General features: G+C 41.3%; 1 protein-coding gene across 1 annotated transcript; it reads right to left on the reverse strand.

Annotated features, from left to right (window-relative positions):
- Positions 1-21,207: 21,207 nt before the first annotated feature.
- Positions 21,208-55,618, reverse strand: LOC132403067 (extracellular calcium-sensing receptor-like). Its single transcript, XM_059986319.1, has 8 exons — positions 55,554-55,618; positions 53,718-53,842; positions 47,774-47,942; positions 41,741-42,032; positions 39,929-40,762; positions 32,047-32,274; positions 22,196-22,319; positions 21,208-22,109 (listed from the first exon to the last, which is right to left on the reverse strand). The coding sequence occupies exons 1-8, from the start codon at positions 55,616-55,618 to the stop codon at positions 21,208-21,210; spliced, it is 2,739 nt and encodes a 912-aa protein (XP_059842302.1).
- Positions 55,619-72,089: the final 16,471 nt, after the last annotated feature.

Raw genomic sequence — 72,089 nt, forward strand, 5'->3', positions numbered from 1 at the left:
GTGTATATACTTACTTCTAATTGCAGTAAGAGAGTTGATTCAAAAATCATTAGGTTTCAGTCCATTTGAATATGTTAGAGGACATAGAGTAGAGGCATGAAGGTAGGGGACCGCTGGCTTTATTAAAAGAACAATTGATTAATAAAGAGGTACACACTAATTTGATTGACTATTCTTTTTCTTTTTAAATTTAACGAGAGATTACAAAAAGCTTGTAGCTCAGCCAGGGAAAATTTAAAAATGGCTCAAGAGAAAAATGAAAACCTGGTATGACAAAGAAGTTAGTACGTGAAATTTTGAGGCTGGAGATAAGGGGCTGGTTCTTTTCCCAGTGCAAGCGAATCCTTTAAAAGCTGGATTTCATGGTCCTTATGAAATTGTGTCGAAAATTAATGACGTTGATTACATGATATAAACTCCAGATTGTAGAGGGCCAATATAACTTTGTCATATAAATATGATAAAACCATATTATGAGAAACAGTGTGCTACTGTAACTTTTCCGGTAAATAATAATGAGTCTGAGCTCACTAGGAACATAATGGATGATTCATCTGAATCTCATTCTAAACCCAGCTTTGTTTCTGTCAGATTACCAAACTCAACCATTCTGGAAAATATTGCTGAGAAATTTGCACATTACAGCCAGAGCAGTAAAAGCAAATGATGCAATTATTTTTTTTAATATAAGAACTTATTTTCAGACGTCCTTGAAGCACCACAGTAGCTTCACATGATGTAGATGTTGGAGATGCCAAATCCATGAAGCAACATCCATATAGGATGAACTTGGAGAAATGTGAACTTGCTGAGTAAAAAGATAAATATATGCTAGAGAATAATATTATTCGACCTTCTAACTCAAATTTGAGTTCACCTTGTATTATGGTGCCTACGGCAGACGGTAGTATTCGGTTTTGTACGGTCTACAGGAAGGTGAATGTTGTAACAAAAAACAGATGCATATCCAATTCCTAGAGTAGATGATTGTGTAGACAAAGTTGTAAAAGCAAAGCTCCTTACAAAGATTGATTTATTGTAACTGTGTTGGTGTGTTCCATTCACGGATTGAGGTAGAGAGAGTTCTGCATTTGCAACTCCATCTGGGTTATATGAATATAATGTGTTTTCCATTTGGAATGAAGAATGTCCCAGGTACTTTCTAGCGGATGATTAACTCTGTGATTAAGGGATTGAAAGATACAGATGCTTATATTGACAATTTCTATATAGTGAATGATACTTGGGAAGCCCGCATTACTGCCGTGGAGAAATTACTTGAAAAGCCTTCAAAAGCTAACTTAACAATTAACTTAGCTAAGAGTGAATTCGGACATGCTATTGTGACCTCTCCCTTGGTTATGTTGGGGGTCAAGGTAAGCAAGCTCCTGTTCAGGCAAAAGTGCTGGCAATTTTAGAAATCCCCCACTCCAACTGATAAAATACTCTCATAGGTTTCCTGAGAATGGTAGGATATTACTGAAAATTTTCTAAGGATCTTGCTAATATTGCCCTGCCATTAAGCAACCTCTTGAAGAAGAATGAAAAGATTATGTAGACAGTGCTTTGACAGGAAGCATTTGAAAAATTGAAAACTATGATATGTTATCAACCTGAGCTAAAGGCACCTGACTTTGAAAAGCCTTTTTGATTAGCTGTAGATGCTAGCGATGTGGCTGCAGGAGCAGTAATTCTGAAGAAGAATGAGGGTGATGAAGTTGATCCTCCGGTAGATTACTTTTCTAAAAAAAAAAGTTAATGAGCATCAAAGAAACTATTGGACAATAGAAAAGAATTGTTGTTTCTTGTTTTTGCCTTAGAACATTTTGATGTGTATATTGCTACAACTCAAAAGTCACTCATAGTCTACACTGAACATAATCCGTTAGTGTTTCTGAGTAAGAAGAAGAAAAAGATAAAAGGTTATTAAATTGGAGTTTAATGTTACAGGAGTATAATATATTTTAATTCATTTTAAAGGCAAAGGTAATATGATGGCTGAATGTCTGTCTCGATTTTGAATGTACAATGTATTTTTTTTTATTTTATGGTGTGATATTTTAACATTTGTAACACTCCTGTATAGAAAACTGTAAGACGTTGTATGATTGTACTATGCATACTGTATGTGTTGTAAATTTTATACATTTGTATTTGTTTTCTTTTGTAAATAATTAATAGTTAAAATTTTGTTCAGGACAGATCTTTTTTTTTATTTGGAGGGAAGTGTTACGTACCCGTGGTTAACTCAAGCCTGTCACATAACCATGATGTAATTGAGCTTCTGCTGGGCATGATGTAATGGACTTGTGATGGTGGAGTGACGTAATTTCCCCGCGAGTGAGAGGACCTGTGATAGATTTTTTTTCAACAGGGTATAAAAGGAGAACCCCTCCCTCGGACGTAGGCCAGTTCGTGTTTCAATTCGACAGTAACTACGTTCTGCTGCGTAATTGATGTTTTAACGCAGTTTCGTTTTAAACGTGGAGTTTTAATTTCTACTGTGAGAATCGTTGTGCCAGCTGCTCTGAAAATCATTGCCAGATAATGTGCAGTCGGATTTATCGAAGTTTGGGAAGCTGAAGTATAGAGGAAAGTTGATCTTGTCGGCGGTAAAACAGGTTCGACCTTATTGAATCTTCATACACGTAATTAGTAACCTGTCTCCAAGATAGCTCCTGTTTTGCTAAAAGAGCAGAATGAGTTGGACGCAGCATTTCGCCAAGGAAAATTCAGTGCCTTTAAGCCGTTTTATTTCCTACCTCGCAAATCCTTTGCGGCGGCAGGGCATACTTCTGTTGGGATCAGCAATATCTTCACGAAACAGGATTTATTACTTCAAGGAAAGTCTCTCCAAACTGACTGTGTAAATCATTTTGGGCTTTTTGCAGTACTACTTTAAAGAACTGAGTTCGCATTTCGCTCTTTAAGAACTGCTCGAGCTGCCATATAGCAGTCTACTTCTGGTTAAGTCTGTCTTTGTTTACTTTTGTTTTTTTTTCTTTTAGCAGTGTTTAATAAATCTTTTATTTGTTATAAAAGCTTTCTCAATTATATATTCATTGTTGCTGGATCATAGCAATAGAAAAAACACCAGCATCTGAGAGGGTGTTACCTCGGACCTTGAAGGAGTCTAGTATTGAAATTGCAGGGGCCCTGGCAAATATATTTAAAATGTCGTAATTTATGGGTGAGGTGCCGGAGGATTGGATTATAGATCAGGTTGTTAATTTGTTTAAAAATGCTCTAAAATTAATCCGGGAAATTGTAGATTGGTAAGTTTGAACTTGGTTGTAGGTAAATTATTGTAAGGAGTACAAAGCGATAGGATGTACAAGTATTTAGATAGTCAGGAACTTATTAGGGAGAACCAACAAGGCTTTGCTCGTGGTAGGTCATGTTTAACACATCTATTAGAGGTTTTAGAGGAAGTTACAAGGAAAGTACATGAGGAAAGGCAGTGGATATTGCCTACATGGATTTCAGTAAGGTCTTTGACAAGGTCCTGCATGTGAAGTTAGTTAGGAAGATTCAGTCACTATGCATAAATGGCGAAGTAGGACACTGCATTAGATGTTGGGTCATAGGGAGAAGTCAGACAGTCGTAGCGAATGATTGATTCTCTGAGTGGAGTTCTGTGACGAGTGGTGTGCCGCAGGGATCAGTGCTGGGTCCATTGTTAATTGTCATCCATATAAAATGATTCATGTGATAATGTGGATCAGCAAATCTGTTGATGATACAAAGATTGAAGGTGCACAGGACAGTGAGGAAGTTTTTCAAAGCTGGGAGAGGGATCTGGACCGACTTGAAAAATGGTCTGAAAAATGGCAGCTGGATATTAATACACACAAATGTTAGGTATTGCACTTTGGACGGAAACACCAAGGTACAACATACAAGGTAAATGTCAGGGCACTGTCAGGTGCTGTCGAACAGATGATTCTAGGAATACAGACACAAAATTACCTAAAAGTGGCGTCAAAGGCAGATAGGGTAGTAAAGAGAGCTTTTGGTTCATTGGCCTTTATAAACCAAAGTATTGAGTATAGGAGTCGGAATGTTATGGTGAGGTTGTATAAGGCATTGGTGAGGCTGAAATTGGAGTACTGTGTGCAGTTTTCGTCACCAAATTACAGGAAGGATATTAATAATGTTGAAAGAATGCAGAGAACGTTTACAAGGATGTTGCCGGGACATGGGAAATTAAGTTACAGGGAAAGTTTGAATTGGATAGGACCTCATTCCTTGGAGCGTAGAAGAATGAGAAGAGATTGGATAGAGGTATATAAAATGATGATGGGTGTAGATAGAGTGAATGCAAGCAGGCTTTTACCACTGAGGTTCGGGGAGAGAGAAAAATAAACATAGTTTAAAGGTGCAGGGGAAAACGTTTAAAGGGAACATTAATGCAGGGTCTTTTTCACACAGAGAATGGTGGGGGTGTGGAATGAGTTGCTAGATGAAGTGATAAATGCGGGCTCACTTTTAACATCTAATAAGATCTTTGACAGGTGCATGAATGAGAGGAGTATAAAGGGATATGGTCCAGGTTCAGTGGGACTCGGCAGTAAAAATGCTCGACGCTGCCAAGAAGGGCCAAAAGACTTGTTTCTGCTGAGTAATGCTCTATGGTTCTATGGTTCTACGAGAGGTTTTAACTTTCCTAATATTGACTGAGATCAAGTGGTTCAGAAGGGGCGGAGTAAATTTTGTGTGTTCACGAAGGATTCCTGATGCAATATGTAGATAAACCAACTGAGATGAGGTTGAACTTCACCTAGTCCACTTACACTCACCAAGTCCCACTGACCTGCAATCAGCCCATAACCCTCCATTCCTTTCCTGTCCAGAATAGAATAGCAGAAAATAGAATAGAAACTGAAAATAAAAAGAAACAATTGGAAGCTAACTTGGAGCTGTCGGTTGGAAGCTGAAAATAAAAAGAGGGAATATGAACTTGCGATGGTGGAATTGTTTGGCTATCAATCTTTTGGTTCTAGGAAAATGTTTGTTATTAGTCGGGAAATTAAATTGGTTCCTCCATTTAGTGAAACAAAAGAAGAAAAATATTTTCAGCTTTTTGAAACTGTTGCTCCGATTTCAGAGTGACCAATGGTGAAATGATCAATTATGTTACAGAGTGTAATTAAAGCCAAAGCACAACAACTTTATACAGCTTTAACTGCTGAGCAAGAACTTGATTATGCTATTGTGAAGGAGTATATATGAAAGGCGTATGTACTAGTTCCGGAAGCGTATAGAGAAAGATTCCAAAATGTGAAGAAATCTATGGAAATAGCTTATGTGGAATTTACCTGCGAATAAGCGGTGTGTTTTGAGAGATGGGTTTCCTCAAAAAATGTAAATGGGGACTGTAATAAATTGAAAGAGCTGATTTTCATGGAGGTATTTAAAAGGAGCATCCCTGTTGAAGTAAGGACATACTTAAATGAGAGGGACACGGTTACATTGCAGGAATCTGATGAGTATGCTTTAATGCACAAGAATAAATTTCCTCAGGGCAGAATCTTTAGAAGGAAAAAAATAGCACAGAAAGTGAAGTTAAACCAGATATTAAATCAGAAGTTAGTGAGAAAGGTAAGGAGGGAAGGAAACCTGTGAGGGAAATACAGTTTGTTCTGTTTGTAATTATAGTAAGAAACCTGGTCACGGTTGGTTCAGACTGAAGAAGGAGAAGGAAGCAGTCCCAAGTTCTTTTGTGCAACATACTGAAACACCTGCACATCCACGGGGTTCGATAAATCCAAATGAAGCTTTGTTAAAATCTGACCAAGTTAAGAAAGGATGGTATTATTTTATTACTGAAGGACTTGTATCCTTGAAAATGGGACCCACTCCGGTGCAAATAAAATCCTTAGAGGTACTGGAGCTTCTCAATCACTGATGTTAGACAGTGTGTAAAAGTTTAATAATGAGTCTAACACTGGTGACATAAACTATATACAAGGTATTGGGAATGCTCTTATGCCTGTACAATTGCATAGAGTAACTTTAAAGTCAGGATTAGTTACATGACTTTTTTAAAGTAGGACTACAACCTAGATTACCCGTGAATGATGTTTCTCTATTGTTAGGCAATGACTTGGCAGATGGATAAGATATCCTGAAGTGGATTTGGCAATGAAGTCAGAGGACCCACAGTTGGATTCTAACACGGATTCCTACTGTGTTGTAACTCAAGCTACGGCTAAAAGCTTGACGTGTAGGATGAGGTTGTTAACCATGACTGTTCGACTCGGGATTCGAATTTTGAGAATATGTTAGAAACTTTCTTACTTTCATTGTTTGAACAGGGTTCCTGGAGTAAGTATGACCGTGAACATATGTCTCTGTCTCGGAAGGAAATGATAGCAGAACAGAGTAGAGACCCTGAAATTATCAAATTAAAGAAAAAAGCTCTTCCGGATAGTGCAATAGTTAAGGTGACAGTAGGATATTATTTTCAGAAAGGAGAGCTGATGAGGAAGTGGAGATCGCCTAAAATTCTTACAAGAGATGAATGGAAGATTTTTCACCAGGTCCTAAAGTTTATCGAAATGAGACTACAACTTTAGCCGATAGTGTTCCCTTCGGCTGAAATCAAGGGGTGAAGAAAACTGTGAACAAGGTTTTTTAAACTGTTTTACTGGCCTGCTTTGAGTAAAGATGTGGCGACGTTTTGCATAACGTGTAATACTTGCCAAATTGTGGGTAAACCTAATGAAGTTACTGCAGTGGCCCGACAGCAACCTATTCCTGCATTCGGTGAACCGTTTCCCAAAATGTTTATACATTGTATAGGCCCATTACCAAACACTAAAACCTTGTTATCAATACTTATTGACTATCATGTGCACTGGTCTAGGTTACCAGAGGCAGTACCACTAAGTAATATAACGACTAAATAAAAGGTCTTATAACATTCTTTACTTATTTTGAGTTCCATATGGAAATGCACTCTGATCAAGTAGGAATTTTATGTTTGCATTGTTTCAACAGATAGTTTATAAACTGGGAACTAAGCAGATTACCACGTCTGCATATCATCCAGAATGGTAAGGAGCCGTGGAGAGGTTTCATTCTAGCCTCAAGACTATGATTAGGACGTATCGTGTGGAAAATGAAAATTGTTGGGATAAGCGTATATACTTACTTCTATTTGTAGTAAGGGAGTCGGTACAGGAATCATTAGGGTTTAGTCCATGTGAACTTATATTTGGGCATAGAGTTAGAGAACCTTTGGTCTTATTAAAAGAACAATAGATTAATGAAGAGTTACACACTACTTTGTTGGACTATGTTTTAAAGGTTAGGGACTTATTACACACAGCTTGTAGTTTATCCAGGAAAAAATTAAAATTAGTTCAGTAGAAAATGAAAACCTGGTACGATAAAGAAACTCGTATGAGGACGTTTAATCCTTGAAATAAGGCGTTGTTTCTTTTACCGGTGCAAACGAATCCTTTACAAGCTAAATTCCATGGCCCTTATGAAATTATGTCCAAGGTTAATGATGTGGATTATGTGATAAAAATTCCGGATCGATGGAGGCCAACACAACTTTGCCATATAAATATGATAAAACCATATTATGAAAAACAGTCTGCTTCTATGGCTGTTGTGGTTAATGATAATTAATCTGATCTCAATAGAAACTTAAACGACGATTCTTCTGAAACTCATTCTAAACCGAGCATTGTTTCTGCCAGATTACCAAACTCAAAAATTCTGGAATATATTGATGAGAAATTATCTCATTTACAGACAAAGCAGAAGCAGCAGATGAAACAACTAATATTTAAATTTTACAATTTATTGCCAGACGTTCCTAGAAGTAACACATTAACTTCACATGATGTAGATGTTGAAGATGACAAACCCATAAAGCAGCATCCATAAAGGAGGAATACCGCGAAATGTGAACTTGATTAGAAGGAAATTAAGTATATGTTTTATAATATCATAATAATATTATTAGACATTCTCACTCGAATTAGAGTTTACCTTGTGTTCTGGTGACGAACTCAGACTGCAGTATTCGGTTCTGTACTGACTATAGGAAGGTGAATGCTGTAACGAAAACAGCTGCGTATCCAGTTCCTAGAGTGGATGATGCTACAGATACAGTTGGAAAAGCAAAGTTCCTTACAAAGTTTGATTTATTGAAAGGGTTTTGTTGTGTTCCATTGACGGATAGAGGTCGAGAGATTTCTGCATTTATAAACGCATCTGGGTTATATGAATATAATGTTCTTGCATTTGGGATGAAAAATGCCCCCGGAACTTTCCTGCGGATGATTAACTCTGTGATTCACGGGTTAAAAGATACAGATGCTTAGATTGATGATTTAGTTACAGGAAATCATACTTAGGAAGCACATATTATTGCAGTGGAGAAACTATTTGAAAGCCTTTCAAAAGGTAACTTCACTATTAACTGAGCTAAAAGTGAATTTGGGCATGCCACTGTGACTTACCTTGGTTCTGTTGTACGTCCGAGCTTGGTTAAGGAAATACATCAAACTCCAATTGAGCAGCAAAGGTTTGATGTTACAACAGGATAATATTTTGATAACTCATATTAAAGGCAAAGATAATGTGCTTGCTGATTGCCTATCTAGATGTTCCATGTATGATCATTTTTTTTAGGGAGGGATATTTTCAAATTTGTAACACTCCAACTGTATAATAATTTGTAAGGTGCTGAATGATAATACTATGTATACGGTGTATTTTGTAAATTTTATACATTTTTTTAATATTATTTTTTTTCATGACAGACCAATTTTTTGGAGGGAGGTATGACATACCCCGTGGATATCTTGTGACTGTCTTATGATCATGATGTATTTGAATATCTGGTGGGCATGGTATAATGTTTTGTGATGGTGGGGTGATGTAATTCTCCGCCAATGTGAGGGCATATGATGTAATTTCCCCTCCAGTGAGAGGTCATGTGATAGTCTATTTCAACTGCTATCAAAGGGGAAAGCCTTGAGAGACGCAGGTCAGTTCGTTGTTTAATTTCGTCCGGGTGACTCCGTTATGCTGCATAATTGTCTCATGATGCAGTTTTGTTTTAAAGAGGAGTTTTACTTTCTGCCTTAAGTCTCAAAATTTATTGCTGGCAGTTTTCGCCACAACGCTGCCAGAATTCAATTCCACATTTGCAGTCCAGTCAGCCAGTGAACAATTTATCGAAGTACGGGAAACCCGAAGGAGTGAGTAAAGTTGATGGTGGCGGTAATACAGATTCGACCCGGATCTTCGTTCAAGGAATTAGAAACCTGCATTTGTGATAGCTTCTGCATTATGAAAGCAGAAAGAGCTGGACGACGCGTTTCGTCAAGGAGAAGATCAGTGTCTTTAAGCCGTTTTATTTCCTTTGTCGTAAATCCTTCGGTCAAGGCACATTTGCGTCGGGATCAGCAGTAACGTCACGTCGTCCAGGAAATCGTTACTGCAGGGAAGTCTCTCCTAATTGACGGTGTAAATCTTTTGACTTGTGCATTTACCACTTTTAAGAACTGTGTTCGCATTTATCGCTGTAAGAACTGTTCGAGTTGTCGCATCGCCGTTAACTTCCGGTTAAGTTTGTCGTTTGTTTACTTCTGTTTTTTGTTATTGAGCAGTGCTCATTTTTTTTGCTTATAAAAAACCTGTCTCAATACTATATTCATCGTTGCTGTGTCCTAAAACTACAATTTTGTGAAGAGCAAGAGGATGAGCCATGTAAGAATAGGGACAATCAGGAGCGATCATGGAAACATGTGCATGGAGACAAAGAGGGTAGCGCTGGTACTTAATGAATACTCTGCATCGGTATCCGCCACGGAAAAGAAAAACCTTTGGGGAATGGTTTATGGTGGGCTGAAACACCTGAGCATATAGATATTAGGAAAGTGGATGTGCTGCAGCTTTTAAAAACCTTTAAGTTAGGTAAGTTCAAGGGACCGGATGCGAATCGGAGCAGCAAGGGAGGAGATTGCTGAGCCTCTGGTGACGATATTTGCATCGTCAATAGGGACGGAAGAAATACCGTAGGATTGGAAGTTTGCAATGTGGTTCTCCCTTTCAAAGAAGCAAGTAGAGATAATCAAGGAAAATATAGGCCAATGTTTCTGAATTCAGTGCTGGGCAAGTTGTTGGAGGAGATCTTAAGCGACAGTATTCATAAGTATTTAGACAGACTTAATAGTTTTCTGGATAATCAGCATGGCATTGTCAAGGGCAGGCCATGCCTAACGTGCCTAATTGAATTCTTTGATGATGCATCAAAACACAGCGATGAAGGTAGAACAATGGATATATATGGATTCCAGTAAGACATTTGATAAGGTTCCCCATGTGAGACCAATTCAAAAACTAAGGAGGCATGGGCTTCTAGGGGACCTTCCTCTGTGGATCGAGAAATAGGTTCCCCACAGAAAGCAAAGTGGATTGTCGAAGGTTCGTATTCTGCAGAGAGGTCTGTGACGAGTGAAGATCCGCATGGATCTGCTCTGTTAAGTAGGATATTTATCAGATATAGAACGGGCTGAGAAGTGGCAGATGGAGTTCAAACCAGGTAAGTGTGAAGTGGACCATATTGGTAGGTGAAATCTGAAGACAAAATATAATATTAACGATAAGACTCTTGGCAGTGTGGACGTTCAAAGAGATCTCGGTGTCCATGTCCACCGAACACACAAAAATGCTGCACGTGTTTACACTTGCTCATCAGGTTTCTTGCATTTTGGCATTCAGCAACAGTTGGCTAGAGCTCAGGAGCCGTGAGGTGATGTTACAGCTATATAAGACCTTGGTCAGACCCACTTAAATATTGTGTTCAGATCTGGTCACCTCACTCAGGCAGGATATGGATGCAAGAAAGAGTGCAGAAGAAATTTCAAAGAGATTTACCTGTATTTGTCGCACCGGAGGCGTTGTGAACGGACCCAAATGCAAGACATATGCACTGACGTACAGATAACTGGACTGGACTAGAGCTAGTGACGAGGCTGCACACAGACTAGGAACTGGAACAGGAACACAGACTTGAGCTGGGAAAACGGGACCCGGATGAATAACAGGGAACTAGGAGAGTGGGATTGGAGTCCGAGCCAGAGACTGGACAAGGACCCAGAGCCTGGTTCTTGACTCGGGCTCGGACTCCAGAACTAGGCGAGGACGAGGATTGGGTTCTTCTAGGCCTTCCCGGGAAAGACACTGTACAGCTTTTTAGAGCACAGGCAGGGACCCTTCCTAGGACGCATTGCTGGGATGTTTTATCAGGGCTGGTCCCCTTCCTTGGATGCGGGGCCGGGATGACTGCCGAGGTAAACCGCCGAGGAAACTGTCAGAGATTCAGATGGGCAGGGTAAGAGAACTGTGCTGCCGGAAGTTAACGACAAAGACGGGCTGGCTTACCCAACGGAGACAAGGACAGGAAAAGACAGATCCAACCGCAAGGGTAACGGCAAGGGCGGCCTGACGAACACCACGGAGACAAGGGCAGGAAGAGAGCTCAATCTGACGTGGCGCCGAGTCTCGGGGCGGTCAGCAACCTTATCTGGCTACAGAAGCAGCCGAATCCATATCTAGCTCGGAGTGGCTGACGGCCACTCAACTGGCCCCGGAAACGGCCGAATCCATAACCCGACGACTGCTCTGACTAGAGACAGCAAGGCTCCATGAAGCGGCAGTCCTCTAACCAGGCCTAGAGATCACGAATGTCTGCTCTAGTTTCCCATCGGCATATTGTTCCAAGGGGATACTGACAAGACAAAACCAGCACCCACACTCGAACCCAGAGTCACTAATATTCACAACCCAAGGGCGAGAATCAGGTCCCTATGATTCAGCCCAACTGAAACAAGGGCCAGCCGGAAGGCCCAGAATCCGGAATCCTGTGTCCACGTACCAGACTGTGAAACAGAATGTGGATTTCACGGATCGGATCATGACAAGATTGGACAGAGTACCTTAAGAGAACTTGAGTAAACTTGGTATTTTCTCCTTGGAACGACAGAGGATGACATGTGAACTGATAGAGGTGTGTACGCTGTTGGGTGAGAGGCTTTTGTCAAGGAGATAGTTAAAGGCTTTCTCCCAAGGCAGAAATGGCAGACAAGGCAGGCATCGTTTTAAGGTGCTTCGACGTAGGTACCATTGAGGGCCATAGTGTTGTGGTCCCTTCTGGCAATCCCCCGCCTCGTTATTTACCTCTGGAATTTTCCCTCGCGGCGAGCATTGTCAGTCCTTCATCTTCCCCAGTAGGAGCAGGTTTCTTCAGTTACATACCACGTGAGTATCTTGTGACTGTCCTATGACCATGATGTAATTGAGTATCTGGTGGGCATGCTGCAATGGTCTTGTGATGGTGGGGTGATGTAATTTCCCGCCAGTATAAGGCCACATGATGTAATTTTCCGACCAGTGAGATGTCATGTGATGGCCTGTTTCAACAGTTCTAAAACGGGAAAGCCTTGCTGTGATGTAGGTCAGTTCGTGGTTTAATTCGTCAGTTACTCCGTTATGCTGCATATTCGTCTTATGCCGCAGCTATGTTTTAAAGTGAAGTTTTACTTTCTGTCTTAAGTCTCAAAGGTCATTGACGGCAGTTTCGCCACAACGCTGTCAATATAGTCCAGTCGGAGAGTGAAGAGTCTATTGAAGTATGGAAAACCCGAAGGATCGAGTAAAGTTGGTGTCGTCGACTGTAATACAGGATAGACCTTATTGAAACCTCGTTCAAGTACGTAGTAACCTGCATCCGCGATAGCCCCTGCTTTGTAGAAGCAGAAAGGGCTGGGCACAGCTTTATTCGCCAAGGACAAGGTAATTTACTGTATGCCGTTTTTTTTTTCCGTTGTCATAAATCCATTTGACAAGGCATATTTTGGCTGGGATCAGTAATAACGTCACATAGTCGAGGAATGCCTTACTTCAGGAAAGTCTCTCCTAATTGACTGCATAAATCACTTGGGCTTTTAAGTTTACCAATTTTAAGAACTGTGTTCGCATTTATCGCTTAAGTACTGTTCGAGTTGTCGTATAGCAGTTAATTTCCTGTTAAGTTAGTAGTTTGGTACTTTTCAATTTTTGTTGAGCTGAGTTTTAATAAATGTTTAATTCGTTTATATAAAACCAGTCTGAGTTGTATATTCATTGTTGCCATATCGTAAAACTTCTTCGTAGAAACTAAGGACTGGGTCGCTTCGTCCTTGTATTGATTACAGAGGCCTAAACAGTATAACTGTTAAGAATAAATACACTTTGCCCCTCATTACCTTCGGTTTGTGAACTAATGCATGGAGCCAACATTTTCTCAAAGCTGGATATTTGTAATGCCTACCATCTAGTCAGGGTGAGGGAGGGGGGACGAGTGGATAACGACCTTTAACAAACTTCTGGGTCACTTTGAATATTCAGTCATGCCGTTTGTCTTGACCAATGCTCTCGACCTTTTTCAAGCCCCTTTTAATGACGTACTGAGGGACTTTATTAATCGGTTCGTATTCGTTTTCCTCGAAGATACCCTGATATTTTCTAGCAAGCTCCGAGAGCACGTTCACCATGTCCGTCAAGTCCTCTAGAGACTGTAGGGAAACCAATTACTTGTGAAGGCGGAGAAATGTGAGTTCGACGTTCCATCGGTCAGCTTTCTGGGATAAATCATCGAGAGCAGGAAGGTGAGAGCAGACCCCGAGAAGATCCAGGCAGTGGAAGAATGGCCTGGGTACACCACCGGCATTGCTGGGGTTTGCAACCTTCTACCGCCGATGTATCAGAGACTGCAGTCCAGTGGCGGCCCCCTTACCCAGCTTACATCGCCTACTACCCCCTTCTGTTGGGACTCCGAAACTGACTTGGCGTTCACCGGCGTGGAGAGGCGTTTGACCACCTCTCCCATCCTGGACCATCCGGACCAAGCCCGTCAATTCATTGTCGAAGTGGACTCCTCTAACTCCGGGATAGGAGCAGTCCAGTCCCAACGATCAATTTCGTACTAAGTGTTCACCCCTGCGCCTTCTATTTTCGGCCATTGTCCCCCGTCGAGCGGAATTACGGGATGTACCTCGGCAATGGAGCTGGCGATCGCCTGTAGGTGACCGTATCCGTCAGTTATCAAGTTCGCCAATGGGGGCACGCGTCTCGGTTTGCCTGCCATGCAGGGAGAGATCGGACCCTACCGCTCCTGATAAAATACTTCTGAGGCCGTCCATGTACGCGGATACCCGTTCCTATGCACCGGCATGTTCCATCTGTGTTCGGAGAAGACTCTCATTGGCCACCGTCGGGTTTACTTCGTCCTCAACATGACCCTGGTCGTCTCTGGTCGCACATCGCCCTAGACATCGTCACCGGTCTACCCCCTTCATAGTGAAACACCGCCGTGCTCCCCGTGGAAGACCCTTACTCCAAGGCGGTGCAGCTCGTAGTCCTCCCTAAACTCACTTCCTCTCAAAAAACCGCAGAGTCTTCTCGTCTGCCAAGTATTCCGGCTCCAAGGAATCCCCACAGATATTGTCTCCGATCGAGGTCCCCAGTTCGTCTCACAGGTATGGAATACCTTCTGTGAAGCCTTAGGTGCATCGATCAGTCTGTCATCCAGCTTCCACCCCCAGACGAAAGGGCAAATGGAACGGTTCAACCAAGACCTGGAGGCGACGCTACGTTGTGTAGAAGCAAGCAACCCGTCGACCTGGAGCAACCACCTCCCGTGGGTTGGGCACGCCCAAAACTGTCTGGTGAGCTCTGCCATTGGAAGGTCTCCATCCGACTGTTCATTGGGGTACCATCCCCCGCTGTTCCCCGAACAAGAAGTGGAGATTCCGATACCATCGGTTCAGGACCATATCGATCGGTATCTTATGCTTTAGGAGGAGAAGGGGGGAGATCTGTGGGGAGCGACTTGTGGAGTTAAAGTGCTGGGTTGTTTTCCCAGCCGACGCCGATGCCAATGCCGATCCTTCACGTCGTCTTCACTCTCCCGAATTTACAGACACCGACTGTGACCACAGAAAAGGGGACCGTTTCTACGGTAACGCTATCAACCCAAAGAGGGTTGAACCACCGATAGTGTTCCAACGGTCACACCTTTGTCCACATTGTGAGCAATAATCCCCACTCTTGTCGTGAGGCCACAAAGCTCAGCAGTGTCCTCCTTTCTTCCGGAGCCGTGTGTCTCCTGTGTGTCTCGTGTGTCTGATTAAAAAGTCGACTGACCTTAAATATATCTCTGTTGTGCGGAACACCAGCTGTCCATCATATACTTCCGCATTTCAGTTTCCAAAGCAACTCACAGACTTTCTCGCTCGTCCTGCCGCTCATAAGCACACTGATTGTTCGCTCCCTCCCTCTCTGTTTAAAAGGAATAGTCCACTTTAGAATAATCCTTCATATCTCGTCACAGCTACACATTAGACTACTTAACAAGCTACGAGGCCATGGTATTACAGGAAATATTCTAGCATGGATTACACAGTGACAGGCTGGGAAGAAGCAAAGATTGGGAATAAAGGGAGACTTTTCTGACTATCTGCCGGTGACAAGTGTTTGTCCAAAGGTGTCTGTGCTGGGACCGAATCCGTTCAGGTTTTTTGCCAATTATTTGGATGATGAGACATATAGCTTTATACAACGTTTGCAGACAGTGCAAAAAATGTTAATTTGCTAGTTAGTTTGAAAAAGTAGAAAGGATTCAGAAAGGCTGAGACTGATTAGGAAAATGTTAAAGAAAGGGGAGGTCATGTAGATTTTGGAAGTGTATTGTTATGTACTTTTGTAGAAGAAATGAAAGGGTTTTCTATGTTCTATCAGGAGAGAGTTTACACAGATTGAGACGCAAGAGAGTCCGTGTGCAAGATCCCAAAAAGTTTGTTTTGCAGTTTGAGTCTATGGTGAGAAAGGCAAATGCAATGTCAGCATTTGTTTCAAGAGGACTAGAATATAAAGGCAAGGATATAAATGTGCTCGCTTGGAGAATTGTAAGAAGGCTTGTGTCACCTTATCTTAGAAAGGATGTGCTGAAATTGGAAATTGGAAGGTTCAAAGTAGGTTCACGAATCTTTTCCTAGGATTGAATAGCGTATCGTAGGAAAAAGCCTCTAATTATTCTGGGCATGCATTGACCAGAATTCAGAAGAATGAGCGGTGACGTTATTGAAACCCATCGAATAGTGAAAAGCCTTAATACAGTGGGTTGGAGAGGATTTTTTTTTATGTTGTGAGTAGGTAGGACAGAGCCTCAGAATAGAGTACTGTCGTCTTAGAATGGACATGAGGATGAGTTACGTTTGCCGGACGTTGGTGATTACGTGGCACATGCAGCTGTGGAGACCTTATGTGTATTCAAGACAGAGGTTGATAGATTCTTGTTTGGTCAAGGCATGTAGAGATACGGGGAGAAAACAGGTGGTTGGGACAGGCCGGAAAATTGGATCAGCCATGATGAAATCGTAGAACAGATTCGATGGTCCAAATGGCCTAATTAAAACCATAAACGTATAAGATACAGGAACAGAAATGGCCATTCGAGACAGCTCCGCTATTCAATCATGGGACGATCCAATTCTTCAAGTCATCACCACTCCCGTCCCTTTTCCCCATACCCTTTGAGGCGCTAGCTAATGAAGAACCTATCTATCTTGACCGGAGGTACATCCAATTACATGACCCCATCGCAGCTCGTGGCAACAAATTCCACAGATTTACCAAATTCTGACTAAAGTAATCCTTCTGATTCTCAGTTCTAAAAGGACGTCCTTAAATCTTGAAGCCGTGCTCTCTTGTCCTAGAATCCCCTACCATGCCATTTCTATGCTGTTCATTCCTTTTCACATTCGAAGTGTTTCTATGTGATGCCCCCTCATTCTCCTGAACTCCAGAGAATACAGCCCAATAGCCTCCAGATGTTCTTAATACGGTAACTCTTTCATTCCTGGAATCATTTTCGAGAATGTTCACTGAGCCATCCACATTGCCAGTATATACTTTCTAAAATAACGAGCCTAAAACTGCCCACGATGCTCTTTTTAGTGGTTTCACGAGTCCCTGATAGAGCCTCAACATCACATCCCTGCTCTTATATTCCATACCTCTAGAGATGAATGCCTACATTGCATTCGCCTTCTTCATCGATTGAACCTGCAGGAAAACCTTGAGCCTGAACTGCACAATGTCTTCCAAGTCCCGTTACATCTGTACATTTTGAATTTTCCTCCCATAAAATAATCTGCAAGTTTATTTATTCCACCAAAGTGCAGGACCAAACACTATCCACATTGTGCCTCTAAACTATTCCCCGAAGCTATCTAAGTTTCTCAGCAGACTCCTTTTCCCAAAAACTACCTGCACCTCCAACTTCCTATGTATCACTGGCAGATTTAGCGACAAATGCATTAACCCCATAGCCGAAATCATTGACATGCATCAGAAAACTGCGGTCCCAACATTGAATCATGTGGAACTCCACAGTTAACCGGCAGCCAGGCAGATTAAGATCCCTTTAATCCTATTCGATGTTTTCACCCGATCACCCAATGCTCCCACCATGCTCAGAACTTCGCTGTAATTCCACGGGCCCTTATCTTGCTCAACAGCTTCATCCGTGGCTCTTTGTCAAAGTCCTTCTGAAAATCTAAATACTCCACATCCAACAGATCTCTATTGTCTATCCTGCCTGTAATTGCGGCAAAGAATTGCAATTGGTTAGTCAGGGAGGATCTTCCTTCAAGGAAACCACAGTGGATTTGTTCTATGTTGTCTTCTGCCTCCAGGTACTCAGTATTCTCATCCCTAGCAATCGATTCCAACACTAATGTCAGGCTAACAGGTCTATAGTTTCCTTTCTGCTGCTGCCCAACCTTTCCTAAATAGCGGAGCAACATTTGCAATTTTCGACTTATCCGCTACAACGCCATAATCCATAGATTTTTGAAGGATCATTGTTAATGCCTTGGCAGTCACTCCAGCTACTACCTTCAGAACTCGAGGCCGATGCGTCAGGAGATTTATTCACCCTCAAACCATTAAGCTTCCTGACCACCTTTCCAGTCGTGATTTTCACTGCAAATATTTCTCTTCCCTGGTACTCTTCAACGTCCGGTATACTAAAAATGTCTTCCACTGTGAAGACTGATGCAAAATATTCATTCAGTTCCTCTGCCATTGCTGTGTGTCACACTACAATATCTTCAGAGTCACCTTATGTTCCTCCTATATTTAATCTCAACCCCTTAAAACTATTATGTACTTAAAATGCGTTGCATCTGTATCAGCAATCTGTTTCCTTTCATAAGGCTTGCTTCCTTTCATAATTCATCTTTTGATTCCTAATAAACTTCTTACTTTCCTTCTGCAAGACTTTAAGACCTTCCCAGACCTCTACATTCCCAGAAGCTTTGATTTCCTTGTATGTCCTCTGTTCTGCTTTTACTTTGGCTCTGACTTCACTTGACAGCCACAGTAGTGTCCTTCTTCCATTTGAAAATTTCCTCTTATTAGGAATATATTTTCTTTGTGCTGCGCTTCTTTTTTTGGCAGAAACTCAAGCCATTGCTGTTCTGCTGTCCTTCCTGCTGGTGTTCCTTTGATGTCAACTTTGGCTTGTTCCCCTGTCATGAAAATGCAATTTCTTTTGTTCCACTGAAGTACCGGCACATTGGAATCTACATACTACCTGCACTCTCATGCTCTCTTTTTCCGTTTGTCTGTTTGTGACCTCCAACTGGAACAAACGGTGCATTAGTGCCGCACTATTTTTGGCTACTTTGACTTAAAATGCGCTAACTTACAGTATGCAGGGAAAGACCAGGGTTATACATTTGTATAAAAGTGTTCACTCTCCAAGACAAACTCCCCCGAATTTACCCGAGAGCCCGTTGGCCATCATGGAAACCGGGACGTGGCACCAAGACGGCATGCGCACGTCAACCTCAGCGGCGACACGAACCAGAGCGAAAGGGCAGGACAGCTCTATTTCGAGCGGTCACAAACTGATGATCACCATCAGCATGTGCAGGATTAGGACACATCTATTTTCCACCCATCAATAAGAGATAAATAAATCTTATTTTAATGTTGTTCCTCAAGATACCAATAAAACCCTTTGTTGCAGCCAAACAACAGTAGTCACGCTATTTAGGAGAGCGCCCACCACATCATTTAGAATAATCAGCATCTTGGACGCTTTGGTATTACTGCTTCGTATCTGAATACAGTGAGAGGTTTCAAGGGGACATTCAATCACTTTGAAATAGTATCACAGTATCAGGGAAGCTGGAATCATTTGATGCTAACTAATTATTGTTAGATATGTAAGAGAAATGGGTTCATGATTGAAAAGCAGATTGCAGTCGGAGCTCGGGACGAAATGTGGTAAAAGTGAAGATATTTTTTACAAAAGTTTAAACAGGAAAATGCTCAACTTCTCCAAATATATCACGTGATAACCCGTACACCACCCACTCCCACCAGCTGAAAGGGACTGCGTCTGCGTTTGGTCAGTGCATTTTGGGAGCTGCAGTATATATGGTTGAGTTGAAACCCGGGTCAGACGGTAAATAGGGACGGCTGACAGCGGTTCTACGGAGGGAGGGGGAGCTGTGGTGAGCTTTCAGCGAGTTTCCGATCCGTCATAGGAAAGCTAGAAATGTTGCGATCAGAAGTGTCCGTAACCATGTTATGGTTTTATGGTCTTATTTTCAAATGTTCTCACGAAAATCACTACATTGACCTTTTTACATGTTTTGATCTGCATATATAATTTGGCGCTCACAGCTTGTTTACTGTTATATAACTCCTAGCAGGATCGTATTGTCCTTGCATGCTATTACCTGTACACACAGCAATTCTGTGTCCGACACTATGACTCCTCTTCCTAAGGATTTGAATTCATTTTTAACAGCAAGACCACCCCACGCCGTCTGCCCTTATGCCTTTCCATTCGCTACAATGTATATCATTGTATATTAAGCTCCCATCTATTACTTTGTTTCAGGCGGGACGTAGCGATGCACACAACATCATACCCGACAATGTGTAACTGCGCTGCAAGATAATCTGATCACAAACAAGAGAAAAAAATTGCAGTTTCTGTAAATCCAAACAGCACATACCAAATTCTGGAGGAGCACAGCCGGCCTGGCAACATTTAAGAAAAGAATGCAATCTACGTTTCCCCAATCATTACTGAAAGCATATCCCCTCACTCTTCTTTTCTGAGCTAGGTCATATTAAGTGCTAGAGCTCAGGTCTCTGCGTCAGCCCGTCAGGTGATCAGAAACAGATACAATGAAAAGCGTTATACCTATTATTGAAAAGGATGCTCTCCCCAGACAAAAACGGTCGCCGACGGTCGCTTCATATGACAGCAATTCTAATCAGGTTAGGCAAACAAACCACTCTTCAGATATCCACGATTGCTCCATACATCCATAATTTTATTTTCCCGGTATTTTGAGATCGTCAATTTTATGACAGTACCTGGCATTTTCAGAAATCATTGCTCATTCAATAATTGGATAACATATCGTCTCCATCTGAATCTATGTGACTCGATATCAGTTTGGAAGATGTTAAAGAAAGTAGATAACGACTCTAAAACCATCCTGTAAAAATCTCTGAGACTAAAACCAACAGTTCCTTTGTTTAGAAAGAAACGTCCAGTCTGGCAATCGGTGCTATCTGTGATGTTATGACATTTGTTCAAAATGAAGTCCTTCGATAATATCAATCCAATCCATTTGAGGTCAAATATATTTTATATTGATTTTTTTATCCCTCTACATCAGCAAACTATCACGTATTTTGCAGCGCCATAGTTCAGTCTAGATAGCACTAAATATTTTTTTTAAAGTAAAAACTATCCAATCTTTAAATTTCCCAGGTTATCATTAGACTGACGGATAGGAAGTGCTTTGAGTAAAATTGAGATCAATGTTCGCAGAGGAGAAGCTAAGATCAGTAAAAGTAATTCATGATGTTACTATAAAAGTGTATTCTGCATCGTATTTCTTTCTCAGATTCACTCTGTACTAAAGAAACATACTCGCAATCGATTCCAAACCGCTGCCAACAGATTTTAAAAGTTTTTCAATCATTTGATTTAAATTCTTACTGATCTGCTGGACCACGAGAGAAAGATTGAGAACTACGTGGCATAATCGTGGAATACACATACTGATGGGACAATGATGCAAAGGGCTGCTAGTAATATAGTCATGTCCCTTTAGCCATGATATGTTTCTTTGTATTAGTCTCTGGTTTCAGTAAGATTGTGTAACATTTCGGTGCAAAAATACAGCCCAGCAGACCAAAAGTTGATGACCAAATAGCAAACACTTCTACAGCAACGGTGTACTTTCCCGGAGAGCTCACATAAGCTGGTATAAAAGTTATCCAGACGGCGCAAAAGATCAGCATGCTGAAGGTGATGTACTTGGCGTCGTTGAAAGTGGACGGAAGATTACGGGCAAGGAATGCAAGCACTAAACACACAATGGACAGCAGCGCAATATAGGCCGAGACTATGCAAAAGGCAGTCAATGAGCCCACGTTACATTCCAGAATAATGATTTCTCTATATTGGGTCATATTCTTCAGGGGGTAGGGAGGTGACACACTCAGCCAGACAACACAAACTAATCCTTGCATAAAAGTCAGCATAAACACGCTTAGGCGTTGCTGCGCGGGTCCGAACCAGTTCATCGACCTGCTGTTGGGAAAGGTTGCCCTAAAGGCAACCACGACAAGAATTGTTTTGCACAAGATGCAGGAAATACAAAGAACGAACATAACTCCGAAAGCTGTGCGGCGCAACATGCAGGACCAGCCGGAGGGTTCTCCAATGAAGGCGAGAGAGCAAGTGAAGCAAAGAAAGAGGGCGAAGAGGAGCATGAAACTGAGTTCAGAGTTGTTCGCTTTGACCATAGGAGTTTCTCGAAACCGGTACAAAATCACAGCTGTAGCCAATGTGAAGCACGCTCCAACTAGAGAAAACATCGCTAATACAAACCCCAGAATATCTTGAAAGGAAAGGAACTCAACCTTTTTGAGAACACATTGGGTTTTTGCCCGATTGGACCAGTAATCGGACGGGCATTTGATGCAATCCGCGGAACCTGAAAAGAAAAATCATGCAATGGGAATTTCGTGTGAGCACAGATCTGTAGAATTGAGAGACATTGCTGTGAACCTATGCACTTACCAGTGGCGTTGCTGATCTCACCATCGGGACACTCGACGCAGTCAAAGCAGCATTTCGGCTTTCCTTTCTGCCTGACTTTTCTTTTCCCAGGAGGACAGATTTCTGAACAGATTGCTCTTGGGATCTGGAACATAAGAAAACGTCCTGATAGTATCAAAGTATTAACTGACACTGAGCATGTTTCAATCTAATATTCTCCAAAATATTGTAGGTTTCAATGCATAGCTTTTCCACGAACCTTGTTAATACATCCTTCAAAAAGTTATCAAAATATAAAGTTATATATATTTTATAAAAACGATGTTGTTCAACATTAATTTGGTTTAACGTTGATTGAACATTTTTCCCCGTTAGAAATTATAAATTATATGTAGCACATATAGAATCGACAGTCAAAATCATTTCCCAGGCTACACATGCTTAATACTGGAGAGTATACATTTAAGCTGAGATGTCGGGGGCGTTGGTGGGCTGAAACCTCAAGGATTCAAGTTCGTTTTCACAGAAGGGGATCATGTTCGTTTGCATGGGTATACATACACAGGGTATAACTGCCATGAGCATGTACAGTCAGCGTCACCATCTAAATACGTTACAAACAGGGACAATGTAAATTATATGAACGTAAGTTACATTAAATTATACTTAACCAACCGGAATAAAAACAACAGAATAATCATAGTTCAAATGGAGGGAAATATAAGGCGAGATAGAATCTGGGTTTTGGAGTTACGGATGATCGCTGGAACGGGCTTACTGATGTGCTGGTTAAACCAAAGTGCGTAGTTCTGTTTAACAAACCAACATGCAGGAAAAAGAGTGATATGAATCGAGCACAGGGAAAATGAAATTAGTTGAATTCGAAATGGCGATGATAGCACTCTTTTCCAGAGGACTGGAATATAAAAGCGAATGTGTAAAGTTGAGCCTATACAAAATGTGGTATTGTGTGCGGATTGGGGCGGCTTATCTAGGAAAACGTATTCTTGCATTGGGTTCGTTCAAAGGGCGTTCACAAACATGATTTCATGATTGCAAGACTCCTTATATGGAATACAGAAAACTGCGGTGTCAGTGTTCTGATTGAACACTGTTGTTAGGCCTCGATCGAATGGATGTGGAGAGGACCTTTTTCTAATGTGGGGAGAGGACGGAGTCTCAAAGAAGAGGACCTTCGATTTAGAAGTTAAATTGAATTGAATTAACTTCCTACATCCTTCACATACTTGGAGAGCATAAATCTGTACGTTACGTCTCCGTCTGAATGTATGTGCAAATTATAGTGATCTGTAATGAATAGTCTGTACACGGAGATATATAATAGAACAGCAAATATAGCTTAGAAATACAATTCTATCCGCCTGAAATAATCAGTCAGATACCCTGGTACAAGAAGCTGTCCCAGGGCCCGTTGGTGCTAGCTTTAGTTCTGCGGTACCGTTTCCCGGATGGCATCAGCTGGAACAATGTGTGGTTGCAGTGACTCGTGTTCCCAATTAACCTTCGAGCCTGTTTTACACACCTGTACTCAGAGAGTGATACCTGTGCAGAATGAGCTTCCAGTAGGAGTGGTACAGGCAGTTTCGGTATTGTCTTTTAAGGTAAAATTGGATAGGTAAATGGACAGGAAAGGAATGGAGGGTTATGGGCTGAGTGCGGTCAGTGGGATTAGGTGAGAGTAAGCATTCGGCACGGACTAGAAGGGCCGAGATGGCCTGTTTCCGTGCTGTAATTGTTATATGGTTATATGGAAATGGTGCTAAGCGGACTACAGAGACATGAAAAAGGTGTTGGCCAAAGTATTCTGGGATATAACAATGGTAGGGATGACGTCCAAGCAGCAGTGGCTGGTATTTCTGTAAGCAATTCGGAAGGGACAGGATTAATACATCCCATAGAGGCAGAAATATTCTAAAGGAAGGATGACACAACCATTGTTAGCAGGGGAAGGCAAAGTCAACATAAATTACAAAGAGAGGACATCTAATAGTGGAAAGATTATTGGGATGCTAGAGGAGTCTGAAGCTTTTAAAGGCATCAGAAAGTAACTAAAAATCATTAAGTGGCTAAGGACAGAATAGGATTGTAAGCTAGCTAATTACTAATAAAATGTTACAAGACGTTTCTTCAGATACATTAAGTGTATAAGAGATTGGAGAGTGAATATTAGGCCAATGGAAAACAATGCTGAAAAGGAAGAGATTTCGGGCAACGAAATAGTGGGCGAAGAGAATTCGTGTTCCTTTTAAGCTTTCTTCACTGTGGAAGACACTAGATGGATGGTGGAGGTTTTAGGTGTAAAGGGGCAGACCTTATGTGAAATTACCATAACTAGAGAAAGGCTCCTGGGGACCTGAAAGCTCTGAAGGAAGATAACTCGCTAGAAGATAAGTCAGATGGTGTACAGCTGCCGGGTCGAGTGTAGATTACCTTGATTGTCAAGCTCAAGGGACGCGTGAAACGGAATTAAAAGGGAACAAGGAGTCAATGGTCCGGATCGCAAATTAATTAAATTTATGGGGAATCGAGCCGGACCCTAACACGGAAACATGCCATCTTGGCCCTTCTAGTCCGTGCCAACGCTTACTCTCACCTTGTCCCAGTGGCCCTCACACGGCCCATAACATTCAATTCCTTTCCTGTCCATATATCTATCCAATTTTACATTAAATGACAATACCGAACCTGCCTCTACCACTTCTATTGGAAGCTCATTCCACATAGCTACCTCTCTCTGAGTAAAGAAATTCCCCCTCGTGCTACCCTTAAAATTTTTCCCCCTAACTCGCAAATCATGTCCTCTTGTTTGAATCGACCCTACTCTTAATGGAAAACGCCTATCCAAGTCAACTGGATCTATCCCCCCATTATTTTAAATACCTCTATCAAGTCCCCCCTCAACCATCTACGCTCCAAAGATTAAAGACTAACTTGTTCAAAATTTCCCTGTAACTTAGTTGCTGAAACCAGGTAACGTTCTGGTAAATCTTCCCTGTACTCTTTCTATTTTGTTGATACCTTTCCTATAACTCGGTGACCAGAACTGTACTCAATACTTCAAATTCGGACTTACCAATGCCTTGAACAATTCTAACATTACATCCCAACTCCTATACTCAATGTTCTGATTTATAAAGGCCAGCATACCAAGAGATAACTTCACAACCCTATCCACATGAGATTCCACCTTCAGGGAACTGTGCACCATTATTCCTAGATCACTCTGTCCTACTGCATTCTTCAACGCCCTACCATTTATGATGTATTTCCTATTTGGATTATTCCTACCAAAATGTAGCACCTCACATTTATCAGCATTAAACTCCATCTGCAATCGTTCGGCACACTCTCCTAGCTGGCCTAAATCTCTCGACAAGCTTTGAAAACCTACTTCATTATCCACAATGCCACCAACATTAGTATCATCTGCATACTTACTAATACAATTTACCACCACATCATCCAGAACATTAATGTATTTGGCAAACAACATTGGACCCAATACAGATCCCTGAGGAACACCACTAGCCACCGGCCTCCAACCTGACAAACAGTTATACACCTCTACTTTCTGGCATCTCCCATCTAGCCGCTGTTGAATCCATTTTACTACTTCAATATTAATACGTAACGAGTAAGTCTTCCTAACCTACCGTGCAGAACCTCGTCAGAGGCCTTACTGAAGTCCGTATAGACAAATCCACTGCCTTACCATCGACAACTTTCCTCGTAACCTCTTCAAAAAAATCTATAATATTTTACAAACATGACCTTCCACGCACAAATCCATGTTGACTATTCCTACTCAGAGCCTGTATATCCAGATAATTATATATACCATCTCTAAGAATACTTTCCATTAATTTACCCACCACTGACGTCAAATTGACAGGCCTATAATTGCTAGGTTTAATCCTAGACCCTTTTTAAACAATGCAACAACATGAGCAATACGCCAATCCCCCGGCACCATCCCTGTTTCTAATGACTTTTAAAATATTTCTGTCAGAGCCCCTGCTATTTCAACACCGACTTCGCTCAAGGTCCTAGGGAATATCCTATCAGGATCCGGAGGTTTATCCAGTTTTATATTCCTTAAAAGTGCTAGTGCTTCCTCCTATTTAAACGTCATTTTCTCCATAACTCCCCTACTTGTTTCCCTTACCTTACACAATTCAACATCATTCACTTTAGTTAATACCGAAGAAAATAAGTTGTTCAAAATCTCACCCATCTCTTTCGGCTCCACACATAACTGTCTCCAAGGGACCAATTTTATCCCTCAGTAGTCTTTTGTTATTAATTTAACAGTTGAAACTCTTCGGATTTATTTTCACCTTACTTTCCAGAGCAACCTCGTATCTTATTTTAGCTTTTCTAAATTACTTCTTAAGATTCTTTTTACATTCTTTATATTCCTCGAGCACCTCATTTACTCTATGCTGCCTATATTTATTATTGATCTTCCTCTTTTTTTCTAACCAAGTTTCCAATATCCCTTGAAAACTATGGCGCTCTCGAACTTTTAACCTGTCCTTTCAACCTAACGGGAACATAAAGATACTGTACCCTCACAATGTCACCTTTAAATGACCTCCATTTCTCTATTACATGCTTCCCATAAAACAAATTGCCCCAATCTACTCGTTCTAAGTCCTTTCACAATCCCACAAAGTTAGCCTTTCACCAATCAAATATCTGAACCCTGGGTCCAGTCCTATCCTTCTCCATAATCATATTGAAACTAATGGTACTGTGATTACTGGACCCGAAGTGCTCCCCAACGCATTCGTCCGTCACCTGACCTATCTCATTACCTAACAGGTGATGCAACACTGCCCTTTCTCTAGTCGGTACCTTTATGTATTGCTGCAAAAAAAAACGATCCTGCACACATTTTACAAACTCCAAACCATCCAGCCCTTTTACAGACGGCTTCCCAGTCTATGTGTGGAAAATTAATTCTCCCACCATCACAACCTTGTGCTTACTCCTGATAACTCCTTACAAATTTGCTCTTCCAATTCTCGCTCCCAATTAGGTGGTCTATGATACACCCCTATAAGTGTCATTACAACTTTCCCGTTCCTCAATTCCACCCAAATAACTTCCCTAGAATAGCCCTCTAATCTATCCTGCCAACGCACTGCTGTAATAATTTCTCGGACAGGCAATGCAACACCTTCTCCTCTTGCCCTTCCGATTCTATCACACCCGAAGCAACGAAATCCAGGAATATTTAGTTGCCAATCACACTCCTCCTGCAACCATGTTTCATTAATAGCGACAACATCAAATTTCCAGGTATCAATTCATGCTCTAAACTCATCCAGCATTCTTACAATGCTCCTAGCATTAAAATAGATCCAATTAAGAGACTCTCCACCTCTTCCTCTCTGTTTATCCCTAACAATGCGATCGACATTATAATCTTTTTCTTTTTTCTCCCCTCCATCTTCGGTCTGAGCGCACACCTTCCCTATCACCTGCCTATCCTCCCTCACACACTGTCTACTACCTTTCTCTATTTCTGAACTAACCTCCTCTCCCCTAGTCTCTTCAAATTGATTTCCACCCCCAAACATTCTAGTTTAAAGTATTCGCAGTAGCCTCAGCAAATCTCCCCGCCAGGATGTTGGTCACCCTAAGATTTACGTGTAACACGTCCTTTTTGTGCAGGTCACACCTGCCCCAAAAGAGGTTCCAATGATGCCGAATCTTGATTCCCTGCCCTCTGCTCCAATCCCTCAGCCACACATTTATCCTCCAACTCATTCCATTCCTTCTCTCACTGTCGCGTGTCGCACGCAGTAATCCTGAGATTACTGCATTTTCGGTCCAACTTCTCAGCTGCCTTCATAACTCCCTCTATTCTCCTTTCAGGACCACTTCCCTTTTCTTATCTATGTCATTGGTACCTACATGTACCACGACCTCTTGCTCATCACCCTCCCACGTCAGGATATCTTGGACGCGATCAGTAACATCCCTAACCCTGGCACCAGGGAAGAAAACTGCCATCCGGGTCTCCTGATTGCGTCCGCAGAATCGCCTATCTGACACCCTGACTATCGAGTCCCCTATTACTACTGACTTCCTCTTCCTTTCCCTACCCTTCTGAGCTACAGGGCCACACTGCGTGCCGGAGGCAAGGCCACTGTTGCTTCCCCCAGTTAGGCTGTCCCCCCCCCAACAGTACTCAAACAGGAGTACTAATTGTCAAGGGGTACAGCCTCCGGGGTAATCTCTAGTACCTTACTCTCCCCCTGCCCCCTCCTAACCGTGACGCACCTGTCTGCCTCCCGTGGTTCCGGTGTGACCACCTGCCTGTAACTCCTTTCTATCAACTCCTCACTCTCCCTGACCAGGCGAAAGTCATCGAGCTGCAGCTCCAGTTCCCTAACACGGTCCCTTAGGAGCTGCAGCCCGGCCCACCTGACGCAGATGTGGACGTCCGGATGCTAGGAGACTACAGGACCTACCACATCCGACATAGAGAACAACAAGCTGCCGTCACTCTCATACCTCCCCCTTTCCTCAACTAACAGGAAAAACTAAAACCTAAACCTACCTTGCCTCGCCCGTTTCTACCTAAGCCCGTTGAGCCAAAGCCCTTAAGCCTTAACTCTGCTCCCTCCTCACTCCATTGCCCGCAAACGACGCTGTCCGCTGCATAAGGCTGTGCCGGTTTCAAATCTTCCGCCCTTCACTGCCCGCCTTCACGCTCCTGTGCAGTCCCGCCTCTCTTAACTCCGATGAGAATAAGAAAAATTCAAGATAGCTCGGGCCGCACTCCCGTTCTGATCCTCCTGCTTCCTTCTCCAAACGAAAACCGATTATTGTGATGTAGCATTCCTATGTTTCTATGTAAAACTGTTGAAAGTATTTGATGCAGTAACTAGCAGAATCGACAAGGGAGAATCGATTGATGTTGAGTACTTGGATTTTCTGCCTTTGGCAAGGTGCCACATATAATGTTGCTGAAAAAAATTTCTATCGTATTACAGGAAAGACTCTAGCATGGGTAACTCAGTGGCTATTGGGCAGGAGGCAAAAACTCGGAATCAAGGGTCACTTCTGGGACATAGTGCAGGTGTCCAGTTGTGTCCACGGGTGTTCGTGCAGGGAAGTAATTATTGTTTTACTTTTTATACCAATGATTTGGATTATGAAACTGATGGTGTTGTTGCAAATTGTGCCGCGGCATGATGATAACTGGAGTGGCAGGTAGCTTTCTAGAAGTAGATTGGCTACAGTAGGACGTAGACAAGTTAGGAAATTGGACAGAGATATGGCAGATGGAACACAGGAAGTGTCGGGAAGTGCATGGTCATATACTTTGGTAGAAGAAATAAAAGTCTCGCCTACTTTCTAAATCGAGAGTCAACTTAAAAAAAAAGTGACGCAAAAGGACGTGGGTACTTTGAAGGAATCCCTGAATTTTAATTTCCGGGATGAATCTGTGCTGAGGAAGGGAGATACAATTCATTTCAAGAGGACTGGAATAGAATATCCTGGATATAATGCTGAAACTTTCTAAGTACAGGTTAGCAGGTTTACAAGCACCATCAACCTCCCCTCCACCACCACCCCCCACCCCCGATCTTAAAAGGAATGTGCTGAATTTGGAAGGAGTAAAGTAAAAGGCTTCCTGATTTGAATGGCTTGCCTTATGGAGAGTTCTAATAGCTCTGTATAGCATTGAGCAGAATTCAAGAGAATGAGCAGTGTCCTCAGTAAAATGTATAGAATACTGAAAGGCCTTGGTATAATGGATAGGATATTTTCTATAGTGAAAAAGTCTAAGGCCAGGGTCGGAATAGAGGGTACAATTTTAGAACCGAGATAAGAAGGAATTTCGTTATTGATGGTGGTAATTTCGTTGGAAGTTTCAGGACGGGAAGTAGAGGAGGATAAGTCTCTATGTCTATTTAACGCAGAGGATAAGATAAATTTGATCGTTCAGGACAGAATGGGACACCGAAAAAAGACAGGAAATTGGGTCTGAGAGAAAGTTTGGATTCGACACCAGGAAATGGCGGAGAAGACACGATATGCAAAGTGGCCTGATTCTCCTCCTATATATTTTGGCCTCAAGGTCTTACCCCTGCTCTGAAACTAATGCGCATATATCTAAAGTCCCGCTAACTAGCCAATCCGTAAAGCACTCACATCTCTCAGATATAGTAATGACCTGAATGAATTCAGTTCAGTGCTCCCTCCACATAGGCGTTTTTTTTTCCTTGTCAATGTTAATTGCAGGGACCTCTGAGTAATTCCGGATGAGTAATAGGTGTAGTTACTGTACACATTCAACTTGGCAAGAGTGTTCAAAAGAGTTAGCAACAACTTCACATACGTAGATCACGTTGTATAGAATATCACATACGGCCAGGTACCGAAATGCACAAAACTTTTCCATGACGCTTGTAATGATCTGCAACAAGTCACTTATGTAATGTTGATGAAGTGCTGTGAGTTGAACCATACAACTCATTAAACATTTAGCCTGAACTTTTCGTTGTCGCGGCATTTGCTACTTTGTAAGTTCTAATTTACTGAGATCTTTCAAACCAGTACATTCACTTTATCTAGAGCAAGTGCTGCCTGCAGAAGGCAGTAAACATTAAGAAAGATATCCACCATCCGAGCAATGTTATTTTTTGCAGCTTCTTGTGGACATTCGCATGCTGCCTGTTTGAAGAATAAAGAAACCTGTTCAACTAATTGTTACTGAAAGAATTGGCGCAATCCTAATCACTATACTTCAGCAAAACTATCTTTGATTTGACTGTTTTACATTAACCATATAACCATATATCATTTACAGCACGTGAACAGGCCAGCTCGGCCTGTTATATATATAACACTAATATATAATATTATTACATACACAGTAATATATAATAAATATGTAATAATATACAATATATGATAATTATATTAAAATTTCTATTAAAATAGATCATTTTGTCCTAAATATATACTTATCCTTTGTGATTTTAAATTCTAAACGCATGATTCGTGATTTTCTTGTGAGTTGTGTTTATATGCTGCTCTGTGCCAGTCTTATTGATGCAAATATGTAATTGCTCCACTTTGTACATGCATTTGTGCGTACGATAATAAAATGGATTTTGATTCATCTTTGCTCCCTAAAGTACTTGCATTGTCTAATCTGTTTGCCGACTCTGAAACTAAGCAAAAGTATTTGTTGCTCAGCAATCAATGAATTCCAATGGGACTGCTGCGAACACATGAGAAGTGGACGCTGTAAGGTTTGTTCCAATTCTATGTATGTTTTACCTGCACTACAAGCAAAATCTGCGATAAGCAACAAAGTTTAAATATTTGTATATGTTACAGTTGTGAGATAAACCAGATACAGCCACAGAAGATCACAGAGAAGGAAGTCTAGACCATTCTCCCCTTCGTGGCCGATCGACTCTGGGGGCAACTCATCTGTGCCAGTTTCCTACCACCCGAAGTCCCTTTATCATAACTATCTGTCCCAATCTTAAGCATATCTATTGATCGGGCTAACATCGTTCTCGGTGGCACAGATATGTCTGCCCACATCAGAGGGAAATGAAAACCCAAGGATCTCGTGATTATTTACCTTTGTTCGAGACTCTCCAGCAGTTTAACGATCTGAACATCTACCTTAAGGTTCCCACGTCTTTGAATGATTTGATCCTTGTTTAGCTGAACTCTTAAAACAGACCCAACCTGCCGACTCGGCACTTTAAGTTGCACCAAGATATCTTTATCTCTAATATCACCCATACCCCATGCATACAACGAATTCCTCTGTTTGCCAGCATGAATACATTTGAAAATAAGTGTCATACCGCGTTTCCTGTCGTGCTCCACTCGATTTCATTGACATTCATCGTTAGTTCGCGACCTGGCGGAGCCGAGCCATCATAATACCCAATGTTTACTATGTCCAATTTACCCCTCAAATTCGTTTGTAAGTTCACGACTTCGTATCTTGGCACTGGGTCACCATTTACATCAAAGTACACGGCTTCTCCAGTCTTCGCAGTGAAATTCATATTTCGGAGGTAGTGCAGTAACTACAGAGGAACGAAGAAGGAGAGGTTAGTTTTGAACTGGAACGTGGATTCGGTGCACGCACATGCAGACTTTTAAAGCATCCAAAAATACAATAAAAAATGAAATGTACTGTAGGATAATTAACACATAAATAAACGATGCAAAGAAACAAGGACTGCTGAGGATTCAGTGTGCCACCCTGATTTGTGGCTAAAATTGCGTCGACTGTCCAGTTCTCAACACAGAATCTATCTCAAACGGTGCATTCCTCCAGTAAGTTACTTTTAGAATTGATAAGGCGAGTCATCAGAATAAAGTAACTATTTCTGAGGCGTGGGTGGAGACCTTTGGAGAGTGCAAATTTAGTTCCCGTGGTTTCTTTGCATCCCCGCAAAATGGGACATCGCGAAGTGGAGAACCAGGTAATAACTCAAACACTTGAGTAAGTGATATGATAAGCAGATAAAGTTAATGAAGTGGATTTTATTAAGGTATCTTCCCCATGGTAGGCTCAATCATAAACTCACGAGGTTAGAATGCAGGGACTAGGCTTCGTGTACTCTCGGTCTGAAAAGACAAGTGTGTATGCCCGGATGCTGTCTGATCTGCTCTTGACGCTCCAGCATTCTGTGTGTGCTACTCTGGAATCGGAATTGGTTGGCCAAAAGAGAGCAGTAGGCGTTAGAAGATAGAGCGAATTCGGACAGGAGATTGGTAATCGGAGGTGTTTTGAATGAACCTGTGCTATTATCCCTGCTCAATCTGATTTTATGAATGACTTCTATGAGTATGTGGAAGAGTGGCCGAGTACTTTCCCAGTAGACGCGAAGGTTAGGACATTGATAGGTGCCGTATTTTTCTGAGAGCAAGCGCAATGATTTCAGTCCAGAAAAGTGTAAATATATACACGATGGAAGGCTGAACTTGAAAGCAAAATACTGGCTTAATCGCAAGATTCTTGCCAATGCGGCGGACCAGAGGGATTTAGGGTCGACGTCCATTGATCTTTCAAATCGATAGGCCAGTATGGAGTGATGAACAAGATATATGGTGTGTTGTTGTAAGTAGTCAAGAGCGGCGAGGTAATGATACAGTTCACCAAAACTGTGGTGGAACCAGACTTGGAACATTTTTAACAAAATGTACACTGCCTATGCTCCGATCAAATCAACACGTACAACACGCTGGAGGAACTCAGCAGGTCAGGCAACATCCGTGGAAACGGGCAGTCAACGTTTCGAGCCGAGACCCATCGTCAGGTCTGAAGTAGGGGCAGGAGCCCTATAAAGAAGGTGGGAGGAGGGTAGGAAAGGGAAGGCTGGTAGGGTCCACGTGAAAAACCAATAAGAAGAAAGATCAAGGGGTGTGGAGGGGATGCTGGGAGGGGATAGGCAAGAAAGGTGAGGAAGGAATGTAAGGGGAAAGCAGTATGTGTAGTAGAAGAAGGTAGAATCATGAGAGAGTAGATAGGCAGCTGGAAGCGGAAGCAGAGTTAAAGTGGGATGGGGAAAGGGAAGGGGAGGGAATCACCAGAAATTGGAGAATTTGATGTTCATACCAAGGGGCTGGAGACTACCCAGCCGGTATATGAGCTGCTGCACCTCCAGCTTGAGTTTGGCCTCATCATGACAGTAGAGGAGGCCGTGTATGGACATATCCGAATGGATTCCCTTTTCTCTGTAAGGTCTAAGACTAATGAAAGTTTTCGATAGACCAACTCGTAATAGAGAAAAAAACAAGCATCAAGGCAATTCAGGGTAATAATAGTAAAGAAGCACAAAATTGTAGAAGGGTACATGGTTATCTGAAAAGCAGTGAGCACGCATCAGAACTCAGTGCAGGCAAATCTGAAACAGCAAAGGAAATCCGCCTGCTTAGTTCCGACCGGCCCTCGAAACAGTCGTTGCTGAAGCACGACAGCTGTACCAGAGGTTAACGTGACGCCAGCACTCACGCTGAATAAGCTGCAGAAGTTATGGGTGCTACTAGATATGAGGTTTCTGTCTCCACCATCTGAATTCCCTTACACAATAAAATGTATCGGAGATATCTCTCAAGGTCGCTGCATAGGTTGACGGGATAGTTAAGAAGGCCTATCGGATGCTAGGCTTTATTAATAGGGATTGAGTTGAAGAGTAGAGAGGTCATGTTTCAATTCTGCAAATCTATGGTGAGACCACACTTAGAGTATTGTGTTCAGTTCTGGTCAACTCATTTTAGGAAGGATGTGGATGCTATGGATTGGCTGCAGTGAAGATTTACCAAGATGTTGCCTGGATTGGAAAACAAGTGTTATGAGGCAAGGTTAGCAGAGCTGGGACTTTTCTCTGTGGAGCGTAGAAGGATGAGAGGGGACTTGATAGAGCTTGATGAGAGGAATAGATAGGGTGGATAGCCAGTACCTGTTTCCCAGCGCACGAATAGCAAACACCAGAGGCCATATGCACAACATTAAGGCGGGGAAGTTTAGGGGAGACATCAGGGTTAAGCTTTTTACACAGAGCGTTGTGAGTGCCTAGAAGAACTTGCCAGGGATGGTTATGGAAGCTAAAACATTAGGGGTATTTAAGGGCGTCTTGTACAGGCACATGGATGAAAGGAAAATACAGGGTTACGGGGGCGTGCGGGATTAGTACTTTTTAAAGGAGTATATGAGTCGGCACAACATCGAGGGCTGAAGGGCCTGTACTGTGCTGTAGCATTCTAGTATTCTAGTGTTCTAGTGTAAAGGGTGGAGACATATTCCTGAACATTGCAAAGCGTCACTCCCCAGATACTATACAATATGGAGGAATGTCTAATATTCGGATAAGGCTAAAATAAAACTTTATTTTGATCCTCAACATGAAACGGTACTTCCGGCAAAAATGTGATGCTCCGCATCAGTCAGGAACCGCAGAGTCTGCTGTACAGTATGGTAAAAGTAACATCATGCAATGGGGATGCTGCTCAGAAGCAGCGAATCCTGGTCAGGATTGATGGGAAGACCGATGTTGCTGATACAGATAAATGGATGACATGCTGCCAGCATTTGCTAGAGAACTTAATTAGGGAGACAATTTGTCTTTCAACGGAACAAAGATCTAAAAGCACACTGCTAGAACAAACAAGGAATGGATTCAAATGAAGGAGATTGATGTCCTAGGACTTAGGTGATCTAATCTAAATAGTGTCCTTAACGCTTAAGAAAGAAAACGGACGATATTGAAATTGACGGTGAAATTGAGTATGACGGTGTTGCCATCACTGAAACTTGGCTACAGGGTTGCTGCCATTCGGAGCCGAACGTCGAAGAATATACAAATATTCGAATAATATACGGTGTGTAGGACAGATAGGTTAGTAGGCAGAGTGGGGAGTGTGGCACTGTGTGTAATAAATGATAAAATCCAATGTGTTGATATTTCAGTGGAATATTGGAAATTTCAAAATAATAAGAAGGGACCGGCCAAATTTGACTGGAAAGGGATACCAGGAGGAAAGACAGCAGAGCAGCAATGTCTGGAGTTTCTGCGAAAAATGAAAGAAGCGCAAGACAGATAAAGTCCAAATAAGAAGAAATTTTCGAATAGAAGAATAACACTACTGTTGCTGACAATTGAAGTCAGAGCCAAAGTAAAACCAAAAGAGGTGGCCTGAAAGGAAGCACAAGCTAGCGGGAAGTTAGAGGATTGGGAAGCTTTTAAAAACTTGCGAAAGGAAACTAAGAAGGCAGTTGGAAAGAAAATGAGTTATGAAAAGAAGCTGGATACTAATATCAAAGAATATGCCAAAAGCTTTTATTAAGTCTATAAAGGCTAAAAGTTAGCGGATGATAGATATTGGTCCAATAGAAAATGACGGTGGAGACATTGCAATGAGAGATACAGAGATGGCAGGGGAACTGAATTGTGTATTCTGCATCATACAGCACAGTGGAAAACATCTGCTGGATACGGACATTCAAGAGTGAAGTTTGTGCTGTGAAAATTACGACAGAGAAGGTGCTCAGGAAGCTTAATGGTCTGAGGGTCGATAAATCTTCCGGGCCTGACTAAAGACAGCCTCAGGTTCTGAAGGAACTAGCTGTAGAGATTGCCGAGATATGAACAATGATCTTTCAAGAATCCACAGACTCTGTTATTTTACCCGATGACTGGGAAATTGCAAATGATGCTCCGCTGTTTAAGAAGGTTGGGAGGCAGCAGTAAGGAAACTATAGTCCCGTTAACCTGACATCAGTGGTTGAGCATGTGTTGGAATAGATTGCTATGGGAGTACCATGAAGCCCATGGCAAGATAGGACAAGGCCAGCATATTTGCATGTTTTTATGACTAACTTACTGCAATTTCTTAAGGAAAGTACAAGCAGGATAGACAAAGGAGCTGCAGTGGTTGTGGTGTATGTGGACTTTCAGAAGGCCTTTGTCAAAGTGTCATACATTAGGCTGCTTAGCAAGATAGCAGCTATGGAATTACAGAGAAGTTAAGCGCATGGGTGGAGCATTGTCTGATTGGCAGAAAACAGAGAGTGGGAATAAAGCGATCCTAATCTGTCTGGTTGCCGGTTAGCGGAGTAGATCGAAAAGAGTCGGTGTTGTAACCGCTGGTTTTCCCGAGGTATATTTCGACTGTGGGATTAATGGATTTCTGGCTAAATTTTCCGATGATGCAACGATAGGTGGAGGAGCGGGTTGTGTACAGGAAACAGCGAGCCGGCAGTGAGACTTTAATAGTTTAGGGGAATGGACAAAGAGATGTCAAATGAAATACAATATTAAAAAGTGTAAGGTCATGCACTTTCTTTGAAGAAATAAGCAGGAAGATTATTATTTAAATGGGGCGAGATTTCAAACCCAGAGATTCAAAGGGACCTTGGAGTCCTTGAGCCGGATACCCTAACGGTAACTCTCCAGGTTGGGTCGGTGGTGAAGAAGGAGAATGCAATACTGCAATCATATCTAGAGGTATAGTATATAAGAATAGGGATTTGATGTTGGGGCTCTATAAGGCACTCGTGAGACCTCACCCGGATTATTGCGACCATGTTTGAGCTCTTTAGTTTAATAAGGGTTCAGAAGGTGTGGAGACATTGAAGAGGATTCAGAAAAGATTTAGGAGAGTGATTCCAGGCATGAAAGGCTTACTGCATGAGGAACGACTGGCAGCTCTTAGACTATATTCCCTGCAGTTCAGGAGAATGAGGGGATTCTCATGGAAACAGTCCCAATGTTAAAAACCCTAAGAAGCTTATATAGAACAAAGTTATTTCCCATGGCAAGGGAGTCTCCGACAAGAGAGCGCGACTTCAATATTGACGGACATCTATTTTGATCAGCGATGCCGAGAAATTACTTTCGTCAGAGCGTGTTATATCTGTGGAATTTATTGTCTGTGTATGCCAATTCATTGGGCGCATTTAAAGCAGAGATAGATAGATTCATCATTAGCCGCGGCATCAAAGGGTATGGGGAGAAAACGGGAATAGGAATGGCTGGAAGATTTTTTATATAATTTCAAAAAAACGGAAAATGATGGCGAAAGTGAATGTAGGTCCCATGGAGGACGACGGGGGGTGGGGGGGCGCAGGAATTATATAGGGTAATGAAGAAATGTTCGAGCTTTGAAAAACTATTTTCTGCCCGTATTCACAACGGAGGCGATATCTAACATGCCAGAGAGAAATGTTATAGATGCGATGTAAGGTGAGGACCTCAATGCAACAGATGTTGCTGAAGAGGTAGGACTGAGAAAACTTGTGGGCCTGAATATATGTGTCTTTTTCGTCCAGATGGAAGGCATTCCAGGGTACGGAAATAATTTGCAGGGGTTATTGTAGAGGCATCGATGACAATTTACCAAAATTCTCTGCACTCTGGGTAGCTCACGTCTGATTGGAACACGGCGAATGTCACGCTATTGTTCAAAAACGGATGTAAGGAAAAAAAACAGGGAAGTATCGGCCAGTTAATGTAGCTGCCGTTGCGGAAATGGTTGAAATTATCATTAAAGAAGAAATCGAGAAGCATCTAGAAAAAAAATCGATCCATTAGACAGACGTAACCTGGAATCCGCAAAGGCAGGTCTTGTTTGATTAACTTACTGGAGTTCTTTGAGGATAGAATGAACCCAGTAGGTAGAGGAAAAGAAATTGTCATTATTTACTTGGATTTATAAACGGCGTTACGGCGTTTAATGTGCCATGTAAAATTAGTTTGCATTAGATAAGAATGTAGAGAGTTGGGAGTGATATTTATACATGTATAGAGGACTGGGTAGAAATTTGGGAGCCATGGGTGACAATTTCACAATCAATGATGAGCGGTGTGCTGCAGGGGTCGGTCCTGGGCCTGCAACTGTTCACGATATACTTGAACAACTTGGAAGAGATGATCGAGTGTAGTTTATCTAAGTTTGTTAATTATACTGAATTGAGTGAAAAACTTTGTTTGCAGGTTCAGGAGGCAATTAAGAAGGCAAATGGAATATGTGTTCTCTTTGCTAGAGGGATTGAATTTAAGAGCAGAGAGATAATGCTGCAACTGTACAGCGTATGCGTGGAGTTCTGGTCTTACGTGAGTCAGGATATGCTGGCTTTGGAGGCGGTGCAGATGAGGGTCACCAAGATGATTCCAGGGATGAGGGAGTCAGATTATGAGGGCAGATTCCGTCGTCTGTCACTGTACTCGCTGGATTTAGAAGAATGGGCGATGAGCAGAGATCTGATAGAAAGGTAAGAAAACATTAAAGTGATAGATAGGATAGAGGCAGGAAAGCTGTGAGTCTAGAGTAGGGGACATAGCCTCAGAATCCTGGGGAGTTGCCTGGAAAAATGTGGCGATGTCCCATGAGAATTGATTTAGTCAGGTAGAACGTTTCTCGTTGCAGCGAGGGAGGATAAAAGGGATGTATAAAAGGACAAGAGGCACAGATGTAGCGGAGAAGCAAAATATGCTTTCGCAGAGTAGAAATAGCAGATGCAATAGGACACAAACTTAAGGCGACAGAATGAAAGTATAGATTGGATGTCAAAGGTAGTTTTATTGTCTTTGCAAACAGTTGTAGATGCGAAGACCTCGCAGCTGGATGTGGCGTTGGAGGAACACACCGTATAAACGTTTTAAAGACACGTATAGAGTCAGATGGATAAAAGAAAAGTGGAGTGCTAACGTAAGAGGAGTGTCAGAATGAAATTGACCCCATTACTGCTCGGGGCGTACCAGCTATTGCAGTTCAGTTGCTGTGCAGTCCACCCCGTGGAATGCCTGTTCTTTCTACGGGCATCCGGTTTCTTCCAATAATCCAAATGTGTATAAGATAGTTTATTTAATCATTGTAAATTTATCGCGTGTTTCGGTTAGCGTTAATCGGGTTTTGCGGGTGTGAAAGCTGTTGCGTGAATCGAAAAGCCGCTGAACGGCCTATTTCACACTGTATCTCTAAATAAAATAAATAAATATTTGATGAGTTCTCAGGCAAGCACGACCTCGTAGATCGAACGACCTGCTCTGTGATGTACTGAATCCCTTTTCCAAGAATAAATCGTCAGAATCGGCAAATGGAAATGGTTGCTAAAATGGTGGCCAGTGGTTGAATTCTCGCATATGAAATCTTAAGAAGATAAGTTTCAACTGCAACTACATCTGCCTCTTTGTCAATCAGGTGCTTTCTGTTGCAGATTAAATACATTCTTACCTGCCACGGCTTAAGGTTTGAAATTTGGGCACATGTGTTATTCAAAAAAGGCCCATTCCCTTCTTCGCAGCTTAGCAGATCGTGGAGTGCGTGAGCGATAGAGTAGACGGCTGTGTAAACGTGAAACGAGTTTCCATCCATTATCGCCGGAATATAGTTAGATTCTATATCATCCATTTGCTCGTTCCCTGTGCATTGACGAACTTGACCTGCGGAATTCGCCAAGGTTGTCAGGTTGTCTGCTGCAAGAGAGCAGGCGAATAATGTTTCCCAAAATTCCATCACCAAAATATTGCCAGGAAAGTTAGAAGGTTGGATTGTCTGAAGATAATCTCTGAGACCAGCTATCTCTATCCGGGGAGAGACCAGTCCGATTGTCCCGGTGAGATAAAGTGCTCTTTCCTTAGGTGGGAGAAGATTTTTTGTTACCCAACCCTCACTTCCAATCCACTGTATACCGGTTACATTCTGACGCCAAATTTCATTCAATAAAATTCGCATATCACCAATATGAGCAATGGCCACCACCACTTTCGTGGATGCATATTTAATCATCTGGACAATTCGTCTGATTTTCTCTGGCGGATCGGTTCTGTAGAATGACTCAGAGTAGGCAATACACACCCCGAATTCTCCGATATGTTCCATAAATCCCTGCATTCCGAAATTACCATAATCGTCATTAGTTCTAATAGTTCCAATCCAAGTCCAGCCAAAAGTTCTCACCAGTTCAGCGAGAATTTTGGACAGGTACTGGTCGCTGGGTATAGTTCTAACAAACGTGGGGTATTCTCTCTTATCGCTTAGACAGAAGCAAGTTGAGTAGTAACTGACCTGCAGAGAAGGAATGAACAGATGAATTCATGTGTCCTGCTTTGTGATTGTAAGTGACAAATGCACCATCAGTGAATCGTTTCATTTTGACATACCCATAATACTGAAATTGCCTCCTGAAGAATATACAACATACTGCACAAGCCATCAGTAACCGGAATTCTGGCATAATTTAGATTGCTGGTTAAAGTACTTAGTTATTTCTCTTTTAATAAAAGGATAGTTATCCGCTTTCAGTGTATTGCTTCAAATTTTGTTGGCTTCTTTATAGGAAACACTTTGGGGAGGTTAGCTAAGCGTTCTACCAGAATTCTTCTTGAATTAAAGTGGATAGACTATGCGGAAATTTGTACAAACGTGCATTGTTTTACTATACGGTACAAACTCGAGTAGATAAACGACATCTTTCCTCCCATGTCCAATGATTGAGGTCATGTATTTAAGGTGAGGAGGAAGTACTTCTAAATTAGGTATTCGGGACGTTTTTCTTTTATATGCAGACTACGGAGGATGCCTGGAATGCGCTATTGGGTGTTGAGATGGAAGCAAATACTATGTAGGAGCTTAAAAGTTTCTTACTTAGGCAGACGAATATACAGAAGGCAGAGACACAATATTGCGACAAAAAATGAATGAGTATAGTCAAGCATTTCGTTAATAGATTCAATTAGTCTGTCACAACATCTTGGGTTGTGCTGTCCTATTCTCTGGTTTCTGTGATCTATGCAACGAAACTTAACAAAGGCTGTTTTTTTTTAATGTTTACTTTTGTGACTGGTGAATCAGAACCAAATAGTGGAATTCTACTATTTAAAATAAAAAAACACAATATCTAAAATAAGTGCGAACCATCAGCTAAAAGTATGACACTCTCTATTTCAGTCCCGACATGAGAATCGTGTCGCGATTCATATGCCCCTGCTAATAAGGTGATGGTGTCACTAGAGTAAAAATGCAGTGATGTATTTGACACTTTACCAGCGGAATCCCAAAGGATCCTATTGTTCTTGCAGTTGCAATGGAATTTGTGGACATAGCACAGCCAACAATGGCAGGAACTTTGGAGGAACCTGGACATTGAGGGTATTCAACCGATTTTTCATCTCCGTTAATCAAAGCGAGCGCTGCCTTCGAGGCGATCGCGGAAGACGAGCAGTCGTCGTGGATCTGATATCCGAGTGTAATTCCGGGGAGAAGATCCTCATTCTGGTTTATTTCTTCAATGGCAAAAACCATTGTTTGCGCCAGTCGGAAATTCACAACTTCAAAACTGTGGGATGAAAGAGATCATTAGACCATATAGTACTGGAGCAGAATTCCGCCGATCGGCCTTTCAACTCTCTTTGGACATTCGATGCGCTGAATTATTTACTCTCTCAAACCCAGTATCCTGTCTTCTTCCCGTAACCTGTACATTATCCAATTAAGCAAGGATCTATTAGTATTTGCTTTAAATATACCCTATAGATTGGCCTCAATAGCCGTCTGGAGCTCCAGGTTCGGCAGATTCACCATCCATCCTATGGCTGAATAAATTTCTCCTCAACCTTGCTGTAAAGAGATGTCCTATTTTCTGAGACTCTGCTGTTTTCCTGGCACTACTGGAACCATCGTCTGCACATCCACCCTATCGAGGTTTTTCATTGCTCGGTTTGTTTCAATGCGATCCCCTTATTCTTCTAAATTTTAGTCAGGACATATTTATGAAATGTTCCTCATAGAACATAGAAATCTACAGCACATTACTGGGCCTTCGGCCTACAATGTAATACCCACCATGTAGACCGTTCTAGAAATTGTTAAAAATTTCGCTAGCGCTAATCCCTCTATTTTTGGAAGCTCAATGTACCTATCCTGGAGTCTCTTAAAACATCCTATTGTCTTTGCCTCCACCATCGACGCCGGCTGCCCATTCTACGCACTCACCCAGGGGAACAAAAATCTTACACCTGACATCTCCTCTGCACCTACTTCCTAGCATCTTAAAACTATGTCTTCTCATGATAGCCATTTCAGTCCTGCTAAAATAAAACTCTGACTACACACATGATCAATGCTTTTCATTATCTGGTACACCTCTGTCAGGTCACATATCATATTCCGATGCTCCAAGGAGATAAGGCCGAGTTCATTTAATCTATTCTCATAAGGCATGCTCCCCAATCTCCGTCCTTCCTGTACAGAGGCGGTCGTAATTGAGCATAGTACTCCAAATGGGGTCTGACCAGTGTCCTACATAGCTGCAACATTACCTCTGGGCTCTAAAAATCAGTGGCATTGTTTACGAAGGCCAATACACCGTATGTTTTTTTTTATCACAGACACAATACGATTAGCAGCTTTGAGTTTCCTATGGTCTCGAACTCCACGATCCCTCTGATTCTCCACACTGTCAAGAGCTTTAACAGTAATGCTACATTCTGACAACAAATTTGAGCTACCAAAACGAACCACCTCACATTTATCTGGTTTGAGCACCATCTGCCACTTCTCAGCCCAGCAAATTGACTAACCCATCCCTCTACTTCCTCATCATATTTCTTCAGTAAAATTACAAACAGTAGCGGTCACAGAACATGGTATGCATTCCTAATCATATTATGCCTCACCACATGTTCATAAATCCTGCCTCTCAGGATCTTCACCATCAACTTACCACCGACTGTAGCAAGACGCACTTGTCTATAATTTCTTAGGCTCTCTCGACTCGCTTTCCTAAATAAGGAAACAACATTCCTAAACCTGCCATCCTCCTGAATCTCTACCGCCCTCATTGAAGACACACAGCTCATTGCCGGAGGCTCAGGAATCTCCTCCCTCGCTTTGCACAGTAGTTTGCGGTACATCCCGTCCGGTCCCGGTGACTTATCTAACTTGTTGCTTTCTAAAAGCTCAAGCACATCTTCTTCCTCAATATCTACATGCTGAAGCTTTTCAGTCTGCTGCAAGTCAACCCTACAATCGCCAAGTTCCTATTCCATGGTATTTTCTAAGGCAAAGTTCCTCTGCCCTCGCCTCCAGTTCCATGCACACGTCATAGGACACTTAATTGGTCCTATTCTCTCATGTCTTATGCTCTTGCTCTTCACATACTTGTAGAATGCCTTGGCGATTTTCTTAATCTTATCCGCCAAGGCCTTGTTCTGGCCCCATATCGCTCTTCTAATTTCATTCTTATGCACCTTCCTGCTAGCCTTATTATCTTCTAGATCTCTATCATTACTTAGTGTTTGAACTTTTGGTAAGCTCTTGTTTTCATCTTTACGGGATGTCGAGCAGCCTTTGTACATCACGGTTTCTGTACCCTGCAATCATTTCCTTGTCTCTTTGGAACGTTTCAACGCAGTACCCCACTCAATTACCCCTGAACGCTTGTCACATTTCTGCCGTACGTTTTCCCTGCGAACATCTGTTTCCAATTTGTGCTTCCAAGTTCTTGTTTGATAGCCTAATATTTCCCCTTAATCTAATTATACGTTTCCCTAAATTGTACGTTCTAATCCCTCTCCAAATCTATGTATAGGAGATAGACATGTAATCACTATCTCCAAAATGCTCTCCCACTGTTAGACCTGACACCCGACCAGGTTCATTTCCCAATTCCAGATCACGAGTTTCGTTTCACAGTACCAGTTCGACCAGGTTAATTTCCCAATAGCAGATCAACCTGGTTCATTTCCCAATACCATGTCAGCAGGTTCACTTCCCAACACCAGCTCACTCAATACCAGTTCTTGACCGCAATCTCATGATTGATGAATACATTCTTGGGAAATTGCACGTGAACCTCCATTGGACACTCTCTATTACAAGTATATCATCTTTTAATATGATGTCTAAAACTTCACAATAGAGAAGCAGTGATAAAACTCCTCATCTTCTGAAGTCTATCAGATGTCACGTCAAAGATTTAAAATCAACTGTTGTCTACTTACTGATAAAGTGTAACAAATTAACATTCAAATTCTTCATTATTCTTATAGAATATTGCATAGGTAATGACATAGTAAATCGCACATCACAGTGAGTATCGATGCGTAACAGCTGCTATGTTGGTTTCAGTTTGCCTGTTACAGTTCCGGCGACACATCTGGCTACAATCTTGCCCTCTGGTGTTCCCAGCGCACATCTCACTTCCGGACACATACTGATGTTTGAAATGTTTTACCCCCTATTAGCTCAAGATATCAACCGCACTCAAAGTAAAAAAAAAATCAACGGACTCCACAGTAGAGGGGATGAAAGGAATACCCCGTTTCTATCCATATTATTCTGATCCCTAATCATGAACGGCCGAATTCGTAAGTATGAGGATTTTCAGAATCAGATACGCTACTGAAAATGGGCAATAGCTTACTGGCGTTTCAGAAAGTAAAATACTACATTTTTAACTAAAACTTTTTCTGTGGAAAGCTCTGATAAAAGATCAAAGCAAAATAAAACGAAGAGGCGGGGGAAAGCAGGGAAGTCTCGAGGGTCGAAGGGTGTGGGTGCGATGCAAAGTCGGAGCAAAGTTGAGGCTCTTTCGAAAAGAAGTGGTCAGAGCGACTTCGAGACGTGGACAAGACTGAATCGGCGTACGCAGCGGAGAGAAGTCAGATGAAATGTGCGCTGTGGGCTTGTAGGTGGCGGCGGGGTGCAAGACTAGAGCATTTCGCAGCGACTGGACCCGGCTGGAAACGCGAAGGATGACCTGATGCTTGGGTAACTTAAATTCCAGGCTAGATAGACAGAAAAAGCCGAGTTTCAGGATCTGCTCGCTGCCCTGCGACTTATAGTCCACTCTCCACGGCACAGAGTGTGGGGCAGTGACCTGCTCTGGGTACTCCCTGGCCCGTGTCTGCGAGCTCCGCTTTGCTCTGCTCTGTGATGAACTGACGCCGAGGCCCTGCACTTCGTGTCGACAGAATCAATTTATTTCTAATTTATTTTGTTTTTATTGTTTGGCATGGGATGTTTTTGTTTGTTTTTTTTAATTTTTGCTCTGCACATTGAGTGTTTTTAGTCTTTGTTAATGTATATTAAAGTTTTTGGTTTATGGATGAATAAAAGGAGACCAATCTTATGGTTGTCTACGTAAAGAAATTATACATACTTTGATAATTAAATGCACCTTCAACTTTTGAACTTTGAATTTCGTAAATTCTCAGATAACGATGACAGAGTGGGTTCAGGTATTATGTTACTCTGTAGTCGCTCAGTAGTAATGGACATCAGATTATTGACTCATAAATGATCTGAAAAAAAACTTCAGATGTGATATATCATAATGCCTTTGACTGGCAATCAGATGGATCGAAAGATGGTCGGTTAAAATGTTGATGCTGGTCTCGCAGTAAATCTTAGTAGAAAAATACTAGTCCATTTAATAGTAATCCCCAATAGCATTTCTGAAATGCATTAGATTTCCATGTTTTTTTCCAATGGTAATACATATATGATACAGAACGATTATGAACAGTTATGTTCATGAATTGCACTACAACACGGAATATTCTGACAGGTGAATTAAACGAATAAATATATGCCTAATTAAACTTATTCCTTCTACCTTTATAATATACATAATGATCATATTGCACAATCATGCACCTCTTGAGAGCACCCCAAAATGCCTCTATCGTGTTTTTCTCCACGTTCACCCCTGTCAGTGCATTCTAAGCTTGTTTCAGACTTCTTCTTCTGACTTGCTATTCTCATTTTTAAAACATGCCTTTCAATATTATACGTTATATGTCTGGTATATAGCTACCGGCTTTCAATCCTATCTATCCTCCTGATCATCTTATATAAGCCTCTATCAGGTTTCCACGCCGACTTGCCGTCTCTAGGCAAACAATCCCAGTTTGTCCATCCTATCCTGTGGCACACGTAATGCAATCGCGTTAGCATTTTCCTGCATCCTCGCCAGCTTTTTTCATATCCTTCCTATATTGCTTCAAATGAACAGAATGCACTGCTCGAGATGCAGGCTAACTATAGTTTAGTTTTAGTCAAAGTAAAAAAAAACATTTAGAAAAGAGCATATGTAATTTTCAAAGATTTCAGAACCTTCAGAAAGTGTATTACTATTTTTCACTATAGTAATAATGCATAACCTTAAAATGAAAGCATATGGAAGGACCACGCAGTTCATCGTCCGCGTAGCTGAAATTGCATTTCATAAACAGAAATGCATTTCACAGATGCAGTTATTCGGGTCGTACGTAATTTGAACAGATTCTTGCATCGTGAGCACCGAACTAATTCAGCTAACGGATAGCATGAACAATATGGGCTATAATGACACTTCTCTCTGCAGTGAAAGTCCATAAGCTACGTACTTATGACTTCTGACAACGTTTCAACAAGTTGCCAATTTACGAGGAAAGTTAAGCCTTAAATACGTTATATCAGCAATATGATATAATCCGGCCCATCGCTACGATATTCATCAATTTTTAATATGCGCAATTGAAAGTCTTCTTACCGCTGAATTACAGTTTGTCGCGGCACCTGCACTGCATGTGACTGGAAGAAAGTGCAGAGAGTTGTAGGCACATCTCAGCAGATCACTGAAACGTGCCCTCCACTTCATGCTCTCTCGACCCTTGTGCAGCCTCTGCAAAGCAGCCAGCATTCCCACTTACTTTGGTACAAGCAAATCTAAACGTTGAAGCTACAAGGAGCTTCTATCCAGCTGTTATGACTATTAATGCACTTTTTACTCATCAGATTAACTGTTGACCTCAAGCCCTACTTGATCATGGCTTTATATCCTACACTCTGCCTTCAATGCAGTTTCTCCGCAGTTGTATTTTATTAGCATTAACATTTCACGTTATTAGCATTGTGCAATAGTTTTTCCCTGTGCTAACCTGGTCGATACATTATAATTTTGAAATTACTCTTCTACTATCAGTTTCACTGTCAAGGGCATGAATACAGATATGAAACAATATCAGATGACATTTAGCTGTCGTAATTTCATGGTGATGTGTTGAATTGACCATCTGCAAGAGGCAAACTCACCTTTTGCACCCAGAGCGTTGCGGGGTAAAGGTAAATGTCTGCGAATCGTCAATCGTTTCCATATGTATATTGAATATTCCGCCAAGGATGATATCTCCATTTCTTGACAAAACGGGTAAAATAACTTCTGTGCGACGATTACAGGTCATTCCGTACATTTTTGGTGCAGCTATGAGAAACAGGAAAAGCAAGTGATGAGTCATTGCCTTGCTGTAGCGATCTTCCGTGATTGGAGGGAAGAATGCGGATTTATATTGTCTCTATAAAGATCCGAAGACGATTTATAATTGCAACCTCTGTGTTATTTTATTGTCCGCGATGATGACATCGTACACGAGGGGCACATGCATTGATGTTGGTACATGTGGATAACAGCTGGGGAATTTTACAGAGAATGAAAATTACATGAAATAATAGTAAGTAAACCTGCACTCCCAGCCAGGTTGTAAGCGTTTAGAATTAAATTGAAGTGAACTCCAGAGATTTCGAAAGTGTCACGCCGCTAATCATTGACACCTGGTAAGTTAGTTAGTCATTACTCAGCTGGACTCAATATCACTAATTGAAATCAAATCTTAATGAAGTAACAAGTGCTGAAACACTTGCTTAATGGTATGAGAGCATAGCATAAGAAGGTTTGGAAATCCCTGAAGTACAGAAAACTTAGGTCACACACCAGCAGGTTCAGAAGCAGTTGTTCACCTACTCGCATCAGGCTCCTCAATATTATTTTAATTTGCAGTTTACCTTCGTTTTTATATCAAGTGGTTGTTTTGTTTCTTTGTATATGGATAGTTTTCATAAATTCGGGTGTATTTCCCTTTTTCCACTATATACTGCAAAAATGAATTCTAAAATAGTGCATAATAAGGTATACCTGCTTTGATAAATTTTTACATTGAGATTGAATTTATAAACGCTGATTGTTGCAAACACCTTCTCCAAAAATGCAATAGAAGTCAATGATCCAGATTACAGTATTTGCAGACTTGTGCCTCACGAACAGTATCCAGGCATCCAGGTGAAGTCACACAAGACAAGCTGTTGGGAAGATATAAATATATCAGGCACTAATGACCTGCTGAAGACCTAGTGCGGGAGTCTGATACAGAGCATGAATGAAAACTGATAGGCAGGATTTGTAGGAACACGTACGCCGCGGTTATTCTCAACACAGATACTCCACAAGCCTGTGCACTGGAACTCTACTATATATACACTACATGGGCAGATTCTGCATTAACTGCAGTTGCACATATGCAGCTGGTACAAATGTTGCGAGATGCACTTCGAATGGCAATGAGTCGCAGAAAGTAAAGGAGATAGAGAGCAGAGCGATATGGTGTCCTTTCCTTCAATTTCAACAATAGGAAGCAGCTGTCAGATGAATTTTGGAAAGGGGATAATTCACATGCTGCTGGTTACATCAACGTTCCTGATGCTGAAAGGAGTAACAGCTTCAAGTTAGGGTAAAGAGCACCAATGGCCAGGCCTGTCTCAGGCATGTAGTTCATCAAACAATTACCTCCACAGTAAGCTAAATAAATTTGCCATACACCATTGATCCCGACCGTATTTTTTTTCAGTTGATGCATGAGGGAAAGCATATATGCAAACTGTCTCCACAGCTCCCTGTCTCAAAGAATTTCAAAAGAAATTCTTCTTCAGCTCCGTTCTCAAAGGACGCGCCATTATTCTGAGGTTGTGTCCTAAGGCTTTAGACTTTCACACAAGAGGAATTATCCTTTCGACATCAATTTAATTAAAGTATTTCATCATTCGATAGATTTCAATGAGGTCACCATTCACTCCTGTGAATTTTAGCGTACACGGACCCATTGCCATCAAACGCTCTTAATAGAAGAGGTCTTTCAATCCTAGAATACTTCTCGGAACATTCGTAGAATCATCTCTAAGATGTCAGCACCTCCGTTCTCAGACAGGTGGCCCTAATCTGCTCGCAATACTACAAGAGAGGCCTGAGCACTGGTTTGTATATTTTCAACATTACGTTTTTGCTTAATATTACTGTTCTCTTGAAATGAAAGCTAACATTGCATTTGCCTTCCTCACACAGACTCAAACTACAAATGAACCTTTAAGGAATCCTGCACAAGGGCTCACAAGTTTCTATGCAGCTCAGTTTTATGTATTTTCTCTCCATGTAGAAAATAGTCAACCCTTTCATTTCCTCTACCGACTTGATGGACGATAAACCTCCGGACACTGTATTACATCTTCCATTTCTTTGACAAATTTGCTAACCTGTCTAATTATTCCATTGCCTCTGTGTGTCCTCAAAACTACCTGCCCTTCCTCTTATCTTCATACCGTCTGTAAACTGTAGATCAGAGCCTTTAATTATATCACCAAAATCATTGGCTTATAACATAAAAGGAATCGGTCTCGACACAGGCTCCTGTGGAATACCACGAGGCACCAGCATCCAGTCAGAAAAGGCTCCCTTTATCCTCACTCTTTGCATCCTGACAAACCACTACTCATTTTATCTACGCTGCAATGCATCTTGTAATATCATGGTCGGGTAGCCTGTTAACCAGGCTAATTTGTTGCACCTTATCAAAGGGCTCCAGAAAGTCTATGCACACATAATCAACCAGTATAACATTGTCAATTCTGCATGTAATTTCTTCAAGGAACTGGATTTGTCAGGGAGATTTTCCTTTGAGGAAGCCATTCTTTCTAAAGCGTATGCTATTATGTACCCCCATGTACCCTGCGAATTCATACCTACAAATCAATTCCAACATCATCCGGTAACTTCTCTCCACGGTTACTGAGTAACTGGCGTATAGATTCATATCTTCTCCTTCTGTCCCCTCTTGAAGAGTGGAATGACTTTTACAATTTTCCAGTCTTAGAAACAAGGAAACATAGAAACACTACAGCTAAATATACGTCCTTCAGCCCAGAATGTTGTGCCAAACATGTACTTACATCAGAAATTACCTAGGCTTATGCATAGTCCTCTATTTTTTCTAAGCTCCATGTACCTATCCAAGAGCCTTTTCAAAGACCCACCTCCACCACAATAACCGTAAGCCCATTCAACGCACTCATGACACTCTGTGTAAAAATCATCCCCTCTGTACCTGGTTTTAAGCACGTTAAAACTGTACACTCTCATTGCAGTTATTTCAGCTCTGGGAAGAAGCCTCTGACTATCTACACGGTCAATAATTCCCATCCACTTATACAACTTTATCAGGTCATTGCTCATCGTCCGTCGCTCCAATGAGAAAAGGCCAACTCCTACAAACTATTCTCATAAGACATGCTCCCCAATCCAGGCAACATCCATGTTTATGTCCTCAGCACCCTTTTTTAAAGTTTCCACACCTTTCTTCTGGTGAGGAGACCAGAAATGAGCACAGTACTCCAAGTGGAGTCTGAGCAGGGTCCTACACAAATGTAACATTACTTCTCGGCGCATGAACTAACCCCTCGGTTGAGAATGTCATTGCACCGTTTTTAACCTCACAGCCAACCTGCTCTGCAGCTTTGAGTGTCCTTTGCGCTCGGACCCCCAAATCCCTCGGATCATACACACTGTCAAGAGTCTTACAATTAATGCTATACTCTCCACTCATATTTGACCTACAAATAGCCTCACACTTATCTGGGTTGACTCCATCTGCCACTTCTCCGGTCAGTTTAGCATCGTATCGATGTTCTGCTTAACCACTGACAACCCTCTACACTAGACACAACCCCTTCCAGCTTTGGATCATAAGATAATTTACTAACTGATCCCTCCATTTCATCATCCATGTCATTTCCAAAAGTCACGATGAGTAGTGGTCCCAAATCAGGTCACTGAGGCACACCCCTGGTCTACGAACTCCATGCAGAATATGACCCGTTTACACCGACGCTTTGCCTTCTTTTGGCAAGCCAATTCCGGATCCAGAAAGCAAGGTCCTTTTGGATTCTATGTCTCCTTGCTTGTTTAATAAGCCTTGCATAAGTTACCTTATCGAACGCTTTGCTGAAATCCATACACAATATATCTACCGCTAAATTTGATCAAGTTGTTTATTCACATCCTCAATAAAATTCATTTAGAATCGTAAGGTACGGCGTGCCTTTGACAAAGCCATACTGACAAATCCTAACCATATTGTGTCTCTCCAAATGTTCACAAACTATGCCTCTCATGATCTTCTCTATCAACTTACCAACCACTGAAGTAAGACTCGCTGCTCCATAATATATTGGGCTACCTCGAATCCCTTTCTTGAATAAGGTAACAATATCTGCAAACCTCCAATCATCCGGAACTTCTCCTGACGTCATTGATGATGCAAAGATCATTACCAGAGGCTCAGCCCTCGCCTCACACAGTAGCCTGGGGTATATCTCTTCTGGTCCCAATGACATCTCGAACTTGATGCTATCTAAAAGTTCCAGCACATCGTATTTCTTAATGTGTACATGCTCAATTTTTCAGTCCGCTGTAAGTCATCCCGAGAATCGTCAAGGTCCTTTTCCATAGTAAACACTGAAGCAAAATATACATTATGCACCCCCGCTACCACCTACTGTTCCAGACACACTTTTCCGCTGTCACACATGATTGGTTCTATTATCTCACGTCTTATCCTCTTGTTCTTCACATACTTGTGGAATGTTTTCAGATTTTCCTCAATTGTGATGGCCAAGGTCTTCTCATTACCCCCTCTGGCTCTCCCTATTCCATTATTATGCTCCTATCTGCTAGCCTTATAATTTTTCTGGATCTCTATCATGACCTAGTTTTTTTTTAAATCTTTTCTAAGCTTTTCCTTTCTTCTGGACTAGATGTTCAAAAGCCTTGTACACGATGCTTCCTGTCCCTCCCATTCGTTTCCAAGCAATGTAACCAAGCATTACACCACGCAAATATCCCCTGAATATTTGTCACATTTCTGTTCTACACATCTCTAAGATCATCTATTCCCAGTTTATGTTTCGGAGCAATTTATGCATAGCAGCAGAATTAGGTCATATAGCCCAGCAGTTCCCCTCCACCAATTCATCATTACTGATCGCACAGTCTACTCAACCCGATGCTCCTGCTCTCTTGCCATTTCCATTGATGCCCCGACCAATTAGGAATCTATCAACTTCAACTTTTAATATACCCAAGGATATAGCCTCAACCATAAAGTGTGAAAAAACATTCCATAGATTCACCACTCTACGGTTCAAAATATTGCTCCTTACTTGTATTTTAAAAGTTCGCCCCCCCCCCATCTTGTTTTGTGACCTCTCGTTTTCGATGACCCACTAGAGGAAACATCCTTTCCACAACCACCTTACTAGATCTTCAGCATTCAGTAGGATTCAATGAAATCTCTCGGTACTTTTGTAAATTCTAGCGAGTACGGGAGCAAAGCTGGCAAATGCTCTTTATATGTTTACCCCTTCCTTCCCGTAATCATTCTGGAAAATTTCAGCATCAGTTTTATTATCATTACATGGGTCGTGAATTTGTTAAATTATCAGAAGCAGTTCAATGCAATACTATATATATATATATATATATATAATAAAGAAACATCGGGTAGGAGGTACTGTTAGGCAACTGCTATCTGATAGTAACAGTGAGAAAGGGGTGTATTGTGTATTGGAGGTACTTAAAAATAGACACTGCCTTTCCCAGACTCCGCTCCTTGAAAATGTCCTGGATACTTTTAGGCTAGTATCCAAGATGGTGCCATCTAAATTTACAACCATTTGTAGTATCTTTCGGTTCTGTGCAGTAGCAGCACCCCCAACCTGCTCCCCACCACTCCTCCCCCCATCTGTCTTGTCTGCTTTATATCTGATATATTAGGCCCACATTAGATCCCAGAGATCTTGACAACCAGGAGCTCGAAACTGCTCATTTTGTCCACTTCTGACCTTTGCATGAGGATTGATATTCGTTCCTTCGACTTACCCTTCCGGAAGTCCACGATCAACTCTTTCATCTTCCTGTCGTTGAATTCCAGGTTGTTGCTGCGACACCACTGCACTAGCTGGCATAGCTCGCTCTTGCACGCCCTCTCTTCACCATCTGAGGTTCTACCGACAACGGTTATATCTTCAGCATATTTATAGATAGTATTTGTCCTATCCCTAGCTACACAGTCATGGGCAAATAGAAAGTAAAAATGTGAGGTAAGCACACACCGCTGAAGTGTACCAGTGTTAACCGTCAACAAGGAGGGGATGTTATCATCAGTCTGCATAGATTGTCGTCTTCTGGTTAGGAAGACGTGGATTCAATTGCAGAGGGAGGTACAGTAGGAGGTTCAGGTTCTGTAACTTCTCAATCAGAATTGTGGGAATGATTGTATTAAATGCTGAGCAATAGTCGATGAACACCAATCTGACATAGATGTTGTGCTGTTAACGTGGTTTAAAGCTGTATAAACAGCCACTGTGATTGCATCTGCTGTTCACCTATTTTGGCATTAGGCAAACTGCAATTAGACCATATCCCCGCAGAGGCAGGATTTCAGTCTAGTCATGACAAACCTCTCAAATCATTGCAACATTCTTGTTGTGTGTAATACCGGGCCATAGACATTAAGGCGATTCACATTATTCTTCTTAGACACTGATATAATTACTGCCTTTTTTAAGCAAGTGGAAACCTCTGCGCGTAGCAGTGAGAGGTGGAACATCTCTTTGAATACTCCTATTGGTTGGTTGCACAAGTTTTCATAGCCTAACCAAGAACTCCATCGATACTTTCCTCTTTCCGAGGGTTCACTCTATTTAAAGACAGCCTACCAACGGCCTCTGAGACAGAGATCGCAAGGTCATCAGCTGCAGCAGGGATCTACACACCTGTAGTTATTATCCTTTTCAAAGCGGGCATAGAAGGAGCTGAGCTTATCTGGTAGTGAAGCAACGCTGCTCATCATTCTATTGTGTTTCGCTTTGTAGTAGGTAATGTCTGGCAAACATTGCCAGAGTTTTTGTGCATCCAATGTCGCCTCCAAACTATTTCGAAATTGTCTCTTTGATGTTGAAGTAGCCCTCCGCATTTCATACCTGGTTTTATGGTAAAGGGCTGGGTGGCCAGATTTGAATGCCAAAGATGTAAGAATATATATGCACATTTAAATGTGCAGTGTATATATATTAAGAATATATATGTCATGCTTGTCCTTTTGAGTCGAGGCATAGAATTCAAATGCCGGGATGTTATGTTGTAGCTCTGTTTAGAGTACATCTCGGGGTATTGCATACAGTTTTGGGACCGCCATTGCAGGAAGGAAGTCGAGGCATGGAGACGGTGCAGAAGCGAAATGCCACGATGTTGCCTGCATTCGCGGACATGTGCTATATCTGAAGATTAAATTATGATAGGCAAAGATTGAGTAGACAGGCAATATATATTTATCGAAGCCTTGAAATGTCTAATATCAGAGCGTATGCAATTAAGGTGAGAAAAGGGAATTTCAAAGGAGACATCTGAGTAGTGGGCGCCTGGAATGCGCTGCCTAGGTGGTGTGAAAGGCAAAAGCATTAGATTTTATCAAAAGTGTAGATCGGTATGAATGTGAGGAAAATGGAAGTACATCGGCAATCTGCAGGCGGACGTGATTATTTTAATCATCACTTTGATTACTAATATAACTGATTCGGCCCAACCTATTCGATTGAAAGTTGTTATTCTTGAGCTGTATTGTTTTGCGTTTGATGTTGTATGTTCGAAGTGCTGAGGAACCATAGAATGTGGAACTGAGCTGATCTGAGAGCAAAATGTTGTTGTCTCGGATACCGCTTGGTGTTTCTTTCCTTGGCTGATTTCGCATTCAAGCTCTCCGGCGTTACAGTTTGGTCCATATTTGCCACTTCTCGTGTAAAATGGTTTGCTGAGTTCGTAGAACTTGTATTTATCTGATCATAAGACTCTTTTGGACATTTCAGGTAAATGCGACATTTGGAAAAAAAAACTCTCTAGCATATCTATTTCATGAGGAGAATGATAGTTGGTGTACCTCTTTTTATACTCACCATTTTATTAATGCACGATAGAACGTATTCTATATAGATTCTTTATAGATTGGTCTGGCAGCTGTGCTGCCGCAAAGAGTTCTGGACATAGCTGAAGAATATAGAGAGTGACAATAATACCATTCATATTGTCACAGAATTGGACCATTCGTCCTTCAGACATTGCAGCGCTATTCCATCATGGGTGAAATGCCTGGTATAAAAAACACCAATGCGTTTGTACGGCAAAAACCAGCAAACGTTAGTGGATACGCCCCAGTCTATCACGGATAATGTGATGTTCTTGTCATATCTACAAGATGCAGTGTTGCAGGGAAAATAGCATCCTTTATCAATGAACCCGCTACAACCACATCTCCCCCCTCCACCAAGAATATGAAGTCTGCTAGCTACTGCAATACGGAAGAAGGTACAGGACCGTCAGTAACCATGCCATCAGGTTCAAGAGCAGTTATTACCTCTCAACCATCTGAATTGAAACAGAGGAGACAATGTTTCTCAACATAATTCGCCGATCACTGAAGAGTTCCCAAGACATACGGATTCACTTGAAGGGAATCTGCATCTCATACTTATTTTATATATCTTTATTTAATTTGTGCTTAAATGCATATTTGGACAATCTGCTGGTGCCGTGACTTCAGAAAGTTCAACATCATCAGTTCCCACAGGAGGAGATACGCTATCAGGGGCTTGGGCTGGACCCAAACAGGTAGACAGACATTCCAGAGTGCAGTCTGCAGCGCCTTCAGAGACTTAACGATCCGTAGGTTGGCTCACGATAGCCAGGGAACACCAGTCTCCAAATGTTCTTCAGTCAAATCATCAAAATAGAAGGAGAGTTTTTCCCAATGACTAAATACAAACACGAATTGGAGGGGTTCAGAGGAAAGGAAGAACTTACCAGTGCCCAGGAGCAGAACATATAGAGCTTTTCATTGATATGCACCCTGGATCTCTCAATCTCAACACTCCAGCTGTGGACCAGAGAGAATCAATAAGGTTCCCGGCTGCCCTGGAGTCAACAAAAGCTTGAGGCGCATTGCTCTAAGACTCCGCATTCAATGAATGTGATTACAATGGAAAACAGACAAGTTAAATTCCCCGTTCCTGCTGAGGAGTATAACTTTTTACAGGGCGGTTGATACATGATACACAGGAAGGATCATGGTTCGCCACATTAGAGACACGGGTCAGTTCTGCGCCGATCTCGTTCCTACTGTGATACGTGCATGTATACCACCAGCATAGGCTCCTCTGCATACTCTGTACTGGGTGAAAAGTGAAAGGATGAAGACAGACGGCAATCTAAAGATATTCGAGACATTTCCCTTTCTCTCTGTGCACTCAATTTCCTGTTTGTCTTTTAGATTGGCAAGATTTTTACCATCATCCAGGCTGCACTGTTGTCTTGGCGTAGGTCACGGATTTGGCAGGTCGACTTTTGACACTGTACAGGAATACTTTCCTGAACTGGAATACAAATTTCGGAAGGATTGCGCTGCGGCTTAACCTAGCACCAGTAGAGCGTTGATCAGGCTGAGTGGGGGTTGTCTAAGAGTTTCACCATGTAAACCAGTTTACACGAACCATCACCAAATCGACCTGGCTGAGGTTCGAAAGTAATCTCACACTGTGTAATAAAATTCCGGTAGCCGTCGCTAGATAATCTGCCTGGTGGAGGAATAGCTTGTTCCTGTCCGAAAGTCGTCACCAGAGTCGGGGACGTGGAAGATGCTTTGAGTTGGAACGAGCAGCCTGAAGGCTGCCAGCTAATTCTGGCTGACGATAGTCAACTGCTGAACTGTGGACGTTGTAGCAGTAAGTTGCTGAATTGTCGCTGCGTGTGCTGACGGTGTGTCTCCTGCTTGGACTGTGCTTGACGATCTCAAAGTATTTGGCACTCTGGCGTCGCCTCCAACAACTTCAGTTTGTGCAAGAGCTTATCACGGTTATCACAGTTGCTAAGGCACTGCGTAAGATTCCACTGCCTATGCAACCTCTACTGAATGCAATTTATCTCATGTCTGACCAACAAAGGTTTGGGTCATGATCAGGTGTTCTTTCTCGGCTGCGCCATTTTTTTTTTTTTGTTTTGCTTTTTTGCGGCCGATTTTTGTTGAATTGGATGTGCGTTTATAGCCGAATTGCAAACGGCGAGGCACTGAAGCGGGTTGAAGAGTTCATTTGATTTAAGAAGATCAGCGCAGAACAAAATAGTAAACGCTATGCTAACGTTAAGTTTAATAAAACTGCTAAAATACTTGTTAAGTTCGGCATTGCGTCTCCGAAGCAACAACTTAATGCTAAGTGGATGCCTGTCCTTTACAGCATTAGTCTATGCTATGTTTTTATTTCTCGGATCACGGACAAATATAACGCTCTTGTGCTTTGGACAAGAGTCGACAAGAGTTAACTAAAATAAATTGTATTCAATACCACCACAATAAAGCAGTAAAGGAATGGAATTTGCATACTTAAGAACGAGATTCCCGACCATATTCATAAGCCCGTCTTGGAGGTCAAGAAAAGTCTCCGCGGCAGATACCGTTGCTCTGACTACCAACCTTCGTAGCCACTTTCAGAGGGATAAGAACATGCACCCTCATCAGCGGTGTTAAGGGTCTGGGTCTTAATAGTGATCTCACGATTAACTTTGTCATACCAACGTTCAGCTCTTCACATTTTATAGGATTAATCTTCATTTGACATTTCTCCATCCATATCTGTAACTGATATATATCCTGCACATTCTTAGACAGTCATCTGTTCTATCCATAACCACACCAATCTCCGTATCTTCTGCAATCCGAATAACACAACCATTTTATACAGGTCATTTATACAGGTCATTTACATACACCACAAACGTGGAAATCCCAGTGGAACGGATTACAGGACTCGTGCTAGAGTAAGCATTTTCGACCAGTAAAATCTGTCTTCTGTTGGCGAGAGAGCTCTAAATCGAAATGGCCAATTTACCAATTATCCCATGCATCTTAATATTCTGGATGAGCCTCACCAACTTCACCTCCTCAGAAAGTTCAGTCTAATTAGTAAACACAAGCTGTCCTGCGCAAAGGCATGTTGATCCTTCCCAACGGTTCCACGTATTTCCAAATGCACATGAATCCTACTTCTATGAATTTTCTCCAGTAAATTCGCAACCACTAATGTTAAACTCTCCAAGGCAGAGTCTCTTAGATTATCCATGGACATCGTCTTGAACGCTAGAACATTAGCTGTTCGCTAGCCCAGTGGGACCTCACATGTATACAAAGGCTCAAATGTGACACAAAGCTATTGGTCAAGACACGAGCAATCTCTTCATTTCCCTTTCTCAATAACATAGGCTATATCGCAGTTGGCCTTTGAGCCTTTTACTCCTCAATGCTCTTTAAGCAACCCAACACTACTATTCCCTGCTTTACTTCGAAATGCCTTACCATATTTGTTACGTACTCGTGACACATGACAGTGGAGCCCTTGTCATGTGACTGGGGTTGAAGCTGTACTGGACTTGAGGTGATAGTCTTGTGATGGAGGTGACGTCATTTTCCCGCCAGTAGAGATCATGTGACGGTTTTTTTTTACAGGTTATAAAAGGAAGGCCCCACCCTGTGAGGAGGTGCAGTTCGTGGCTGGATTTGCCAGGTTGACTTCATGCCACTGCGTGTTTTAAGTGATGACGCCGTTTAGTTGAAAGATGAAGTTTTTATTTAATGCCTAAAGTTTAAGAGGTCATTGCCTGCAGGTTCTTTACGATCCTGTTAGTTCGAAATTAGTGGAGAGTGAAGATTAGGAGTTGGAAGTTAAAGATACGGTGAAACGGGGGCGACATTTGTTTGATCCTTATTCGGAAGGATTTCGTTGTTTATCTTCGTGTTAATCCCTAGGTTTAACTAGAAAGGATTGAAGGTAGTGGAGAAGGAAAGGTCAGTGCCTTTAAGCCGTTCTGTTTCGTGAATTCTTCGTGGGAAGTTCGACGTCGGGGATCGAAGCAAGCGACGTGAAAGAGAACCTAAATCGTCCTATAAAGTCTCTCCTTTTAAATGGACTGTGAGCATATCGAACTTTTGGCAATACCACTTTAAAGAACTGTTTTTGGCAATACCACTTTAAAGAACTGTTTTTGGATTATCACTTTACGAACTGTTTGGGCTGCCGCTCAGCAGCTGTTTCCGGTTACGGTAGTGTTTGTTTACTTTTGGGGGGTTTGTTTTCTGTGTTTAATAAACGTGTTGTTTGTTATAAGAAACCCTTGCCGAACTCATATATTTATTGTTGCCGGAATACGTAACATTAAATATGGGGGCTGCGTCTGGATTGAATCATTTGAGTTTAAATGCTTGCTAACTTTTAAATCGGTGTTTTGGAAACGGGGATTACTCGGTTCTTTTGTTCGGCTTGTTGTGGTATTCGGCAGCAATGAATATTGATGAGTTTCTGGCTTCGCCAGCTGCGGAAGTGTTGGCGAAGGCGAAAAAGACTGAGTTGTTTGAGATAGCTAGTAGATTGCAACTTAAAGGTATTTTGCAGACTACTTCTAAGATTGTAATACAGAGAAAAATCGCGTCACACTATGTGGTCTCGGGTGTTTTTGATGAATCGATTTTAGAGTCGTTCCAAATAAGTAATCTGGAGATGCAGTTGCAAATCGAACAAATGAAATTGGAACAAAGTAAAGCTGATTTGGAGAGGTGTAAATTGGAGATGGAACAAAAGGAGAGAGAATTTGCATATGCAATAGAGGAATTAAGGTCAGGAAATCAATCTTCTGGTTCTAAAAAAAGCGTTTGTTGCTAGTCAAGAAATTAAATTGGTCCTTCCATTTAGTGAAACAGAAGTGGAAAGGTATTTTCAACATTTTGAAACTATTGCTCGGATGTCAGAGTGGCCGAAAGATAAATGGTCAGTGTTGTTACAGAGTGTAATTAACGGCAAAGCACAACAAGTTTACACAGCTTTAACAGCTGCGCAAGCACTTGATTATGATATTGTAAAGAGGCATATTTTAAACGCATATGAGTTAGTCCCAGAAGCATATAGGGAAAGATTCAGAAGTTTGAAAAAGTCTGTGGAAAAAACTTATGTGGAATTTGCCTATGATAAAGCTATGTGTTTTGAGAGATGGGTTTCTTCCAAAAATGTAAATGGGGACTATGATACATTGAGAGAGCTGATTTTAATGGAGGAATTTAAAAGAAGCATTCCTGTTGAAGTAAGGACCTACTTAAATGAGAAGGATACTGATAAATTGCAGGACTGTGCTAGATTAGCTGATGAGTATGTTTTGATCCATAAGAATAAATTTCCTCAGGGCAGAATTTTTAAAAGGAAAAATAACATGGAGACTCCAAGTAAATCAGAAATTAAATCAGAGGTTAATCAGAAAGTTGATGAGAAAGGAAAGCCTCTGAAGGAAAGACAGTTTGGTCTTACTTGTAACTATTGTAAGAAGCCTGGCCATGTAATAGCTGTTTCAAATTGAAAAAAAAAAGAGAAGGAAGCAGTTCCAGATGCTTGTGTGCAACATACTGAAGCACCTGTAAAGTTATAGGGTTTGATAAAAACAAGTGAAGCTTTGTTAGAGTCTGACCAAGTTAGAAAGGGATTTGATCATATTATAACTGAAGGGTTTGTATCCTTGAAGGAAGGATCTACTCTGGTGCCAATAAAAATCCTTAGGGATACTGGTGCTTCTCAATCACTGATGTTAGACAGTGTGTTGAAGTTTGATGAAGAGTCTGATACTGGTGAGGTATATTACATAAGGGGTGTTGGAAGTGATTTTATGCCGGTACATTTACATAAAGTAAATTTAAAGTCAGGGTTAGTTACAGGATCTGTTAAAGTAGGATTACAGCATAGCTTACCTGTGAAGTGTATTTCTTTATTGTTAGGTAATGTCTTGGCAGGTGGACAAGTTTTTCCTGAAGTGCATTTGTCAATGGAGTCAGAGGAACCAGAGTTGAATTCTAACACAGATTCTTCCTGTGTTCTGACTAGAGCTATGGCTAAAAAGATTGATGCGCAGAATGAGTTTTTTATTCAGGACTGTTCAACTCAGGATTCGAGTTTTGAGGATGTGTCAGAGACTTTCTTATCTTCGTTGTTTGAACAAGATTCTGGGAGTAGGTCTGACTATAAAGATTTATCTTTGTCTAGGAAGGAGATGATAGTAGAGCAGAATAGAGACTCTGAGATTATAAAATTAAAAGAGCAGGCTTTACTAGATAGTGAAATTGATAAGGTGCCAGTAGGATATTACTTGGAAAAAGGAGTGTTGATGAGGAAGTGGAGATCGCCTACAATTCCGGCAAGTGAGGATAGGAATGTTGTTTACCAGGTAGTTGTTCCGAAAGTTTATCGAAATGAGATTTTGACTTTAGCTCATAGTGTGCCTTTAGGTGGACATCAAGTGGTAAGGAAAACTGTGGACAAGATTTTAAAACATTTTTACTGGCCTGGTCTAAGAAAAGATATGGCGATGTTTTGTAAAACGTGCTATACTTGTCAAATTCTGGGTAAACCAAATCAGGTTACACCAGTAGCTCCTTTACAACCTATCCCAGCATTTGGTGAACCATTTTCTAAAGTTATTGTAGATTGTGTTGGTCCATTACCAAAGACAAAAACTGGTTATCGGTATTTGTTGACTATCATGTGTACTTCTTCTAGGTTTCCAGAGGCAGTACCACTTAGGAATATAAACGCTAAGACTGTGACAAAAGCCCTTATAAATTGTTTTACTTATTTTGGATTACCTAAGGAGATACAAACTGATCAAGGCAGTAATTTTATGTCTGGATTGTTTCAACAGATAGTTTATAAATTGGGAGCTAAGCAAATCACTTCGTCTGCATACCATCCAGAATCGCAGGGTGCCTTGGAGAGGTTTCATTCTACCCTCAAGAATATGATTAGGACATTTTGTGTGGAAAATGAAAGTGACTGGAATGAGGGTATAAACTTACTTTTATTTGCAGTAAGGGAATCGGTACAGGAATCTTTAGGTTTTAGTCCATTTGAACTTATGTTTGGGCATAGAGCTAGAGGACCTTTAGCTTTATTGAAAGAACAGTGGATTAATAAGGAAGTACACACTAATTTGTTGGACTATGTGTTGAAATTTAAGGACAGGTTACATAAAGCTTGTAGCTTAGCTAAGGAAAATTTAAAGTTGGCTCAGGAGAAAATGAAGACTTGGTATGATAAAGAAGCTAGGATGAGGATGTTTAAGCCTGGAGATAAGGTGTTGGTTCTTTTCCCAGTGCAGACAAATCCATTACAAGCTAGATTTCATGGTCCTTATGAAATTGTGTCTAAAATCAATGATGTGGATTACGTGGTAAAAACTCCAGATCGTAGAAGGTCAACACAACTTTGCCATATAAATATGCTGAAACCATATTTTGAGAAACAATCTGATACTGTGACTGTTGTGGTTAGTGAGAATGAGTTTGATTTAACTAGGAACATGATAGATGATTCATCTGAATTTCATTCTAAATCCAACATTGTTTCTGTTAGGTTACCAAATTCAACCATTCTGGAAAATATTGATGCAAAATTAGCACATTTACAGTTAGAGCAGAGACAACAGATGAAGGAGGTGATTTTTAAATATAGGGAGTTGTTTCCAGATGTTCCGAGAAGGACTACTATAGTTTCACATGATGTAGATGTTGGGGATGCCAAACCTATTAAACAACATCCATATAGGATGAACATGGAAAAATGGGAACTTGCTGAGAAAGAAATTGAATATATGTTAGAGAATAATATCATTAGACATTCTAACTCGAATTGGAGTTCGCCATGTGTTATGGTGCCAAAGCCAGATGGTAGTATTAGGTTTTGTACGGATTATAGGAAGGTGAATGCTGTAACGAAAACAGATGCATATCCAATTCCTAGAGTAGATGATTGTGTAGATAAAGTTGGAAAAGCAAAGTTCCTTACAAAGATTGATTTATTGAAAGGGTATTGGTGTGTTCCATTAACGGACAGAGGTAGAGAGATTTCGGCATTTGTAACTCCATCTGGGTTATATGAGTATAATGTTCTTCCATTTGGGATGAAGAATGCCCCAGGTACTTTCCAGAGGATGATTAACTTTGTGATTCAGGGATTGAAAGATACTGATGTTTATATTGATGATTTAGTGACAGGAAATGATACTTGGGAAGCACACATTATTGCGATGGAAAAATTGTTTGAAAGGCTTTCAAAAGCTAACTTAACTATTAATTTAGCTAAGAGTGAATTTGGACATTCCACTGTGACTTACCTTGGTTATGTTGTGGGTCAAGGTAAGGTAGCTCCTGTTCAGGCAAAAGTTCAGGCAATTTTACAGATTCCCACTCCAACGGGGAAAAAGACTCTCAGAAGGTTTTTGGGAATGGTAGGATATTATCGGAAATTTTGTAAGAATTTTGCTAATGTTGCCCTTCCATTAACTAACCTTCTGCGGAAGAATGAGAAGTTTGTATGGACGGTGCCTTGTCAAGAAGCATTTGAAAAATTGAAAACAATGATATGTCAGCAACCTGTGCTTTAGGCACCTGACTTTGGAAAACCTTTTTCATTGGCTGTGGATGCTAGTGATGAGGCTGCAGGAGCAGTATTAATGCAAAGGAATGAGGGTGATGAGGTTGATCATCCAGTATCTTACTTTTCTAAGAAATTTAATAAGCATCAAAGAAATTATTCGACAATAGAGAAAGAATTGCTATCTCTTGTTTTAGCTTTAGAATATTTTGAGGTATATGTTAGTACAACTCAGAAACCACTTATTGTTTACACTGATAGTTTTCCTGAGTAAGATGAAAAACAAAAACAGAAGATTATTAAATTGGAGTTTGATGTTACAAGAGTACAATATTATGATAACTCATATTAAAGGTAAAAATAATGTGGTTGCTGATTGTCTATCTCGATGTTGAATATACACTGTAATTTTTTTATGGAGTGTTTTTTTTTCAATTGTAACACTCCTACTGTATTGAGAGTTATAAGCTGTTATATGATAGTGTTGTGTATTGTATATGTTATAAAATTTATACCTTTGTTTTTCTTGTAAGCAATTGTTAAAAATTTTTGTTCTTGTCAGACCAAAAATGTTTTTTTTTGAAGGGAGGTGTTACGTACTCGTGACACATGACAGTGGAGCCCTTGTCATGTGACTGGGGTTGAATCTGTACTGGACTTGAGATGATGGTCTTGTGATGGTGGTGACGTCATTTTCCCGCCATTAGAGATCATGGGTTTTTTTTACAGGTTATAAAAGGTAGACCCCACCCTGTGAGGAGGGGCAGTTCGTGGCTGGATTTGCCAGGTTGACTTCATGCCACTGCGTGTTTTAAGTGATGACGCAGTTTAGTTGAAAGATGAAGTTTTTATTTAATGCCTAAAGTTTAAGAGGTCATTGCCTGCATGTTCTTTACGATCCTGTTAGTTCGAAATTAGTGGAGAGTGAAGACTGGGAGTTGGAAGTTAAAGATCGAGGAGAATCGCTTTCTACGGTGAAACGGGGGCGACCTTTGTTTGATCCTTATTCGGAAGGATTTCGTTGACTATCTTCGTGTTAATCCCTAGGTTTAACTAGAAAGGATTGAAGGTAGTGGAGAAGGAAAGGTCAGTGCCTTTAAGCCGTTCTGTTTCGTGTATTCTTCGTGGGAAGTTCGACGTCGGGGATCGAAGCAAGCGACGTGAAAGAGAACCTAAATCGTCCTATAAAGTCTCTCCTTTTAAATGGACTGTGAGCATATCGAACTTTTGGCAATGCCACTTTAAAGAACTGTTTTTGGCAATACCACTTTAAAGAACTGTTTTTGGAATATCACTTTACGAACTGTTTGGGCTGCTGCTCAGCAGCTGTTTCCGGTTACGGTAGTGTTTGTTTCCTTTTGGGGGGTTTGTTTTCTGTGATTAATAAACGTGTTGTTTGTTATAAGAAACCCTGCCGAACTCATATATTTATTGTAGCCGGAATACGTAACATATTAATGCACACGGTGCTGAACTCCCTACCATCCTTGTCCTTTCTCTTGGTAAATACGAAAATGAAATTCACCTTGAGGATATCACCTTGGTCCTTGGCATCCAATCGAATGTCTCCCACCTTTTATCCTTGAGGAGTTGCACTGTTAACCTTTTGCTCCTGATGTATGTATAGAATGGACATGGGAGCTGCGTAGCCTCGGTGGTAACGAGAACTAGGCCACAAACCTCCAGAGGTTTGGGCTTCTGTACACTACCGGAAGACTGTATCAGCGATTGCGAGACATTGTTGCTCAGGATGTTAGACTCTTATCTTTTTCATTTTCTAATGAATATGCTTCTTTGAATTTGTTACTGGCATTTTTGAATGTTTGTACCTTAAGGCCGAGGTACACTGTCTCACACTTCTGTTTCAACATGCAGCTTGAATGATAATTGAATACCTAGGATTCCTCCTTAATTATACTTAACATGGTCTTTTCATTCCACTCCTAGCTCTTGCTAATTCTAGCCTTCTAAGCTTTAAATCAGTTTCGTTTTACTTCTCGACAATAACTACACTCCCGATATCTTTGACCTTCCTGCTGATGAAACTTAACTGTTTCGTGTGCAGTTTGTCTTTAAACACCTACAACATGTCACAAAGCAGCTTTATCCCAATGTTCCCTGCCCCGGTTTAATACTCTCCAACAAGGCCATGCTGATCCTTATTTATTATGTAGCTATTTGAAAACCTAAGGAGTTGTAGACATCTCTCCGAAAATGCTGACCAACTTAATATCGGTCACCAGGCCAGGCTGATAACCCATGTCTAGTACAGCCCGTCCTCGTGTTGGACGATCGACATATTGATTAGGAATATATCCTGGATGCACCTAACAGGTTCTGTCCCATCTAAACCTTTTGAACTAAGAATGTGCTGTTCATTCAGGAAGTTAAAATCCCCCATGACAACAGTCCCATTGTTTTACATCTTTCCTAAAGCAGCCTGCCTACCTGTTGCTCAATGTGTCAGTGGCTGTTGGGCGTGCTGTATTACAATCCCATCAGAGTGTTTGCAATTCTCCCTATTATAAATTCCACACAAATAGACTCTCTGAGCAGACCCTCTGCTCCCTTTTTACCTATCCCGTTTGTAACGATTTGAACTATGTCCACTGGCTACTCACCCTCCTCCTTATATAACCATATAACATGTAACGATTACAGCATGGAAACAGGCATTCTCGGCACTTAATGTCCGGGCAGAACGTTTGCTCTCATCTAGTCCCACCTATCTGCACTCAGCCCATAACACTCCATCCCTCTCCTGTCAATATGCCTATCCATTTTTTAGTGACAACATTGAACCTACCTCTACAACTTCCACAGGAAGCTCGTTCGACACAGCTACCACTCTCTGAGTAAAGAAGATCCCCCTCGTGTTATCCCTAAACTTTTGCTCATTAACTCTCAACTCATCTCCTCTTGTTTGAATTTCCCATACTCTCAATGGAAAAAGCCTATCCACGTCAACTCTATCTCTCAAACTATCCCGCTCATAATTTAAAATATCTCTATCAAGTCACCCCCTCAACCTTCTACGCTCCAAACAATAAGGACCTAACATGTTCAACCTTTCTCTGCAACTTTGATGCTGAAACACAGGGCATATCCTCGTAAATCTCCTCTGTACTCTCTCGATTTTGTTGACAGCTTTCTTATAATTCGGAGAGGCGAACTGTACACAATACTCCAAATTTGGCCTTACCAATACCTTGTACAATTTTAACATTACATCACAACTCCTATATTCAATGTTCTGATTTATAAAGGCCAGCATATCAAAAGCTTTCTTCACCAACTTAACCACATGAAATTCCACTTTCAGGGAATTATGCATCATTATTCGCAGATAATTCTGTTATTCTGTATTCCTCAATGACCTACCACTTACCATTTAAGTCCTACTTTGACTATTCCTACCAAAATGTAGCACCTCACACTTATCAGCATTAGAATCCATCTGCCATCTTTCAGCCCACTCTTCGCACTGGCCTAAATCTCTCTGCAAACTTTGAAAACCTTTTTCATTATCCACAACGCTTCTTATCTTAGTATCATCTGCGTACTTACTAATCCAATTTAACACCCTATCAACCAGACCATTAATGTCTATGACAAACAACATTGGACCCAGTAAATATCCCTGAAGCACACCACTAGTTACCGGCCACCAACGTAACTAACAGTTATCCACCACTACTCTCTGGCATCTCCAATCCAGCCACGGTTGAATCTATTTTACGACTTCAATATTAATGCTTCACGATTGAACCTTCCTAACCAACCTTCCGTGTGGAACGATGTCAAAGGCCTTACTGATGTCCATATCAACAGTATTCTCTGCGTTACCCTCGTCAACTTTCCTCGTAACCTCTTCAAACAATTCAATAAGATTTGTCAAACATGACCTTCCACACACAAATCCATGTTGATTGCTTCGAAGCAGAGCCTGTCCATCCCATGTAATTATATATACCATCTCTAAGAATACTTTCCATTAATTTATCCACCACTGGCGTCAAATCTACAGGCCGATAATTGCTAGTTCTTACGTTAGAACCCTTTTAAACAATGGAACCACATGAGCAATACGCGAATCCTCCGGCACCATCCCCGTCTCTAATGACATTTGGAAAATTTCTCTCAGAGGCCCTGCTATATCTGCACTAACTTCCCTCAAAGTCTTAGGGAATATGCTGTCAGGATCAGGAGATTTATCCATTTTTACATTCTTTAAAAACTACAGTCCTTCCTCTTATTTAATCATTATAGTTGCCATAACTACCCTAATTGTTTCCCATACCTTACACAATTCGATACCCTTCTCCTGTGTGAACACCAATGAAAATAAATTGTTCAATATCTCCCCCATCTCTTTTGTCTCAACACTCAGCTGTCCACTCAGATTCTGTAAGGGACCAATTTTATCCCTCACTATCCTTTTGCTATTAATGTAACTGTAGAAGCCGTTGGATTTATTTTCAGCTTACTTGCCAAAGCAACCGCATATCTTCCTGTAGTTTTTCTAATTTCTTTCTTAAGGTTCTTTTTTACATTCTTTATGTTCCTCGAGCACCTCATTTACTCCATGCTGCCTATATTTATTATCTCTCTCTCTTTTTTTCCTAACCAAATTTCCAATATCTCTTGAAAACCATGGCTCTTTCAAACTTTTAACCTTTCATTTCAACCTAACAGGAACATAGAGATTCTGTACCCTCATATATTCAGCTTTAAATAACCTTCATTTCTCTATTACATCCTTCACATAAAACAAATTGTTCCAATACTCTACTGCTAAATCCTTTCACATCTCCTCAAAGTTAGTCTTTCTCCAATCAAAAATCTCAACCCTGGGTACAATCCTATCCATCTCCATAATTATTTTGAAATAATGGTATTGTGATCACTGGACCCAAAGTGCACCCCAACACATACGTCCGTCAGCTGACCTATCTTATTCCCTAACAGGAGATCCAGCACTGCCCCTTCTCTGGTTAGTACATCTATGTATTGCTTCAAAAAACTATCCTGCACACATTTTACAAACTCCAAACCTTCCACCCGTTTTACAGAATGGGCTTCCCAGTCTATGTGTGGAAAATAAAAATCTCCCACAATCACAACGTTGTGCTTACTACATATATTTGCTATCTCCTTACATATTTGCTCTTCCAACTCTCGCGCCGCATTAGTTGTTCTATAATACAGACCTATAAGTGTTGCTAAGCCTTTCCCATTCCTCAGTTCCACCCAAATAGCCTCTCTAGATGTGCCCTCTAACCTATCATGCCAAAGCACTGCTGTAATATTTTCTCAGGCAGGCAATGCATCACCTCCCCTTCTTGCCCCTCCGATTATATCACACCTGATGCAAAGGAATCCAGGAATATTTAGTTGTCAATCACACCCCTGCTGCAAGCATGTTTCACTAATAGCTGCAACATCATATTTCCATGTATCAATCCATGCTCTGAGCGCATCCACCTTTCTTACAATGCTCCTAGCATTAAAATAAATGAATTTAAGAAACTCTCAACCGCTTCCTTTCTGTTTATCCCGAACAGCGCAAACAACTTTATTATCTCCTTTCTTCCTTCTCCCCTTCATCTTCGGTCTGAGCACTCCCATTTTCTATCCCCTGCCTATCCTCCCTCACACACTGTCTACCAGCTTTCTCTATTTGTGAACTAACGTCCTCTCCCCAGTTCTCTTCAAATTGATTCCCACCCCCCCCCAACCATTCAATATATACACTGCACATTTGGCCACGTTAAACTCGATCAGCCACTTCTCTGCCCATATATCCCATTGTATTATTTGCCAGATTTTATATTACCACTAATATTCGTATGTTTAAACTTACTAAGCCACCCATTTACATGTTCATCCGGATCGTTTACATACATCGCAAACAATAGAGATACTAGTATAGGTCCCTGTGGAATTCCACAGATCACAAACGTCCAGCTAAAGTATATCCGTTAGACAGCTGCGCTCCTTCTTCTATGGGTAAGTAAATTCTGAACCCAGCGGCGCAATTCACTATCGATTCATGCATGCTAATCTTCCAGATGAGGCTTCTCTGAAAGACCTTGGTCAAATGCCTTACGACAAGCTATGTCGACAACATCCACAGCTCTACCTTCGTGAATCACCCTTGAAACTTAGTCTAAAAGCTGAATGAGGTTATTAAAACACGATTTGTCTTGCACAAAGCCACGCTGTCGCCGCTGTCTCTCCTCAGTTAGATCGTCGGTTACCAAATGTTCCTAAGTCCTATTCCTAAGAATGGTCTTCAGTATTTTTTTCTAATACTGTCTTGATATTCACTGGACTGGAAGAGCATTATTATTTTCGCTATCCAGTGATAACATTGAATGTCTATTTGGGAATCGAAGATGTTGGTCAAGGCCAAAACAACCTCTTATCTTGCTTATTTTAATAACCTGGGGAATATCTCTTCAGGCCGTAGGGATTTAGCCAACTTGAGGTTCATTGTCAGAACTACCTTTAATTCGAAATATCTATTGCACATTTCTTTATATTTAATGTTCTGCACTTATCCTATCCAAAGTTCTATTTATGTCTTTCAAAAATAATGATACAAGTTGAATTAATTGTTTTAGCTTTACTGATGAAAGATCGTATGATTTCAAATCATCCCTTTACAGCTGTAGTGGCAAAATATAATTCGTTTGGCTGTTTCTGATTTCATACCATCTTTTCACCCTATGTATGAATTAAAGAGCGGGTTTAAAGCTACACAAGACCATAGTACGCTTGTAGAGTATTGGTGGTGATTTTAACAACATGAATGAATATTGGCTTTTTTATCAGACTTGATTTACCAGTACCAAATCTATTATCAGTTTCACTTTACATCTCTTCAAACATTTACGACATTCACTCTGCTCTTCTCTTAGTGTATTATGGCTATCTAAGGGAATGGTGATGAATTCCGAGATGCATCATGTTAGAATTGTTAATACGGTTTGTAAACGAAAATAAGACAGTGTTTTAATGAGTCATTTGTGATTTCTCATTTGGGAACAGGTATGTTTTATCTTCTGTCAACAATTAGGGCAGAAAGTGTGGTTTCTTTCATGAGTTTGCATTTTAAAGCAAGAGCTTGGTGAATGATATTTGCCACTCGATTGTGTCTGTGTAAGTAATCAGATTGTGATAAACTGCAGTGTGGTATTGTTGTGCTTTGAAAAGTTTCTGATTTTTTTCTTGGAATATTCTACGTTTATCTTCATAATTTTTTTGTTCCTTTATTATGAATGTGCGATTTTTTTTGTTTGTTTTACACACCTTGTCCAGTAATGTCAAAAGAATCCCTTCTGTTTCTGGAAAGAGAGTTTAAAACCAGAGCTGGGCGTTCGACACCAGATTGTCGACATCTAGTCTGCCCACTAGTGGGGATATCTTCCATGGAGGGTCATGCTATGGTATTTGTTATTTTTGTTTTCTACAATAATGATGATGGCTTCATTTTGTTCTGGTTTATGCTCTCTTTCAAGTTCAGTTGTGTCTACTTCATATCAGAATTGTATCTGCTTGTGTGGAGTGCTGATTCTTGTTTTTGTTGCTGAAATCCAAGTTTTAACTGACTATTGTGTAGTAATTTAATGTCTGTTATTCTTCTCCCCACTTCTGTCCCAGGCTGTGTTAATCTATGGGCATTGGAAAGTACATAATGTGTTTTTTTTTCCTTGTCATTTCAGTTCTTATTTTTCTTTGTAAA

This window comes from Hypanus sabinus, chromosome 2, assembly GCF_030144855.1.
Source record: "Hypanus sabinus isolate sHypSab1 chromosome 2, sHypSab1.hap1, whole genome shotgun sequence".
Lineage (NCBI taxonomy): Eukaryota > Metazoa > Chordata > Chondrichthyes > Myliobatiformes > Dasyatidae > Hypanus > Hypanus sabinus.

What these genes read in the sequence shown, in the direction of transcription:
- LOC132403067 (XM_059986319.1), bottom strand. Translation starts at nt 55,618, where the DNA reads ATGGACCAAACTGTAACGCCGGAGAGCTTGAATGCGAAATCAGCCAAG. An exon ending in GATCCTTTGGGATTCCGCTG is followed by an intron (nt 40,763 to 41,740) that starts GTAAAGTGTCAA and finishes CCTTCTCTGCAG; the next exon opens with GTCAGTTACTACTCAACTTG. An exon ending in TGAGATCAGCAACGCCACTG is followed by an intron (nt 22,110 to 22,195) that starts GTAAGTGCATAG and finishes TTTTCTTTTCAG; the next exon opens with GTTCCGCGGATTGCATCAAA.